Source organism: Benincasa hispida, chromosome 8, assembly GCF_027475165.1.
Source record: "Benincasa hispida cultivar pf3 chromosome 8, pf3_genome.v1.1, whole genome shotgun sequence".
In the NCBI taxonomy this organism is placed as follows: domain Eukaryota; kingdom Viridiplantae; phylum Streptophyta; class Magnoliopsida; order Cucurbitales; family Cucurbitaceae; genus Benincasa; species Benincasa hispida.
The window spans coordinates 49965702-50037790 of record NC_143485.1 but is presented as its reverse complement, the minus strand read 5'-3'; the positions used below and the strand labels follow the sequence as shown (position 1 = coordinate 50037790).

The 72089-nt window shown below is 34.5% G+C and overlaps 2 protein-coding genes and 1 pseudogene across 3 annotated transcripts; all 3 read left to right on the top strand.

The window, feature by feature from the left end:
- Positions 1–30058: 30058 nt before the first annotated feature.
- Positions 30059–32757, top strand: LOC120082830 (phenylacetaldehyde oxime monooxygenase CYP71AN24-like). Its single transcript, XM_039038162.2, has 2 exons — positions 30059–31078; positions 31948–32757. Exons 1-2 carry the CDS (start codon positions 30098–30100, stop codon positions 32554–32556), a joined length of 1590 nt encoding a protein of 529 aa, XP_038894090.2. The 5' UTR covers positions 30059–30097; the 3' UTR covers positions 32557–32757.
- Positions 32758–43685: 10928 nt separating this feature from the next.
- On the top strand, positions 43686–44771 carry LOC120084093 (uncharacterized). Its single transcript, XM_039039991.1, has one exon. The coding sequence runs from the start codon at positions 43686–43688 to the stop codon at positions 44769–44771; it is 1086 nt and encodes a 361-aa protein (XP_038895919.1).
- Positions 44772–53858: 9087 nt separating this feature from the next.
- Positions 53859–61675, top strand: LOC120083588 (phenylacetaldehyde oxime monooxygenase CYP71AN24-like; annotated as a pseudogene). Its single transcript, XR_016531037.1, has 2 exons — positions 53859–54825; positions 61514–61675. The product of XR_016531037.1 is annotated as a phenylacetaldehyde oxime monooxygenase CYP71AN24-like (transcript).
- Positions 61676–72089: the final 10414 nt, after the last annotated feature.

The following is a 72089-nucleotide window of genomic DNA, read 5'->3' as shown; positions in this document are numbered from 1 at the left end:
TTTTGGTTAAACTAAGTTGTATTTCTTGGGCATATAGTTTCATCTGATAGAGTTAGCATAGATTCCCAAAAGATAGAAGCAACAGTTAACTGGGAACGACCCCTGAATGTAACCGATGTACACAGTTTTTTGGGTTTAGCAGGTTATTACCGAAGATTCGTGAAGGGCTTTTCTAAGATAGCTCTACCATTGACAAACCTGACCAGAAAAGATGCGAAGTTTGAGTGGTTGCCAGAATACGAGCACAGTTTTCAGGTGTTGAAATAGAGGTTAGTGTCAACACTAGTATTAACTTTACCTACACTAGGAAAAGAGTTTGAGGTCTATTGTGATGCATCCCGACAAGGGCTAGGATGTGTGCTGATGCAGAAGGGAAAGGTAGTAGCTTATGCTTGTCGACAGTTAAAGAAGCATGAATGTAACTACCCTACGCACGATTTGGAGTTAGCAGCAGTTGTGGAGACATTACCTGTTTGGTGAGCGTTGTCATATATTCACAGATCATAAAAGTCTGAAGTATATCTTTGATCAGAAGGTGCTGAACTTGAGACAGAAAAGATGGCTCGAGTTGATCAAAGACTATGACTGCACAATTGATTATCACCCAGGTAAAGTAAATGTGGTAGCTGATGCTTTAAGTCGAAAAACCAGATCAGCTAGAGCTAGTATCAATTCAGTGAAGGGTACACTGATTCATGAGTTGTATAATGCTAGGGCAGCATTATCAGTTGGTCAAACAGGAAGTTTACTAGCTTCATTTCAAGTGCGTCCTACTCTTTAGAAGATATTCTACGTGAACAGTTAAAAGATTCCGATCTTCAGAATTTAGCTGAAGAAGTAGGTAAATAAATGAGGATGGACTACTAATTAAGAGCAGACGAAGTGCTATTAAAAGAAGGTAGGGTATGCGTACCTAATAACTTAGCACTTAAACAAGCTATTCCAAAAGAGCACACAGTTCGGCTTATGCTATGCATCCAGGCAGTACGAAGATGTACAAAACATTAAAGAGATCGTACTGGTGGCCTGGTATGAAAAGAGAAATAGTGGAGTATGTTGACAGGTGTCTAATATGTCAACAAGTTAAGCCGGATAGACACAGACCAGCAGGATTACTTAATCCACTCCCAGTACCAGAGTGGAAATGGGAGCATATTAATATATGGGAGTATTCATTTTACAGCCATGGATTCGTTAGTTTATTGGATTCAAGAACCTATGTTTAGGGTTGATGTCCTAAAGTCACGTGTCCTGTAGTTTGTAAACAGTACATATGAACACCTGTGATTGTTAATATATGATATTTACTTCACATCTTGTTGTTTTGCTCATTTACTTGTTTTAGTTGCTTTACCACAAACCAATAAACATAAATCCCTGGTTATCTTTATGTGACTAAAGCATGTATGTGGTGACATACAAGTGGATTATGTCTTGAGTGATAACCAAAATGGTCTGTAGTAGATGGATAAAAGAGGGAAACCTTATCCCAATAATGCTACGGATGCTCCTACTTTGTGGAATGGTCACAAGTGTTGTGACTTGTCACAGATGATCTGATCCTGATCATTCGTGTTGGGGACATGCGAGCGGAGGCGTCCTATACAAAGAGTTTGTATAAGACCTGACCACGAAGTGTGAACGTCTCGTTATATAACATCGTTCATAACAGAGACTTCACTTCACTAGGATGACCATAGGTAATATGACCTCAATCCTGAGTGAGTTGGGAACTCCTGCCATTGAGGGTGGTCCTTTGATTTGTATGGGTGCGAGTGGTCAAGTCGCCGATTCATACCTACCATTTTGAGGATACGTCTGATTTGGGAGCTGGGAACTCAACTACACAAAATGAAATTCACTCCTTCCCTGAGGCAGGGTAAGTAGATAGATGGCTTTCTTAAGGGCTGATTCCAGGGCTTGAACGATGTGGCATCACACACCTTCTCTTGGCCTGAGAAGTGTTCACACATAGTTGGACTATGTTGTATTGTTCATTAGAGGAATCAGTGGTACTTAAGAAGTGAGATGTAACTACAGGGGCAAAACGGTAAATTGGCCCAGCTGTACTTCATCTGTGAAGGGTCATCGTACTCATGATTGGTTATATCCAATGGACATAGAAATATATCTGTGGTAAGAAGAGTTCAGCTGTTGGTCTTTAGTGGAATCACTGACAGTTAACGGATGATGAATCTCGTGGCTAAAGAGTTTAGTCAGCTATTCACGTACCCTTGGAGCTTCGAGCCACAGGTCCATTAGGTCACTTGGGTATCTTGGATAAAGTCGAGAACCAGTGTTTGGGTTAATTTGAAATGTTCAAATTGACAAGAGGAAGTACAATTATATATGATATAATTGGAATGGTTAATTATATATGATATAATTGGCTAAATGTATGAGATACATTATTTTGGAGGAAATGAGATATAAATATGATTCAAGTATAGGAAAAATACTATAGTAGATATATGATATCAAACTATAGGATATAAATATAATATGATTATATTTATTAAATAAATTAATCGATTAATTATTTAATAATTAACCTATTTCACGTTTGTACGTGGGAACATGGGCCACGAGGGTCAAGGTAACTGGCGGGATACAAGTTGGAAATCGTTTTCATTTTAAAGAGAATTCATTCGTGCAATCAAAATCCCGCGCCCAAAAGAAACCGTGAACGACTGATCGCGGAGAGCCTATACGATAGATTTTCAGTCGTCTAAATGATTGTCTAATTCACGCGTTCCCTAAACAATCGTACATCAGTTTCCTAAATGATCGTTGAGTTTTTCCTAAACGATCGTGTAGTTTTACTATACGATAAGCGTTCCCACTATACGATAGCGAAGTTCTTCTCGTGCGCACTTGTCGTCTACACGATTTCCTCTCCTCTGTCTTCTACCAAACTCATCAGAGCCCACTCTCTGGGTTTTTGATGCCGAGGATACTTGGGTCTTCTTGGTGGTGGTGTTGTTCCTGAATCCTTGTTCGTGTACGTTTGGATCGTGCAGTAACAGACAAGAGACTCGCCGGGTGTTAGTAGATAGATGGAATTTTTCCGCTGCTGTGGGTTCACTCAATCGAAGAACGTCTTCCTCTGGTAATGAACTCCTTCTCTATGTTTTATCGTATTCTGAGCATGCTGTTGTTGATTTTATTATGCATAACTGTTAGTAAAGAATGTATATCGTTTATATTCCGGTCACTGTGAAATCGGAGCGATCTAAACCCGTTCATGGAATTCTCGTTTTGAGATCCTTCACCTATAAATGAAATTTATATATTCAATAACAACTTCATTGAAACAATCTCAATAACATCAATAACAACTTTATTGAAACAATCTCAATAACATCCTTATTGTAAATAGAAACATGTTTAAAGTTTACAAATTGCGAATTTTAGGACATGTAACCCAACAAACTCCCACTAGGACTAAAATTCTAGTGGGTTTAAATATATACAAATATACAATGTTGAGTATGAGAGAATAAATACAATAAACTAGAGCATCTATACACCCATGAATTTCTCTCACTTGCCCTAGATTTATGAAGCTCGTAGTCCTAGTTCGAGTAAGTGACCCTCGAACACTTTAGCCATGAGGGCCTTCATAAATGGATCAACTAAATTGTCTTTTGAAGCTATCTGTGTGTCGATCACATCTCCTCAGTGAACTATCTCCCGAATGAGAAGGTACTTGTGCTCAATGTGCTTTCCGTGCTCATGGTTTCTTGGTTCTTTTGAGTTGGCAACTGCTCCACTATTATCACAAAAGGGTGATTGGCAGATGAATATTTGGTACCACTTCCAAATCGGTCAAAAACTTTCTAAGCCAACTGCTTCTTTGGTTACTTCACATGCAGCTACATATTCTGCTTCCATGGTAGAGTCAGCAATACAACTTTGCTTTATACCTCTCCTACTATAGCTCCTTAATTCAGAGTGAATATTGATCCTAAAGTAGATTTCCTAGAATCCACATCGATCTGAAAATCAGAATCATTGTATCCAGTAAGAATCAAATCCTTAGAGCTATACACGAGCAAATAGTCCTTCGTTCTCCGAAGATACTTGAGAATGTTCTTAACGGCAGTCTAATGACTATTGTGGTTGATGCCTTAAAGTCTCGTGTCCTGTAGTTTGTAAACAGTTTGTACGAACGCTTGTTTTGTTAATATATGATATTTAATTCACATCTTGTATTTTGCTCAGTTACTTTTTTTATTTGCTTTACCACAAACCAATAAACACAAAATCCCTGGTTATCTGTATGTGACTCAAGCATGTATGTGGTGACATACAAGTGGATGATGTCTTGAGTGATAACCAAAATGGTCTGTAGTAAATGAATAAAGGAGGGAAACCTTATCCTGGTAACGCTACGGATGCGACACGCTTTGTGGAATGGTCACAAGTGTTGTGACTTGTCACAGATGGTCTGATCCTGATCATTCATGTTAGGGACATGCGAGCGGGGGCGTCCTATACAAAGAGTTTGTATAAGACCTGACCATGAAGTGTTAACGTCTCATTATATAACACCGTTCATGACAGAGACTTCACTTCACTAAGATGACCATAGGTAAAATGACCTCAATCCTGAGTGAGTTGGGAACTCTTGCCATTGAGGGCGGTCATTTGATTTGTATGGGTGCGAGTGGCCAGGTCGCCGATTCAAACCTACCATTTTTGGGATTCGTCTAATTTGGGAGCTGGGAACTCAGCTACACAACATGAAATTCACTCCTTCCCTGAGGCAGGGTTAAGTAGATAGATAGCTCCCTTAAGGGCTGATTTTGGGGCTTGAACGATGTGGTCCACACACCTTCTCTTGGTCCGAGAGGTATTCACACATAGGTTGACTATGTTGTATTGTTCATTAGAGGAATTAGTGGTACATAAGGAGTGAGATGTAACTATAGGGGAAAAATGGTAATTTGTCCCAACTGTACTTACGAACATTTGTGAAGGGTCATCGTACTCATGATTGGTTATATCCGATGGACATAGAAATATATCTGTGGTAAGAAGAGTTCAGCCGTTGGTCTTTAGTGGAATGTTTGACAGTTAACGAAAGGTGGATCTCGTGGCTAAAGAGTTTAGTCAACTATTCACGAACCGTTGGAGCTTCGAGCCACAGGTCCATTAGGCCTCCTAGGTAGCTTGGATAAAGTCGAGAACCTGTATTTGGGTTAATTTGAAATGTTCAAATTGACAAAAGGAAGTTCGATTATATATGATATAATTGGACTGGTTAATTATATATGATATAATTGGCTGAATGTATGAGATACATTATTTTGGAAAAAATTAGATATAAATATGATTTATATCAAGTAGAGGAGAAAATACTATAGTAGATATTTGATATGAAACTATAGAATAAAAATATAATATGATTATATTTATTGATTAATTAATTGATTAATTATATGATAATTAATCCAAAATTCAGGTTCGGACGTGGGTTAATGGGGCAACGTCAGTTATTGTAACTGATGGGTTAAAATGAAAAATGTTTTCATTTTGAGTCGCCCGTCGTTCAATCGCCCGAAGAGAATTCGCAAGGCGCGCGTTGTTGAGAATAGAAAACAATTGTTTAAAGAAAATCGAGAGCCTATACGATTGATAATGGGAAAAAATGCACGTTATCATAGTACTAAGTTCTTAAACAATGTTGGATTGCGTTGATGAAATATGTTAACTTGCATCCATTAAGCATAAATTCTATAATATTGCGGTCGCATGCGTTCAGTGCATTAGAACAGTTGATCTTTGTATTTTTGTGCAGAATATGAGTCAACGCAATGCAAGAATTGCGATCATAGGAAATCATTTGTCAAGCACAACTTCACCGCAAGGCTTTACGTTGATCGTGCTCACAAACATTCACTCAAGAAGGATCGCTGCAACTTGGTCAGCACAACATGGTGGGCGCATCTAGATGAAAGGCCAATTAAGCGCGATGGGACAGAAAGCTGATGACAGTCGAATCCAAATTAAGTTGACAGCCAATAACGGTCACAAAGTATATTCAGCTTTATTGGTGAAAATTATTCGGCGCATCAGTTAGGAATTAAAGCTGTCCCATCTGTACAACCAGGAGAGAGAAACCGCCTTTCACCATGGATGCTCTATAAATACCGAGGGCCTTCTTCAGAAAAGGGGTTCACTGTTTTTACAATCTTTTGTTCCACAAGTTCATGCCTCTGTCTATAGTTTTTCTTTCCATTTTAAGGCGGAGCAAGAGAAGAGTGGTGGCGTCGAAGATCGCTTAGGGCAACTCGAGAGAGAACCTTGAGGTGTAAGAGTAGAGAGCGGGCCAACTCTCGCGAGAATGGGATTATATTTTGAGCACGAGTAGAAACAGTGTAAACACCTGACAGCAAGAGATTGCTACCAGGCTCTTTATTATATACATTGTTATTTTGTACTTCATCTTCATATCTATACAATGAAAGTTCTATTTCTACATCTGTTCACTCTATTAATACGCATGAGTAGCTAACTTAGTTGAATGGGTTGAGAAGAACTAAGCTAACATGACTTAGAAAGTTCATTGCTTGCGATTGTCTTGTTTTATACTGTGCAAAATACCCTTTAGAGTTGCTCGAGAGAAAGTCTAAAAAAAGAACCTAATGACTCGAGAGAGCTCGGTTAGAATTTGGACTCGAAAGAGCAAGATTAGACTTGCATAAACAAGAGATAGGGACTTAGAGACAAGCTCTATTTGCCAACTTGCAACGCATGCATCCTAGAGATAGGAATGATATTATGTGGTCGCCTTACTTGTGTGTGCTATCCTGTCATCGCAATAAGAATAGAGGCTTATGTGTAGGTCCTATAGACTTATCGCATATATCGCATGCGTTCTAGTATTAGAAGCCATAGCATTCACATCGAGAGGTGGTTTACTATTGTAGGCAGGTTGCATGATCACAAAGCATGAACGCATTCTAGGAAGTGTTAGCCGAACCCCTTCTCAACCCGTTCATCGCATATTCATCGCATCTCCCGTTTACCAACTCTTTTCAAACTCTGCCGCATTTTTTATTTATTTTTCATCAATGCAAACAATAACCCAACGACTTATTTATTTATCTGGTTATCGCAAAGTTGTCATAAAAATTACCAACGCAATCTGTTTTCACACGTCCCTGTGTTCGACCCTGGACTTACCAGGAAACTCAGAAGAATTTACACTTGGATTTCGCTGGGGAAACTTGAGTGCACAATGCAATTCCATCAACGCATATCATCCATATTTCCACTTCATAAAATGCAGCACCAACGATAGCACTCTTTGCCTCTAAACGATCATCTTCCTCGCGCCTAAACGATCGCACACTATTGCTACACGATCACATAGCTTCTCTAAACGATCGTATAGTGTGCCGATTTTACTAAATGATCATGTACCTTTTTCTAAACGGTCGTTTAGTAAATCCTACACGATCGTGTAGCTTCTCGTAAACGATAAACACTTCTGCTATGCGATAGCGTCGTTTTCCTTTCCACTTTCTTATCGCCTACACGATTCGTGTTTCCTCCTTCCTCTACCAAATTCACCAAAGACCACTCTTTGAGTTTTCACTCCGAGAATACTGGGGGCTCTTTAGTGGTGGTGTTGTCCCCGTGGCTTCGTGTTTGTTCTGCTTTTGTTGATGCTACTGCTGGGCGTTGGTAGATCGCGTGGATGGTTTCTGCTGCGTTGGAGTTTCGAAGTGTGAAGAACGTCTTCAACTGGTATGGAATTCTTTCCCTTGTTATTTTCTTGTTCAAAGCATGTCGTTAATTAATATTTGTTTGCATAACTGTATGTATTGAATGTATAATATGTATTTCGGTCACGGTGAGATCGAAGCGATCCGAACGCGCTCATGGACCTCTGAGATATGAGATCCTTCAATGATTATATCTAGGATTTGATTGAAACCTAATGACTATTCCAACTGTAAAGCATATGTATGGACATGTACACAACATAACATACATCAAACTATCGACTGCTGATGCATATGAAATTCTTTTCATATCCTTAACTTCTTGAGGTATCTTAGGACACTGTTTCTTGGACAACTGAATTCCATGTCTAAAAGGCAATAAACCTCTCTTGAAATTTTGCATTTTATATCTAGACAACATATTGTCTATATAAGATGCTTGAGATAGTGCTAGCATTCTGTTCTTGCAATTCCGAACTACTTGGATTCCAAGAACATACTATGCATCTCCTAAATCTTTCATTTGAAATTGTGATGCTAGCCATGTCTTGACATCAGCAAGGAATCTTATCTCATTCCTAATGAGTAGGATATCATCAACATATAGTACCAGAAAAGCTACAGTTTTGTTTATAATTTTCTTGTAAACACAATGTTTGTCTACGTACTGTTCAAAGCCATAAGATTTGATTGCAGTGTCAAATCTTATATTCAAGGGTTAAGATGATTGTTTTAATCCCTAAATGGATATTTTAAGTTTGCAAATTTTTTGCTCTTGACCCTGTTCAATGAACCCTTCTGGTTGAGACATGTAGATACTTTGTTCAAAATAGCTATTTAGAAAGATATTCTTGACATCCATTTTCCATATTTCATAACTATAAAAGGTTGAAATGGATAAGAGTATTCTAATAGACTTAATCATGGTAACAGGAGAGAATGTTTCTTCATAGTCTACCTTCTCTCTTTGGAAATCATTTTGCCACGAGTCTAGCTTTGTAGGTCTATAACTTACCCACTTGGTTTCATTTTCTCTTGTAGATTCACTTATAACTGATAGGTTTTACCTTATCTTGGTGATCTACAAGTTCCTAGACTGAATTAAAGTACATAAACGGAATTTCAAAGTCCATGGCTTTTATCTATTGGTCTCTATCTACATCCTCTATTGCCTGCTTAATTTAAAGGTGAATGGTGAAAGAGTAAATTAACATGCAGCGGAAAAAATCAGAATCAATAAGCACTCTAATTGCACTTAATTTGAGTTTAAAAAACATGCATTGAAACAAAATTTCAGAAGAGGGTTTTAATGAATACAATACCTTGTAGCAAACTCTTCAATTCTAGTTGATTACCACGAATTGAGTCTTCAATCCTTTAGTAGACCACCATAGAGACCTTCTCTACTATTTTGTAACTTGAATTGTGTGGTGGAAACACTAAATTGGAGCTAAATTTGAGTGAGATTGAAGAGAGTTTGGATGAGTTTTTGTTTCAGCAGAGTTTCTGCTATCAATTAAATTGCATGGGCATAAAATTGAAGTTAATACTTAAATTTATACTTAAATCTCATGCATTAGAGATTAAAACAGCTGATGTCATTTCAATTTCCATTGAAATTATAGTGGCATGAGGTGTTATTTGAGCATTGGATTTTCCCACTTCCAAATAATTCTAATAAACTTTAATTCATTAATTTGATAAATTTAATTTTAATCAAAATTTGATTTTAAAAAAATCAATTTTAATTTTCAATTTTATAATTTTGAATTTCAATAAATTTAAAATTTAATTAATCAAATTAGTAATTTTGAATAATTTCAAAATTTTGAATCAAATGGGATAATTAATTAAACTAATTTAACTAATTAAATCTAATATCAAATTTTAAATATTATATTATATCTCATCTAATATTTAAATCATTATTCAAACGTTTCAATCGTATCAAATACAATTAATAGAAATCCTAATTGAATCTGAACATTTCAAATTCAAAACCATAATTTCGAATCTTAATATTTCAAATTCACCGAATTCACTAATTCAATATAATTTTACGAGCTAGTAGAGTGATTTTATGGACCTATAGATTATGAGCTCCGACGATTTGAGATTAATTGGCTAAATTCTTTAAACCGAATTAATCAATATTCGTTAACTAACGAGACACATCACTATAGCTCGATATACTTACAGACCATTGTAGATATATTTATGTCTATTTTAACCACAATCGATAAGTCGATCCTTCACAGGTCGTTCGCATTTACAACTAGGTCAAAATTACTATTTTACCCCTGTAAATACAACTTGCTCCTTAAGCTTCCACTGATCCTACATTGAACAATTGGTTTATAGTCCGACTAATAAACCGTGACCTTCTTGATTAAGAGAGGGTGGGACCCCGTTGTTCAAGACCAGGAATCAGCGCTTAAGAGAACAACCTACTTGTTAACTCTAAGTCGGATAAGAGTGAATTTCATCTTACAGAACTATGTCCCTAGCTATCTATCCAGTCTTATCCGCAAAATGTGAGGCTTATTGAGTAGTGCTGTTGGACTACTCTCACCTATGCAGATCAAAGGATAATCCCAAATAAACAGGAGTTCATAGTTAGCTCAGGATTAAGATCGAGTTACCCTTGGTCACTAATTTTTTTTGAAATAGTTAGTTTTAATAGTAAACTATCGTTATAAAGAAAAGTGACTATTTCGAGGTCCGGTCTTATGCAAACTCATTGCATAGGATGCCTCCACTTATATTTCTCCACATAAATGTTTTTGGGATTACATCATTTGTATTAGTATACAAAATGGGCCATACCCAATAGTGTCACCAGGATGAGGTATCCAGTCTCATCCATATACTTACAGACCATTTTGACTATATACAAAAACTTGAACCACTTTTATGTCGCCACATAAAGTTAAAGTATACATATTATAGCCATGAATTTGTTTATTGGATTTTTATAACATAATGCAATATCAATAACAATTTGTTAAAAAAATACTGAATAATACTTTTATTGATAAATAGAATATGTTAATAATATTTACGAACTAGAGGTTAGGACATTCCCAACAAATGGATCCTCTAAGCCATCATCAGGTATGACGACCTGAGTTTCTGTTAAACCCATGTATCGATCAAGCTGTTGAACAACCCTTCCACTACATCGAGGCATTCTCAATTCTTGAGAAGGATGTGACAGACTAGTTTCTTCAACAACTCTTGTTGAAGGACCAATTTGATCAATAACTTTTTTTGATCTGTCTGTAGTTTCTTTGGATATCTCATTTAATACTAGTTTACTACGAGGTTGATGATTTTTTATATGATGTTCCTAAAAAAATGTAGTGTTTTTCGTTACAAACACTTTATCATCTTGAGGATCATAAAACAGACCACATTTTTTTTATGTGGGGTATCCTACAAATAAGCATACTTTAGAATGTCGTTCCAATTTCTTTGGGTTTTGTACTAACACATGTGCTGGGCATCCCCAAATCCTAAAGTGATGTAAACATCCTTTACGCCCTCTGCATAACTCGCACGACATTTCTGAAACACATTTTGAGGGAACCATGTTCAAAATATATACTATAGTTTGTACTGCAAATCCCCAAAGAGACTGAGGTAACTGAGCATAACTCATCATGGAACAAACCATGTCTAACAGAGTTCTATTTCTCCTTTCTTCTATACCATTTTGTTGTGGTGTATCAGGTGCTGTAAGTTGGGATTGAATTCCATGTTCTATCAAATAGTTTTGGAATTTTAAATCCATATACTCATCACCTCGATCTGATTGAAGTGTTTTAATCTTTTTATCCAATAAGTTTTTAACCTCTGCCTTGTATTCTTTGAAATTTTCAAGAGTTTAGAACTTATGATGCATTAGGTAAATATAACCATATCTTGAATAGTCATCAATAAAATTGATGCAATATTTAGATCCTTCTCGAGATCTAACTTTCTTTGACCATAAAGATCTGAATGTACAAGCTCTAGAAGTTATTTGGCTTTTAAACCTTTTCTGGTAAAAGATCTCTTAGTCATTTTACCCTCAAGACATGATTTACACGAGCGTAAAGAATTGTCTTCTAACTAATTTGGAAGTTCTTTCTTTACTAATTTCTCAATCCTATTGAGATTTATGTGTCCAAGTCTTAAGTGCCAAAAATAAGCGTTAGGAGAAATTCTTCATTTCCTATTTTGAGTTTAAGCTATTTTAAACATCTCTATATTTAAGATAGCTTTTGCCTCAGTTGGTTTTAATACATATAAGTTATTTTTAAAGTTTAGTAGAACATATTTGAGCACCTCTTGAACAAATGAACACTTCATTAATATCAAAAGTAACTTTATACATATGTTCTAATGAACAGAAGATTGAAATCAAATTCCTTGTCGGGCCTAGAACATAATATACATTTTCCAACAAAATGTAAGTATCCTAAAAAAATAACTTTAGATCTTCCACTATACGAGTTGAAATGACTTTACCTGTTCCCACCTTGAAAGTCATCTCGTTTTTTTGTCAACTGTCTCCATGAACTAGTTTCCTAAATGAAAGTCCAAATATGGTTAGCAACGCCTGATTCTAGCATCTAGGTCAAATGAGAACTTTCCACTAAGCATGTTTCAACTACAAGTAATTCAAATTTACCTTGATTTGCCTTTTTATACCTCTTTTCAGCAAGATATTTAGAGCAATTCCTTTCTCAATGCCCATCTTCATTGCAATGGAAACATTTTCCTTTTGCAATCTTCGTCTTGCTTTTCTTTGCAGGAGTTTTCTTTTTCCCTTTTCCCTTCTTCATTTGGATACTTTTGTCCTTAGACGGTCCAGACTTCTTATTAGAAGCTTTTATCCTAAATGTCGATCTCTTTTGAAATTTTCTTTGGGTTACAACATTTGCCTCCCCTTCATGATTCTTATTTTTCATCAAGGATTTGTAAGTCTAAAGCTCATTCAAGAGAGTAGTTAGATCATATTCTATCTTATTCATCATAACATTTGGACGGATTGTTAGGAAACTATTCGGAAGAGATTCCATGATGAAACTGAGTTGGCTCTTTTCGTCTATGATAACATTGTTTACTTTCGCAACATTGAAGTGGACCATCATGTCTAGAACACGTTCTCTAATAGAGGTCCCCTCCTTCATTTGAGAATTATAAACTTATTTGTTAACATCATGTCATACGGATGAGAATGGTTGCTCAAACATCGCCTATAACAACTCTATGATCTCCTTAGCTGTGACCATGCCCTCATGCTTCTTAGTTAGCACATCAGATTGTTGAGGTTGTGATGATGAAAATTTAGCCGTCAAAGACTTGATGACTAAAATTATGTGGGACGCAATATGCGATGCATGTCTTAGGTTATGCATTGAGTATCATGCATCGGTGGTCATGCATTGGAATGAAAATATGCGTTACTCTTATATGCGATGACCATGCATTCCTGTCACAAGTTTTCTTACATTCGCACCAAGTATAACGCGCACGCAAGTTTCTCGGGTGATACGAGGTCGAACTCAGGGACTTGTAGTTAAATGCTATGCGGTGATGTGTTTGCGACGGATGAATAAAAGAATGATGAGAGGTTTAAGCTACAAACTACTCCTACTCCTAACTAACAGATTAAGCAGTGAGAATATGAATGAGAGGTAGAGACACGACAACTGTTGACGCATAGTAAAGGAAAAAAAAAAAATAGATAAAATGTGCAGATGTCTTATCGCAACCCTAAGCCTAACCGCAAGGGCAACCCCAACCAACGCAGACTAGTGCAATCGTACCATACACGTCCGCCACAAATGCACATGATTTGTATTAGCAAACGGAACTTATTTCTATGTCTCCATTCTTGCTTATGCGATCTTAATCTAGCTCTCCCGGTGGTTTGCTACATGCTTCATATTCCTATGTCGCATGATTAAGTATGCGATACTCTAGCGATCTCACTAAGTGATACAATGAAAGTTAAGGATGCTAAGTAAAGAAAGATGAAGATGGAATCAAAATGCATTGATCACAAAATGTATTAATTCCTTAAGCCAAAAATGTAATACAATATAATATAAGAAAAGAATGGAAAATGAAAGGACCAACTGGAAGTAATGTCTTGCTTCCAGCAGATGTATGTCAAGGCTGCTAGTGGTGCCATGGAAGGGCGGTGGAGTTGACTCTCTCGAGATCTAACTCCCTCGAAGTTCCGGTCGTCACTCATAATAGATGAAGGAGATGAAGAACTCTCAAGCTTTCCTCTCATGCTTTGGTCTGGATCACAAGGATCTGCCTTAAGGAGAGCCTCAAGCGAAAACCTTGAATAAAATGAAATTCTGCTCATCGGCTTCTATTTATAGAGCTGAATCACCGACAGCATTAATGGACCTGCTCTGATTCTAACATTCGCGACACGTTGATCATTTTTTGAATTTCTGCTGTTAACGGCGTGGTTGGTGAAATTTCAACATCATCTTTTGATTCTCCCGAGGTATGCATTAATGTTTCCATTCCACCAACCTTGCGGTAATCCTGCTATTATGGTTATCATCGTGTAGCCGCAATCTTGCGATGATCGCATTCACTTAATGACTGCAACTTCTACGCGATGACTGCAATCGCTTGACGATTGCAACTCCTATGCGATGGACGCATGCGGTCGATTATCGTAACACCCATGCATTGAACGTATGCGTTCGCCTTTGCGATGGAGAAATTCTCTGCATGCAATCATCTTTGCGATACTCGGCTTCCACATATACGTTCGCATCCTGCGTTAGCTACAAAGATAAACAATTGGCCGCATAATAACGCATAATAGCGGGTTAGCTGAGTTTTTTAATGTTGAATGACGCAAACTCATTTTCTCATGAATTCCTAACATATTCTGCTTAACAGCCCTCATAATTCTAAATAAAAGGCCTAAGATGACGTGAATTTCTGCCCGTCATTAGGTTGATGCCATAAATCTCATAGGGTCCTGTAGTTTGTAAACACATGTAGATATTTTAGTTGCATTAACCACAAACCAATGTGATAAACATCGAATCGTTTCTCAACACTCAACACCTGGTACACCTCAACTGAATGGTGTACTGGAGAGGAGAAACAGAACCCTGTTGGACATGGTTCGATCAATGATGAGTTACGCTTCCTTACCGGACTCGTTTTGGGGTTTTGCAGTAGAGACTGCAGCATACATCCTGAATTGTGTTCCTTCCAAGAGTGTTGCCAGGACACCTTTGGAGCTGTGGAATGAGCGTAAAGCTAGTTTATGTCACTTCCGTATCTGATGTGCCCAACACATGTGGTTGAGGGGGTTATTTGTATGATCCTAAGGAAAACAAGGTGTTTGTATCGATAAACACTAATTTTCTTAAGGAGGATCATATAAGGGAGTACAGTCCAAGAAGTAAAATCGTGTTGAGTGAGCTTTCCAAAGAAACTACTAAAACTTCAAGAAGAGTTGTTGAAGAGCCTACTACGTCAACAAGAGTTGTTGATAAAAGTTCATCTAGTAGGCCAAATTCACCTCAAGTGTTAAGGGAACTCGACGTAGTGAGAGGGTTTCGAACCCACCTATTCGCTATATGGGTTTAACTGAAATCTTAGCTATGGTAGCTGATGGCGAAGTTGAGGATCTATTGTCTTACAAGAAGGCAATGAAGGATGTTGATAGAGACGAATGGGTCAAAGCCATGGATCTCGAGATGAAGTCTATGTACTTCAACTCAGTATGGGATCTTGTAGATCAACTGGATGGGGTTAAACCTATAGGTTGTAAATGGATCTACAAGAGGAAACAGGGTGCTGATGGGAAGGCGCAAACCTTAAAAGCTAGACTTGTGGCAAAAGGGTTATACCTAAGTAGAGGGAGTTGTCTATGAGGAGACTTTCTCGCCTATTGCCACTTAAGTCTATCCGCACCCTTCTATCCATTGCCTCATATTATGGATATGAGATATGACAAATGGATGTCAAGACTACTTTTCTGAATTACAATCTTAAGGAGACCATTTATATGGTGCAACCTGAGGGATTGATAGCCCAAGGTCAAGAGCAAAAGTTTTGTAAGCTGAATCAGTCCATTTATGGACGAAAACAGGCATCTCGATCATGGAACATAAGGTTTTATATTGTGATCAAAACTTATGGCTTTGACCAAAATGTTGACGACTCTTGTGTATACAAGAAAATCATCAACAGTTCAGTAGTTTTCCTAGTGTTGCGCAGACAATATCCTACTCATTGGGAATGACGTAGGTTTACTGAATTAAGTTAAGAATTGGCTAGCGACCCAATTCCAAACAAAAGATTTGGGAGAGGCTTAGTTTGTTCTTGGGATTCTGATCTTTTGGGATCGAAAGAACAAAATGCTAGCACTATCTCAAGCATCTTACATTGACAAGATGCTGATCAAGTACTTGATGCAGAACTCCAAGAGTAGCCTATTGCCTTTTTGGCATGCAGTTACATTGTCTAAAGAACAGAAGACACCTTAAGAGGTTGAAGAAATAAAACGGGTCCCATATGCATTTACTGTTGGCAGTTTGATGTACTTGATGTTATGTACTAGACCTAACATCTGCTGCGCTGTGGGGATAGTAAGTAGATATCCGTCTAATTCAGGACAGGGTCACTGGAGGACCGTCAAGAAAATCCCTAAGTATCTTCGGAGAATGAGGGACTACGTACTTATGTATGGTTCTAAGGATTTGATCCTTATAGGATACACGAACTCTGATTTTCAAACTGATAAGGATTCTCGAAAATCCACTTCAGGATCAGTATTCACTCTTAATAGAGGGCCTATAGTATGGTGAAACACCAAGCAGGGGTGCATCGTTAACTCCATATGGAGGCCAAGTACGTAGCAGCTTGTTAAGCTGCTAAGGAGACCATTTGACTCAGGAAATTCTTGAGGATCTGGAAGTTATTCCAGACATGTCTAGGCCCATCACCTTTTATTGTGATAATAGTGGTACTGTGGCAGATTCCAGAGAGCCTTGGAGTCATATGTGCGACAAGCACATTGAGCGAAAATACCATCTCATTCGAGAGATTGTGCATTGAGGGGACATGATTGTCACGAAGATAGCTTTGGAGCACAACATTGTTGATTCGTTTACGAAGGCTCTCACGACTACAATGTTTGAGGGTCACTTGTAGAGTATGGGTCTATGGGACCGACCGCGGCTGGACTAGGGTAAGTGAGAGATGTTGTATTGTGTGTGTGTGCCCTAGTTTATTGTTTTGTGTACTTTTAATGAGATTATCTTGTACACCCCATTAGCTTTAGGACAAGTGGGAGATTGTTAGGGTTGATGCCCTAAATCTCATAGGGTTCTGTAGTTTGTAAACACATGTATGAACAAAAAGTTTTATGATTTATAATATGAGATATTTTATTCACTCCAGTCTATGAAATATGAGATATTTTAGTTTCATTAATCACAAACCAATAAACTAAGATCCCTAGTTATCGTTGTAACTTAAGCATGTATATGGAGACATACAAGTGGATCGTGCTTTAAGTGATAACCTAAATGGTCTGTAGTATATGGATAAAGGAAGAAAACCTTATCCTAGTGACACTACAAATGTGGCCACTTTGTAGGTGTTACAATTGTTGTAAAGTGTTACAAATTGTCTGATCTTGACCATTCATGTATTAGACATGCGAGCGGGGATGCTTTATATAAAGGAGTTTGTATAAGACCGTACCACGAAATGTTTAGTCTTGTTATACAACGCTGTTCATGACAGAGACTTTCATTTCACTAGGATGACCATAGGTAACATGACCTTAATCCTGAGTGAGTTGTGAAATTCTGCCTATGAGGGCGGTTCTTTGATTTGCATAGGTGCGAGTGGCCAGATTGCTGACTAAAACTTACCACTTTAGGGATTTGTCTGATTGGGGAGCTGGGAACTCATCTACATAAGACGAAATTCACTTCTTCCCCAAAGTAGGGGTAAGTAGATAAATTGCTCCCTTAAAGGCTGATTCCAGGGCTTGAACAATGTGGCGCCACACCTTCTCTTGGCCCGAGAAGAGTTTAGTCATTTTGGGATAATGATATGTTGTTCATTAGAGGAATCAGTGATACTTAAGAAGTTAGATGTAACTAAAGGGGTAAAATGACAAATTGGCCCAGCTGTACTTACGAGCGGTTTGTGAAGGGCCATCGTGCTGTTGATTAGTCATATCTGATGGACACAGAAACATATTTGTAGTGTGAAGAGTGCAGTTGTCGGTCTTTAGTAGAGTGCCTGGCAGTTAACTGATGGTGGATATCGTGATTAAAGAGTTTAGTTAGTTATTCACGTACCGTTGGAGGTTCAAGCTATAGGTTCATAAGATCCACTTGGTAGCTCAATGGATTCATGTTGAGAATCAATTTTATGGGTTAGTTTGAAGTGTTCAAATTAACAAGAGAAAATTTGATTACATATGATATAATTAAATTAATTAAATTATATGTTATATAATTGATTTGATGTATTTGATACATTATTTGATTGGAGGAATTAATATAAATATGACTTATACTAAATGCCATAAAGGAGAAAAAGAACTATAGTTTATATGTTGTATATGATGTGATATTAAAACTATAGGTTATAAATATAATATGATAAATTAGTTATTATATTTATTTAATTATGAGATAATTGATTTTTGGTTTTCTCCAAATAACCACCTTAGTGGAAGGATTCAATAGGTTTATGGCAACTGTTGGATAAAGATGATTTTTTTTTTTTTCATTTTTCATTGAACGCATAATAAGATCAAGTAATCAGATTACTTGTTGAGAGAGCAAACGATAAGAGATTCGAGTTCACTATACGATAGTGTTATTTTACTACATGATCGAGGAATGAGTCTATGCGATAGACTGATTTCTTCTACACGATCATTCTATTTTTTACTCGATCATCTAGATCCTCCATACCTCTACCCAAATCTATACAGAGTCCACAACTCTTGGATTCTCACACCGAGAATACCAAGGTAAATTGTGGTGTGTCGAGTTTCGTTTGAGGGTCGAGGATCGAGTTATACTCAATTATGATCGAGGTTTTTCTAGTTCGTGCTATTTGCTGAGTTTGCTCGTTGTGCTCGTGTTGATCAATGCGTTCGAGTTTGATCGAGGAAATTCTAGAAGAAAGGGTTCTTTAAAGATATATTTACTCGATCCTTTGTTTTAATTAAGAAGCATGTTGTAATTTTATCCTTGATGCATAACTGTTCTATCTGATTGTAAATGTTCATGTTCTTTCACAATGGGATTTGGAATGATCTGCTTCCGCTCAATTATTCTCTAGATTTAGAGTTCCTTCACAAATATGCTAGCTAAGATATAGGCTCGGGCGTCTTCATTTGCCCTAACCCATCTGTCATATGCATCATGAACATTTTGGTTTGCAGTTGAGCTCGGAACTGAAGGACATTCCTCCATTAAAAAAAACCTCAGATAATCTACAACTAGTATCATATTGATGTTTGAATTCCAGTTTGAATAACCCTCGCAATTAAATTTATTAGAAGCTAAAATTTGGATAATTGAATTCGACATGCTAAAACATAAACAACTTCTATCAGAAAACTGCATTTAAATCCAAATTCATTTTAGCAAAAGTAATAACAATCACAAATATATCAGATGTTGAAGTTGTATGATCGCATACTTTGATTTTTATATGAATTCTTTGGTATAAGTATCATAATTTCATACCTTTTTCCTATTCTTTTATATAAAATAGGTACAATAACTTGTATTTCTACAAGTTATCAAGAACATAAAAGCCAGCGTTGCAACGCTAGCATTAAAGCATTGCAACGCTTCGGATGGTCAGCTCATGCATTAGGAAACCTCCAGACCATGGGCTCGAGCCTCCCCAACAGTTTCTTTGTTTTGTTTAATTTAAATCCCACCATAAGATTAACATAAAATCATACATCATATTTAATATAAGAGTTGTATTATATGATTGCATGCATAGTAACATGTCCATACATCATACTTTATTATAAATATTACATTTGTATGATGTATAGTACAAATGTTATATATGTGATGGGTGTATTATTTATTTTCATTATTTGATAATATAAATGTTATGTTATATAATGAAAATGAAAATGCATGATGCATGACATTACCTTAGAAATATAGTTGTTATATTTTTGTGTATATCATTAGATGCGTGACTTAGATTTTAATTGTTTCACTAAACTTTATAATAGTTGTAAGTTAAATGAAATTAGCATTAAAATCTATAATCAAGAGTTGCATACAAATATAGGTTAAAATTAATTTTAAATGTTTAATTAATTAATTATTATTAATTTTATTAGAAAATTAGTTTGTGAAATTAATTTTGTAAAGTTAATAAAGTTATCAATTTTTCAAATTAAAATTGATTTTGGAAAAATTTGGAAAACACAAATTTGAAAAATGAGATTTCTCCACTATCATGAAGTTGCTTTCACAACATCCACTAGTCTCTAGCTTCAATACTCCAAGCATGAGTTGCATCTCATGCAGCCATCTTCTTTGCATGAATGTCCTGCAATAAATAGAGAATATGGAAGTGGAATTGAGGTATGCATCAATTGAGTTTTTATTGAAAAATTCGAGTTGAAGAAAGGTGTTCTTCAAGTAGATGGTGTAGTGAGTTCATTTCCAAGTTCCCTTCATTTAAGCTTATCTTGAGTCCCACAATTCAATCTAAAGCACCAAGAGAATAGTAGGGAAGATCTTGAGGTGGTTCACAACGAGATTTGGAGAAGATTTGTAGCTGATTTCGAGATTAAAGAAGTTCTACAAAGGTATTGCTTGAAACCCTTTTATTATTATATGAGCATGCTTCATTTATAGCCAAAATTAATGAATTAGAATGCTTATTGATCCTTGTTGCTTCCACTGCATGCTGATATACTCCTATACATTTTACGTTCTTTGTTGAACTAAGTTCTAATGTTTTAAAATTACATTGATGTCTAATTCCTAAGGTAATGTGATATAGATTGCATTGTTTTGAACGTTATTTCTGCCCATATATTTGCGAAACATTGTTGTATCATGGAAGTGTTAAAAACAAACCCTTACTGAAAGAAATGTTCAAAAGATACCTAAGTATTCTTTTGGACATTCCAAAGTAAAATGATGTGTTTGTGTGACAAATACTGATTTATTTAGAAAGTTGAAGGGTGCAATCTGCGTTGATGAATTTATTTCAAGTACAACCAGATAATAGTTAACAAATGTTGTTGACCATTTGTTTCATTTGAACGTCAATTTCTGACTATCAAACAAATAAGTTCATTGTAGTGAGAGATCAGTTATGACATAATTCAACCTTTATGAAAAGGCTTACATGAAGTCTTTATTGTCATATAAGATGACAAAATGACAACTTATGAATCTGTAAGTAGTGTGTGAGCACTTATGAATCTTTCAGTAGTGGGAGAGTCATGCGGTGACTCGACGTATGCTATGACTTATTGAAAGTCAAAGTTGTCATACTAAATGCAAGTATTGAAAGAAGTTGACAAACGTTATTAAAGTCATAATTATGAGATGAAGTATTATACTTAACGTCAATTAGTTTTTTGTAGACTTTCATTAATGTGGCTACCTCAAAGGATATGCTGGGTCTAGAAAATAAAGTTTGAAAGTGTAGTATTTGGAGATATAGATCTTCAAAATAAGACTCTTGGTGTCAGGTGAAAACCCACGTAGAGCAATTGGGTGAAAATAGACAATGAGTCAATTTTTTACCTAGTTTTATAGTAGAGACTTAGTGCATTCGTTACTGAGTATGAGATGTGTAAAAATAAATACATTCGTTTATGAAAAGGAGTTCAAAGCATTTATACAATTACAAGAATTTTTTTGATATAGTATCATAATCAATGACTTTAAGCGATGACGATATTCTTGTACAGATAAGAAAATGAAACGTGGATATTTATCTGTTCTATATTGAAATTTGCTCATTATGAATGAAGTAAAAATCAATATACAAGTTTTGAGGAAAAAATAAAAGACATCACAAATGCTCGGTTTGGTTTACGTGATTTGAAGGAACAAAAAAACTTATACTTGCAACAAGTAGGGGACAAATTTGTAAAGCCACAAGCTGCATATACATTGACTAATAGTGAAAGCGTCAAGTTCTGTAAGATTTTAAGATCATTGAAAATTTTCGATGGATTCCTGTCTAATATATCATGATGCATGACCAATGAGAAAGATGGGAAAATATGGGGCTTGTAAACGCACGACTCTCATATTTCGCTCTATAGATTTCTTTTTATTGAATTTGAGCATATTTAGGGAAGAATGTGTCTATTGATGTTGTTGAGTTATGCACAATTTTCTGTGATATATGCACAAAAATACTAAGCATAGGTAATTTGATCGATTGCAAGCAGATATCATAGTTATAATTTGAAAGTTAGAAAGAATATTTCCACAAGCATTCTTTGCTGTAATGGTGCACCTTGCAGTTCATCTACCATATGAAATTACACTGGTGGTCCTGGTTAGCTATAGTTGGATGTATCCAATTAACGAAGTTTGAGAATATTAAAACGATATATACGACACAAAACACGACTTGAAGGTTCTATAGCATAAGCATTTGTAATGAATGAATCAGGAAACTTTCTTTTAAAATACCAAACTGGTATCGAAATGAGGTTTAATCGATATGAACGAAATGATGAGAGCATTCCCAAAGATGAGATATGTGGTAAATTTGAAGTGTTTAAAAAGAGGGCATGACTATTAGGGGGCTCAATATTGAGGACATTATTAAGGGAGGAGAAACAAATTGTACATTGGTATATATTGATCAATTGTACCGAGATCAAGGCTGATCAAAAGTACATTTCACACTTAAATGTTGATTTCAAAGATGTTCTATTTGAAATAAAATGTTAAGCAAAAAATTCTTTATCGTGATTAATAGACGACATTTGAGATCTATTCATTCGGAAGGACAAAATGTCTCCCACTATTACATGAGTCATCAACAAAGATTTTTCGATTGGTTTAAGTCTCGGGTAAATACAATATTGAAGGTTTTATATAATACACAACTATTTTTTTTTTTTTTTTCAAATTTTGGTTAATGGATCAAATTTTAAACAATTTGAAGTTTTATTGTTGTGTGAGAGAGAAAATTTGTATGATGATATGCACTTATTAGCAGTAGAACCTTCTTCCGAGGTACGATTGTACAATGGGTGCATTGTTAATAGTGTATGCTTTCATAGTGTAAATGTGATAATCATCTAACTATACAAAATAGTGAAGTTATGATAGTTGGGGAAAGTCACATTGGAGGCGATGAAAATAATTTATGTTTATTTTAAATGAAGTTTTTTACTTACAATACACCAAACGAAGACGTATATTTTTTTTTTTTTTGCTTAAATGTACATGTTTTGACACAGATTGTAAAAAGAACACATGTGAATTTAAAGTACAAATCTATCAATACATCTTACTTCTGGTACATTGAGGCTTCTTATATTCTTTCTAACAAGCACAAATTTTTTTTTTTACCTGAACGACTTAAAATATGGTATTAATTAAAAAGTGGTGTAAGTAGTCCAAAATAAACATTTATGGCATATTTTTGAAGCAAAAGACAATGATAATAAATATATAGAGTTATTAAAAATTGTAGGTGGTAGGAGAGTTGATGAATCCATTGAAGATGACAGACTATGTGGAGATGACGTTGATCCTATACTTGTGGAACAAGGGATTATTCAAGAGAATAACAATGATTTCATAGATGATGAAGAAGATGATGTACAATTATCTTCTCAATTTATTTCGATTGACAACAAACATATTGATTCAGAACGTGACGATGAATGACAGTGTATCTACGTACTTCATGTTGGAGTTAGCATGCAATTCATGGAAGAAATTAGGATCATTAAGCACTCTAATTCATCAATTTTAGCAATTTTGAAAACATGTTCATAACAAAAAAAGAGGGTTTAAAGTATACCTTTGTAGAACTCCTTTAATCCACGAAATCAGCTTCAAATTTGACTCCAAAATCTTGTGGACCACCAATGGATCTTCTCTACCATTCTATTGGACCTTAAATTGAATTGGGGATTCAAAATGAGTTGTTAATTGAAGAGATTTTTTAGGAGAAGGGCTGGTTCTTCTTCAACGTTGAAGAGCACTTCTTCAACGTTGAAAAACCAATAGAATTCAGCTCAACTACACTGGTTTCGTTCACTTCTTCCACTCAATGAAATTGCATAAAAAATGGATAGCTTCTACTTGGACACCTTAGTGAATTTGGGTGGAATAGTAAGTTTGAAAGTCGGAAAAACCCACTAAAATTGGATTTTTTCCAATTAAATCTAATTTCCTTTTTAAAATTTAAATTTGAATTAAAATCAATTTTGTATTCAATTTTAATTTTCTAAAAATCAAATGAAAAAAAAATTGATTTTAAATATTTTGAATTTTTAAAAAAATTCAAAAATTCAATTTTAAACAAAATTAATTCAAATAATTAATTTGAAATAAAATTTATTTATTTAATTTATATAATTTAATATCTAATATTAAATTATTTACACTACCAATTCCACCAAAATAAATCCCCATTTATGTAATTTTAATATTTAAATCATATTTAAATATTATCCGATTCTCCAATTTCGTTTAATTCGATAATTAAACGTGTTATTATATATATATCGTATATAATTACTGATTCCTTCAATTTGAATTTAAACGTTTCAAATTTTCTCATCACTCTATTCTAATGTTTAATCCGTTTGTGAGTTAATAGGGAACCTAATGGATCATGGACTCAACATTATGAGATTAATTGGCGAAACTTCTTTAACCGAATTAATCTATATTAATTAACTATTGAGACATTCTACTATAACTCAGTGGTTGCACTCTCCTCATTTTAAATTTTGCATAGCAAATCACTTAATAAAGAAAAAGTGTAAACTTATCAATGACTATAAAATTAGTTAGTAATGATTAAAACTATATCGACATAATACGTAACACACGTATAAATAAATAAGTCAACCCCCACCCATTTAACTAATTTCAAGCACATGACACATTACAAACACATAACTCCACCCCAGCCTACTTAACTAATTTCAAACACACATAACACTCCATCCTCTACCCTAACTAATTTCAAGCACATAACACACATATACAACCACATAACTCTGCCCCTCCCCCTCCCCTTTTAATTAATTTCAAACACACGTATAAACACATAAAACTCCACCAGCCACCCTTATGAAATTCTTCTTCTTCCCCGTTATGCCTATCCAGGGCTGACATAATATTTGTACAAACACACAAGAATTAATATAAATAAAAGATAAATATGTGTGAAATAAATGGCTGAAGTGTTGGATTTTATATCCTAAAACTTGAATTTTATGTATTATCATTTTCGTTTTAGAAATAACCTAAATCTAATAAACTAAGATCCATGATTATTACATGAATACTTGAATTTTATGTATTATTCTATAAGTATTATTTAGGTTTTTAAATTTTGAATTAAATATATATAATTGATTTTTGTTTTAAAAAAAAATCGGCACCCTATTTCTCGATGGCATAACACATGGGGTCGAGAGTGAAAAGAAATTAGGCATTTCCCCAACATCATAATACTCCCGACGTAGAAAAAATAGTTGTTGGGAAATCAAATTACTCCTTATGTGTATAACCTTTCGTCGGGAGTACTGATTCTCCTAACGCTGTATATACGTCGTTGGGAGTACTGATTCTCCTAACGCTGTATATACGTCGTTGGGAGTTAGTTGGTCTCCCGAAGATTGCTTTTCTGAGGTTAGGAGGTGCTCTCTCGACTGGACTATGTCGATGTTGTGTATGATATCAAGAGATGAATTGCCGACACGATTTTGAGCTTCTATCGACAATTATGGGTGTCAGAAGATGGTTTTTTTTTTTTTTTAATTGTAATGACTCTCATTAGCATAAAGACAAACATTAATAACTATCTGACTTATTTCGAAACCAATAGCTAATTTTTATTTTCTAACTCATAAATAAAACTGTTTTCACTTGATGAGCCCTATCTATCCCTCTCCAGGGATATTTGAGTAATACATAGGTTCAAACTATTGCATTGTGACAGGTAGCTTGCTTGATAGACTTCAAAATTTGGTGTTAAATTGTATTTTGTTTACCATATAACGAATCTCGTATAACTTATAGCAAGTATAATATTTTGAAGAAACACAAAAAGTTGAAAGATTATTCATTTCTGAAAGAAATATATACGTCCAAGCATCAAAAGCTTAGGTTGTTTGGGTTTAATAAATAAATTACTTCCTAAAACAATGAATTTATTGCTCTTTTCATTCAACAAATTGAATTCTCTAGAATAAGCAATTTTCTTGTCCTATCTCCCATAACCCACAAATCTCTCTCTAAATAGCTGGAAACTATCTTGTAAACATATATATTTATGTCAATTGATGACAAATAAAGAGTTTTTATTGTACGTTTTAAATGGGTTCACTAGAATTTAGGTGTGTTCAAAAAACTTGATGATCCAATAAAACAGATCAATCCAACTCAACCCGGTTGAGTTATCAACTCATTTGGGTGGGGTTGAGTTCAAATAAATGAAAATTTTATGGGTTGAGTTGGTTCATGGGATCATCTAATATAACCCAAACCAACTCGAACCGACCTGAATTTATTATTAACTTTAAAATATATATTTTTTATTACTTATAAGACAATTATTTATACATATATTGATTCTAATTTTAATATTTTTTGAATAATTTATTTTTCAACAACTCTTAAAAGTAACTTCTTTGCACTTTAGAAAGAAATTTTTTACTATATAAATTGAAATTTAGTTGTTAATCTTAATTCAATATATGAAAATAATTAAATTAGATTCTTACATATTAAGTTGTTAATATAGTAGAACACAAAATAATAATAATAATAATAATAATCAAAGTTTAAAAATAAATAATAAATAAAATTCAAAAATAAAAATAATAAAAATAAAATATCACCAAGTGTTTGCACTTTGCTCAAATGAATCAATCATTTGTAAACTCTAATTATGGGTTGAGAAGTTAGCTTATGTTAGGTCAAGAGATATTATAATTGGACCAAAGGGTTATTAGATGTTCATATATTTTCAAAAGGATTTTTTACGACTATCTTTCAAAATAAAATAATGGTGTTTCACACATCTATATCCAAATAAAAAAACATGCAATTTTGTAAATGGCCAAATTTTAGATTGGAGAAACACACATGACTTTTAAGTGATAACAATAGTGATTTCTTTGAAACAGAGAAGAACATGATATGTAAAAGAGAAAACATGCACATCAGTGTGATGCCAAGTTAAAGAGTGAAAGAGTGGAACTTAAGGGGCCGTTTGGATTGAGGTTTTTTCAATGTCCAGGAATTAAGGTTGTCTGGGAATAAAATTACTAGGAATCAAGGATGATTATGTTTGGTTGTGCATGAAAAACAATATCTGGGAATAGTATGTGTGGGAATAATATGTCGGAATTAAAAAAAAAAATTGAGATTGTGAAAACAAGTCCATAAGTGTTTATGCCCAAAGTGGACAATATCATACCATTGTGGAGATAGTTTGAGGGTCTTGTCCCTATCAAGTATTTGCCTTGAATCTGTTTGTTGGTATTTCGAACAACCAAGTACGGGGGTTTTGTTGCTCGAAACCTATTCAGAATTCGTATTCAACATATTTATTTATATGTAGTTATTTACGATTATGACCCTAGGGTTTAGACGGTTAGTGAACCACATATATCTGTGTGTCGATCTTCTCTATCTCTATGCTCCCTTTTTTTTTGTGTTCTTTAATTGTCGATTTTGTAACAATACGATCGCTTAAATTATCTATAAGATCGTTGAGCTCCGCTACACGATTGTTTACCAAAATACTATACGATCGCTTAAATTATCTACACAATCGGTGAGCTCCACTACACAATCGCTGAGTAACAAAACGCTATACGATCGTCTACCCAATGCTATACGATCAACTACCAAATGCTATACGATCGCTGAGTAACAAAATGCTATACGATTTCACGGTTGGAAGGAAGGAAAATCGTGGCAGGAAGCGAAAGAAGAAATGAAAACCCACACTTCTCAATGGGTATGCAATTCCTTCATTTTTGTGGGTAAAAGATACCTAGGAATTGCCCTTTCCAAGATAAATAAACAAATCCCACCAACCAAACATGAGCTTTGTAAACCCATTCCCATTCCCACTCTCTTTTCCCTCCAACCAAACGGCCCCTAACGAGTTTGAGAGTAGGGCCTAAGTGATTTCATATGAAGTTATAATGATACATTTATAGACAAAGTTGACCTAGGTTGTTCCCTAGAATTTCAGAGTTGCCTTAAGATATTTAGATAACCTATCAGGCTAAGGAATGCACTTGATTTCATGTTTGACTAGAGTCGATCTCAGTCTTGACCGAGGTCGAGCATCTTCCTCAGATTAAATTCCGAACCTAAAAAATTCATTGGATGCATGTCCCGTTAGACATTTGTAAGGTTTAACATCCACACAGTACATTGACTTGGGCTGGCTCAAGCCAACTCTTTTTTTAATGTCCATTTTAATTCTAAAGTTGTCATTTTCAACTTGTATCATACTTTTTTTTTTTTTGTTATTTTTTATTTTTATTTTTATTTTGTCATCTCTACTCATGCTAGATTTAATTATATCATTCAATCATAAATCTTAACAGTAAAAGAGTTTAAAATATTATTTTTCCCCTAAGATGTGACATTGAATATTTCTTAAAAGGGAGAAAAAGAAATCATTTTCTCCCTCTAACCTTAAAATAGAAAAAGACACTTCTAACTCTAGTCCTACTACCACGTATGGTTTAAAATTTGTATTATCGAGTATGCCGTGGCGCCGCCGACGTCGGAACATGAATCAGGCCAAATCTTTCCATTATCCTCACCGCCTCACCTCCACTGATGCTTATTCGATATTGTTTTTAAACAATCATACACTGAATTAAGAATATGATTTGTCGTTCCATTTGGACATATATATTTTTTTCGGTGAAGAGAACCATTTTGAGATAACTTACCAGATCAATATCTTTTCTAAAATGAAATTTAAAATTATATACAAAATTAATAAATTATCTGAAAATTCAATCCCACTTCAAATGCCCGATAATAAAAATATTCAAAATCCAACTAAAAATAGAAAAATCTCCATTTTAGTTTTAACAATTGCGTAGAAAATATTTCAACCTCAAATTTTTGTTTGAACAAAAGCATGTCTTAAATTGTATCGAGATATTTAAGCCTTGATTTAGGTATATATTCAGACTATAATTAGGATATTTGGTTATCTTCCATTCAATAATCAAATTCCTATGTAAATCTCAAATTAATATGAACACAACTCAATTGATACCATGTATTAGTGATCAAGAGGTCTATAATTCGAATCTCTATTCTTATATATCGCATTAAAAAGAAAAGTTGAAGTGAAATCAAGATAAATACCTAATATGTTTTGAAGAGTGAATGTTATGTTACTATCAAAGATGTGGCAAAGCGATTTTTTTTTTTTTTTTTTAAGAGTGACCAAATAATCTTATATTCTAACTTTATAAATAAATTTTCAATTATTTGATTATTGACAAGATTTTATCTAATAGAACCTTGACTGCACCTAAGCTAAAAAGACTGCTGCAGTGGATTTGTTGTAGCCAAAGTTTCAATTCTGTTTATAAGAGATTTTGAATCTAATATATCTCTAAAAACTTGCAATTTTATGTTTTATAGGAATAGTTCCACAAACATTAAAGTAGGTACAGGCCGTTTCTGGATATATAATTTTATATTTGAAACTTTTAAGAATTAATTGATCTATTTAATAAATTAAAAAAAAATATTTGTCACGCTAAAGTAATATTTGTGTAATCCATTTAAGTATCCAACTACAAGTTGCATGTGATAAACTTTCTTCTTTATAAAAGATAGTTTTTGTATAAATATTTTTATCCTTTATAATATTGAAGGATATACGGCTTCACCTAAATACTATTCTATCAAATTGAAAATACATGATTAATTAGATATAAATTTGAAAGTACCATATGAAGACTAAATTTGTAAATTAACATTTGTTTTCTCCATTCTCATACGTGAAGAGCTAATTGCTTCCCTCTTCATTATAAATATAGCTTGATATAGAACTTATACAATTCACAAAACCATACACTCAAGAAAGAGATGGAGAGAGTAATGGATCCAATATCCCACAAAAATGTCCACCATCTTCTACAGCAAATTACTCAATCTGCATATGAAAGCATCATTATTCACATCAATCCCATCTCTTTTCCTCTCATCTTCCTCTTCCTCTTCCTCTTCTTTCTACTTTCACTCAAACTCTTATCCACCAAAAACACCAAAGTTAACTTACCACCTTCACCACCACAGCTCCCAATAATTGGCAACCTTCACCAACTAGGCAGCCTTCCACACCGTTCACTGGCATCTCTTGCAGAGAAATATGGCCCTCTAATGCTCCTCAAACTAGGCCAAACCCCAACTCTCATCGTCTCATCAGCAAAACTAGCCAAAGAAGTAATGAAGTCCTATGACACCATCTTCTCAAACAGAGCCCAAAACACAGCTGCAAAATCCTTAACTTATGGATGCCATGATGTGGCCTTTGCTTCTTATGGAGAGTACTGGAGACAGGCCAGAAAATTGTGTGTTTTGGAGCTTCTAAGCACCAAAAGAGTGGAATCTTTTCAACATATTAGAGATGAAGAAGTTGCAAAGCTTGTGAAAAGGATTGGTGGGGTTTCATCGAGTGTGATCAACCTCAACCAAGTTCTGATATCAACTTCAAACAATATAGTGGGGAGATGTGTTTTGGGAGAGAAGTATGTGAACGTAAATGATGAATTTGGAGAAGTGACGAGGAAGGACATGGAGTTGTTGTCGGGGTTTTGTGTTGGGGATGCGTTTCCTTGGCTTGGATGGATTGATGCGTTGAGGGGATTTCATGGACAACTCAAAGCTAGTTTTCAAACATTGGATAGGCTTTTTGAGAAAACGATTGAAGAACATAATGAAAAAATGAAGAGTGGTGATCATAATGGATCTTGTGAGAAGGATTTTGTTGGGATTATGCTAAAGTTGCAACAACAAGACACTCTTGATTATCGTTTCACTATAGAAGACTTCAAAGCAATTTTGCTGGTTTTGTTTCTTCTCTCTCTTGCACATGCCGCACACACACGTAAATGAGATTATTCATTTACCTTTTTTTATGAGTAATGATTAGATAAAATTGCTGCACCTAACCACATGCTTACACTTTTTTATGTATCAAGAAAAAATAAAAATAATTAATTTTTTTTAGTATTTTTATTACATAACAAATTTTTATTGGACAATCGCTTAAATAGCATAACATGCAACACCAAATTTTTTTTCTTTATTTATTTTCTTTTTGGAACATGCTTTCTTGATTGGGCATTTGTAAAGTTGTACTTCAAATAACTAACCAACCTCTTTTCAAAGCCTATTCCTACTCATTTATTTATTTGATTGAATACTAAATATCATTTAAAATCTAGGTTAGCACATGGGGTGACCGTTTGAACAATATATTTAGATTAATTAAGTGAAATTATGTTGAGTCAATCTACATGATGAACTTAAAGGGGCACAATCTAAAAATGAACTTGAGATTATTGAAGATTCCCATATTTAAAAAAAAAAAAAAACTTATATGTAAGTTACTCATCTAATTTAATTAATTTTGACTTTTGAGATTGAATCTATGTTTCCCTAATATTCTATTGAAACCTATGAAGCCCAAACATATATATATATATATACCTTTTATTGCTAAAGTGTTACATGGGATTAAAAGTATAAATTCTATAAATTCATCATCTTACAAGTACTATATATTTATTAACTTTTCAAAAAAAAAAAAAAAAAAATCTCTATATATTAACCTTTTGTCTGTAGATTTTTAGTACAAATATACACATGATTAAGTCTTAACATGGATGAAAATGATTATTACTAAAGTACGGACTGAATTTTTGCAAATGCAGGATATGTTTGTAGGTGGAACTGACACAACAGCAACAGGATTGGAATGGACAATGGCAGAATTGATGAGAAATCCAACAGCCATGAAAAAAGTTCAAGAGGAGATTAGAACAATAGTTGGAGAGAAAACAAAGATTGAAATAAAAGACACACAAAAGATGGAGTACATGAAATGTGTTATAAAAGAATCTCTAAGACTCCACCCACCAGTTCCTCTATTGCTGCCAAGAGAAACAATGGGAAGTGTCAACCTTGAAGGCTACCATATTCCACCAAAAACCAAGGTCTGGATCAATGCTTGGGCAATTCAAAGAGACCCCAAAATCTGGGAAAGCCCAAATCAGTTCACTCCAGAGAGATTCATGCATGAAAAGAAATCAGTTGATTTCAAAGGCCATGACTTTGAGTTGATTCCATTTGGGAGTGGAAGAAGAAAGTGCATTGGAATGTCATTTGGGATTGCTTCTTTTGAATATGTATTGGCCAATCTTCTTTATTGGTTTGATTGGAAGCTCCCAGCTGGTGAGTTGTTGGATATGACTGAACAGCATGGCCTCTCTGTTTTCAAGAAACATTCTCTCAAACTCATTCCAATTCCATATTCTGTGTAATTTTTGGTGTTTGATCCTTAACTATTAGGTATTGAGTGAGTGAGTATAAATAATAATGTGTTTGTTATAATTATGAAGTGAATGAGCCTCTTTTATAAGAGTTACCGTATCGTTTGCTTATGAATGATTGTAAAATATGTGTAGAAAAGTTGGGGGTTATTTTTCACCTATATATACCTTTGGGGAATAATTTTGGTCTTATGGTGAATATAGTTGTTTCACTTAATCATTGTATGTAGTTGGCCAGCAATTAGTCAAAAGAATGGTGTTCTTTGTTGTTGAAGTTTTAGCTCAACTTTTCATTGCAGAGTAGTTCGAGCAATATAACATTTCAGTTGGATTGTGGTATCCTAGAATGCTCAAGTTAAAAAAATATCTATTACATAAGTGTTTCATACAAAAAAAAAAAATATATATATATATATACAATTACAAGCTGCAGATGACTTGAATCTTCTTAAAGAGAGTAAAATGTGCATGCCTCAACTTAACTATTTACATATGTCTATTCTATTTGATTTTAGTATTCTTTACTCATTTTCTATGGAAAATGAAAATGAATGTAATTAATCAAAAGGAATATGCTAGTATGATTGTTGACAGGGTATTATACGCAATGGATTGTAGTAGATTTGATATTATGATGAAGAGAATTATAGGATAATTAGTATATTTTAGTTAATGTTTAGTTTAGTTGTTAAATCACATTAATGTTTGTAGAAGTATTTGAATTAATTAAGCCTCGTTTGGTAATCATTTGATTTTTTTGTTTTTATTTTTGAAAATTAATCCTATTTAATCAATATTTCTTAGAATGATTTGCATATTTCTTAAGTCACTACAAGAATTTTAGGCTTTAGTGTCGATTTAAACCTGACATTAAAAAGCCTTAATATCAGTTGAAAACCGACATTGAAGATTGTGTTATAAAAGGTCTTTAATGTCGGTTTTAAATCGATATTATAGCTGACAAAAAATTCAGTACCAATTATCTTCAATGTCGGTTAAAACCGACATTGTACACCATCTTCAATGTTGGTTTAAAACTGACATTGTACGCCATCTTCAATGTCGATTTTTTACCAATTTTTTTCAATAATTGTCCCTTTTTTAAATTATCCAATCCATTTTTAATGTCGGTCAAAGAGTTAAAAACATCATTATTTGTCTCGTGTTGGGTCAGAAAATGTCGATCGTTGTATTTTATTAAAATAATATAAAAAATATTTATTGTCATGCGTGTTCGTTATATTTTGCATGGCAAGCCAACAATATTTCTCTTCTACCTATAAATGCACTGAACCCATACCTAAAATATAACTATAGACACAACAATACACTCTACCAAAAAACTAAATACAAAGTTACTTACAATGAAGCACACTTCTATAATAATTTAATTTTGGGCGCTGGGCGATATATGCAGACGCTAAACGATGGCACTACACGATAAGCAGATGTGGTAGACGATGTGTGTGATGCGTTAGACAATGGGGTCAGCACTATACGATGAGCGACAACATGATCGTTAACAGCGAGAGATACGCGATAGCGAGTTTGTTGAGAGCAAGAGATCACTAGACGATGGAGCTATGTGATGGGGCGTAGGTGTTATACGATGGGCGCAGGCACTAGACGATTGGCAACAGCAAGAGGGTTGGATGATGAACGACAGCGAGAGGGCTGGATGTTAAACAACAGCGAGAGATTCACTAGATGATTGAGCTATGCGATGAAGTGTAAGAGCTACAAGATGGGCTAAGCATTTATGCGGTGCTGAGGCTTGCGTTACGCAAGGCTGTAAGTTCACCCGGATAAGTAGCTATACCAAGAGAAGGTTGAGCTTGAGGTAGTAGGAGGTGGACAAATAAAGTTTCATGCAAAGAAGTTTTATGCATGAGGAAGACAACTCAAACATCATGCAAGCAGGTGAGTGACATGGAAGTAAGTGAATGACAAGAAAGTAGGTGGTGGCAAAACATGGTGCAAACACTCCAAAAGTTGCTAAAGTAGGAGGTGTCTTGCATTGGAAGCTTTAAGGAATGAGTGGGATCAATACCTTGGGCCTATAAATACTACCACAGAGTGCCTTTTCAGTTCATAAATTGAAAACCTCTTGAAATACAGTAAGAAGAGCGTTTGGGAGCAGATTCGGAGGAAAACCATGCAGTTTCAAGAGAAGGAGATGCTGTCAGACACTGAGGTCTGGAAGTAGCATCAATTTGAGAGAAGGAGTTCTCCCAGAATACTCATGCATTTTGAGTGATTTCAAAGCCAACTGAAAGCTCTGAGAGTCTTGTTTTTAAGGTAGGGTTGCGGAGAAGAATCTCCAAGGAATCAGGCTGAAGGGTTAAGAAAAGACAGAAGAGTGAGCTCTCGGGTAAGCTTGGGCTAGTCTTGATGTTTTGATGATTCCAGTCCAGCCACGAGGAATTCTGAGCTAAGATTTCAAGGTAAGCTTCCTAAGACATTTTAGAGCATGTTTGCAGAAGGAAGTATCTTGAAATAAGGCTTGGAACTATGAGTAATCTAAGCTTGAAGTTGAATTTGGAATTTAGGGTTCACAAGGGAGCCCAAGGAAACCAAGGAACTTCTAGAGAGGAAGGTTCCTACCTTACCAAGGTGAGTCGTAATTTCCTTTAAGTCTTAAGCATATCTTTTAGAGTATATGTATATGTTTATGTTGTAAATGAGTAAATAGCATGAGAATGAGAATATGTGATCGAGATGGTCAGGGGGTCAATAGACCTAGTTCTTAAGCCGGGAGCAAAACCTCATGTGATGGTCATGAGACCGAGAGGTCTAGTTCTTGAGCCTGTGGGAGGAATCTCGTATGGGATGGTCAGTGGGCTAGTATGCCTAGATTTTGAGCCCATAAGCGCCTATGTGCACATAGGAAACATAGGAAATGTAAGAGAGTAAGCGTTTATGACTAGTATCAGTTTAATTACCTACCACGCATGTAGATAGAGTTGAGAACAGACTTATTCAAGGCTGAGGTTTGAATGTAACCTTGTAATTGTGATATGCTTGTATTTTTATGAGTTGAAATAGACTCTAGAAGCTGCATAACACTCACTGAGCTTCTTGAAGCTCATCCTTTTCTTTCATGTTTTTCTTCTCAGGCAGCGAAAGGTGAGGAGTTCCAGGGTGTTGCTAAGGTCAAGGTCTGCCACAATCACAATCAGGCTTCTGGGGTTTTAGAGTGTGGATGTAAACTTTGTAGTCAAGCCTGAGAGTTATGTAAACGTTATACTGTTGGTAATAAAATGAGCTTAATTAAATAGTTATTGTTTACATCTTTCGCTTAAAGTTTTATGAGAGTACAGAGTTTTAGTTGGGCGGTAGGTATCACAAAAAGGTAGTATCTTTGGTCCTTCACGCCTCCCCTCGGGCCCAAGAGGCGAGCTTGGGGTGGGGTATGACACTCAATTTTCCAATAATTGTTTACATTAACCACGCTGCTCTTAGGTACCTCATGACGAAAAAGGAATCAAAGCCTAGACTTGTAAAATGGATCCTTCTTTTGTAAGAGTTCAACTTGACTATCAAAGACAAAGAAGTATCTGGTAATTCAGTGGTCGACCATCTAAGTCGAATCATGCAAGAAGAAAAGTCAATTCCAATTAGAGAAGACTTTCCTAATGAATATGTTTTCAAGGTAACTGTTTTCCTACCTTTTGACTGGTAAGTTTCCCTTTAACTACTTTTTAAATACTTTTTATGGGATCCTCCTTATCTATAGAAATTTTTTTTAGATCAAATCATTAGGACATGTGTCCCTAATGAAGAATTTGAGTTTGTTTTGTCATTTTATCATGAGCATGCATGTGGAGGTCATTTTAGTCCAAAACAAATTGCTAGAAAAATTTTAGATTCAGGACTATTTTGGAATTCTCTTTTTGTTGATTCGTATGCGTATTAAAAGTCTTGTGAAAAGTGTCAAAAATCTAGATCTTTGTTTAAAAGAAATGATCGATTCCATTTTTGTCTATGAAATATTTGACGTGTGGAGCTTAGATTTCATGGGTCCATTTCCTTCTTCTTTTGGTTTCTATACATTTTGCTTGGAGTATATTATGTTTCCAAGTGGGATGAGACATTCCTCACTAGATCAAATTATTATTCTATTGTTTCAAAATTCCTAAAAAAAAATAACATCTTTTCTAGATTTCGAATTCCTAGGCCTATCATAAGCAACCAAGGAACACATTTTTGCAATACGACCATAGAGACATTATTGAGAAAATACGGAGTTCACCACCGTGTTACAACCCCGTATCATCCTCAAACAAATGGCCAAGCGGGAATTTCCAATAGAGAAGTGAAAAACATTTTAGAAAAGATTGTAAACCTTAAAAGAAAAGATTGGACTTCTAAACATAATGATGCACTTTGGGCTTACAAAACTGCTTTTAAGACGCTCATAAGAACAACCTCGTACATATTTGTATATGGCAAGGCATGCCATCTTTTAGTAGAGGTTGAACACATAGTGTATTTGGCGGTAAAATAATGTAATTTGAATCTAGCCCAAGCCGGAAAGGAAAGACTCCTAGAGTTATAACAATTAGAAGAATTAAGACAGGATGCTTATGAAAATTCAAAAATTTATAAAGAAAAAACCAAAAATTTTCATGACAAAGGCTTAATAAGAAAGGAATTCAAAATTTGACAAAAAGTTTTACTTTACATTTTTAGATTACAATTGATGCCTGGAAAACTCAAGTCCAAGTAGCTAGGTCCTTTTGAAATTAATAATGTTTTCTTTTATGGTGTAGTTGAAATAAAAAGTCTTGAAACAGGAAAAATCTTCAAGGTGAACGGGCATAAACTCAAAATCTACAATGAATAGTATGTAAACCAAGTCCAATTGGACTTGTGTTTGACTAATCCTTCATACACATGACACCCCTCTTAACCAACGTCGAGCAAACGATGCTATTTTTTTGCATATTTTTTTATTAATAAAAAGAATAATTGATTCATTTTTCTTTTCTTTGTAGGTTATCAATAATAAAAAAAAAAAAAGACGAGCTCTCCAAGAAAAACAAAACAAAAGCAAGGAATTCTTTCTCAAATAAATAAATGATCAACCACAAAATTCAGGGAAGTTTCTCTCTACATCCTTTACTTTTTGTTTCCTGAACTCGTTTGCTTATTCTAAACATTGAGGACAATGTTCCATCTTTAAGTTCGGGGTGGGAAATATTGTATGTTTTTGTATTCTTTTTTTGGATTCTTTGATTAGTTTTAAAAATGAGTCTTATTAAAAACTTTTGCACATAAATGCATGTCTAGAACCCTTGAGCATCTGAGCTCGGGTTAATAGATTGTTGAGTTAGACTGAGTACATAGATTTGACATATCTGGATTAATTTGAGGCTCTGATTCATTTTGATAGCGTAATTTCAATTCTTTGAAAAAAAAATATGACCATTGAATTCTTTATGCTCCAAAAAAAAACCCATTTTTCCTTGAATGCAAAAATTTCATGAATGATTGAATGCATGAAAACACATATAAAAGAATCTCATTCAGTTTGTTTTTATGCGTCATTTGATTTACACAATCTCTCAGTTATTATCAATAAAATTTTGATGACACATTCTTTCAAGGAAGGAAACAAACAAAATTTTAGACCTCTTAAAATTTTCTAACAAAATTTTGAAACTCATATTTCAAAAGAAAAATTCTTTTTCTTTTAATTTCATAAAAAAATCAAATAATTAGCTTTTTACGTTTATTTAGAATCTTAAAACTTTTAGAAATTTTATATCTACTTAATTTTCTTTGTTACCCCAATAGGATAACCTTTGATCTAAGAACAACCATCTTGTTAGAGTAGCAAGTCTAGAAAAAGAGGAATAAAATGGGCCTTCTATTTTTTTTTTAAAAAAAAAGTTGCTAGCATAAAAAATAAAATAATAAAGCAAGCTTGCAAAATTAACATACTATCACTAGCGTGTGTGTGTGCATGGATAAAGGTGAAAAGAGCTACGTTCATCGTGTCTAGTTAGGGTTCACGAGAAAAGATCGATAGGTTCCCGACAGTGTGAGTGTGAAAGCTATCCCTCTAGGTAAAAGAAATGCCAATTACATTTTGTGTGTGTGAGTTCTTAAAAGGAACACTTATTAGAATTGTCTCTCTCCAATGCAAGTTAGGTATATCGAATTCATTTTGACCATTAGTTATTTAATTTTAATAAATTTAAACATTAGTTATATCGAATATAATTATCCAAACCCTAAATTGAAATTGAACAATTCAAATTCACTCAATATTCTAACCCAAGGTTTAATTTTTTTTCGAGTTAGTAGAGAGACCTTATGGACCTACAAATCATGAGCTCCAATGATTTGAGATTAATTGATTAAACTCATTAAACCAAATTAATTCATATTTGTTAACTACCGAGACTTACCACCATAGCTCAGTAGTTGCACTCTCTTCACTGTAAATATATTTATGTCCACTTAATTTAACCATAATCAGTAAGTCGATCATTCACAGATAGTTTTGTCCACTTTTCGAGGGAACCATGTTCCGAATATATATGACAACTTGTACTACATACCCCCAAAAGGACTGAAGTAATTACACATAATTGATCATTAAATGAACCATGTCTAACAGGGTTCGATTTTTCCCTTCTGCTACACCATCCTATATGGTGTACTAGGTGTAGTGAGTTGGGATTGAATTCCATGTTCTACTAATAGTTCTAAAATTATGAATACATATACTCGCCACCCCGATCTGATCGAAGTGTTTTAATTCGTTTACCTAATAGGTTCTCCAGCCCCATCTTGTATTCTTTGAACTTTTCAATAGTTTCAGACTTATAACGCATTCAGTAAACAAAGCCAAATCTAGAATAGTCATCAATAAAACTGATGAAATACTCAAATCCTACTCGAGCTTGAACATTCATCGGATCACAAAGATCTGAATGTATAAGTTATAGGGGTTCTTTGGCTTTAAGACCTTTTCCTGAAAAATATCTTTTAGTCATTTTTCCCTCAAGACATGATTCACATAGAGGTAGAGATTTTTCTTCTAACTGATTTAGATGTCTATTCTTTACTAATCTCTCAATCCAGTTGAGATTTTTATTACCAAGTCTTATGTGCCAAAGATAGACATTAAGAGAAATCTTTTGTTTCTTATTTTGAGTTTCGGCTGTTTTAAACATCTCTATATTTAAAATAACTTCTGCCTTAGTTGGTTTTAACACATACAAGTTATTTTCAAGTTTAGAAGAAGATATTTGAATATCCCTTGAACTAATGAACACTTAATTTATATCAAAAGTGACTTTATACATATGTTCCAATAAACAAGATACAAAGATTAAGTTTCGTTTAATCTGAGTTACATAATATAAATTTTCTAATAAAATGTAGGAATCTCCAAAACATAACTTGATGTCTCCCACTGCTTCAGCCAAAATGACTTCACCTGTTCCTACCTTGAAAGTCATTTTGTTTTCCTTCAGGTACTTTTAGGAACTAGTTTCCTGAATGAAAGTGCAAATATGATTAGCAGCGCCTGAATCCAGTATCCAAGTCAAATGAGAACTTTCCAATAAAAATGTTACTATTACAAGTAAATCAGATTTACCTTGGTTTGCCTTTTTAGCTTTCTTTTGTACGATATTTTGGGCAATTCCATTTCCAATGTCCATCCTCATTACAATGGAAACAATTTCCTTTTGCAACTTTTGTCTTGCTTTTCTTAGCAAGAGCTTTCTTCTTCCCTTTTCCTATCTTCTTCATCTGGATACTCTTATCCTTTGAAGGGTCAGACTTCTTTTCAGAACGTTTCGAACCAGATATTGATCCCTTCTGAAACTTTCTTTGGGTAACAACATTTGCTTCCCCTTATTTATTTTTCATTAAAGATTGATAAGTCTGGGGTTCATTTAAAAGAGTGGTCAAATTATAATAAATCTTATTTATTAAAGCATTTGTACGAACATTAAGAAGCTCTTCAGAAGAGACTCCATATCATACTAACTTGACTTTTCTCGTTTATGACGACGTAATTCGCTTCCGCAATATTAAAATGGACCATCATGTCCAAGACTTGTTCCTTAATAGTGGTCGTTCTTTCATACAGGAATTGTAGATATATTTTATAGCATCATGTCGTCCTGATGAGGATGGCTATCCAAAAATCCCTTGTAATGACTCCATGATCTCTCTAGCAATGACCATGGTTTCATGCTTTTTAGTAAGCACATCATATATGCTTGCTAAAATGTAGGCTCTGGCTGTTTCGTTAGCCCTGACCCACCTGTCATAGGCATCCCAAACACTTTGATTTGCATTTGAACTGGGAAGAGGAGGACATTCTTTTGTTAAAACAAATCTCAGGTCATCAACAACTAGTATTGTATTTATGTTTGATTTCCAGTTCGAATAACCCTCACCATTGAATTTATCGAAAGCTAGGAGTTGAATTGTCGAGTTCGACATGCTGAAATAAGAATAAATTCTATTAGAAAATTGCATATAAATCCAATTTTTTAAAAAAGTAATAAAGTACCCAAATTTCTTTATTTATTTGCAATGATACTTTAGTGAATCAGAATAGATGTTACCAAAGGGCAGTCAAATACTCCTTCACTGAATTAAGACATTCTTGACTAAATACTATATCCATAATAACTCTTATTTCTATAGTCATTTAGTTATAGATTTTAAATGTCTAATTCATTTTATAACTCTTATAAAAATATAGACATGCTATAACAATCACTTAAGTATTCCATACTTTAATATAAAAATTATATTAAACTTAAAAAACCCTAATCATGCATACTTTATATTGTAACTAATTTATAACCTATGTTAATGCATGAAACATGCCTTTTTATCGTGAGATTTTAAATCTACATGGCATACAATATACACATACATGTTTTAATTTAAATATAACATACATCACATGCATAAATATTTAAAAATCACTAATATGGACAAACTTTGGCATCCTAAATAAGCAAATAAGCTAATTAACAATTTTAATACAAAAAAAAGCTTCAAAGTCCCTTTGGACCGCTCGACCCGACCCGAACTGGCCCACTAATGCTCCAAAATAAGCTGAATCGGATCAAACCGGGTTGAACCAAAATTCAAGCCAACCGAACTGGTCAAACCGGTCCAAATCGGACTTTTTGTTCACGCATTTCTAGGCTAAGATGAATAGCATTGCAATGCTCCATCCCAACGTTGCAACCCCTCGAGTTTCAGGAAGAACAACATTGCAACGTTCTATTTGTTAGCTTTAGGGCTTCACTCAAACCAAGTATTTTGATGATAACAAACTCATATTTTTTGTACTAACATTTTCAGTGTTTCAAAGTCATTAGCTTGTAGAGCTCGGAAAGACGATTCCAACGCAATTTGAATCGCTCAAATCGGAGTTTAAACGAGAAAGTTATAAGCAAAAGAAGATTGGAGAGGAAATCCAACATGGCAGTGACACGTGGCATCTTGCTGACATCGCATCCGACGTGGCGGCTGACATGGCACACAAACGGTCAATAATGATGACGTGGCAGCTGATGTGGCAAATGACGTAATGCTCCAACCGGTCACTTTTTGCTGGCGTGGCACATGATGTGGCAGTAACGTGGCGACCGTGGACGAATGAGATAATGACAAGTAGCGGTCACTCAGCTTCACGCGCGGACGCGCGCGTAGGCCGCACGTGCCTGCAGTTTCTTCACAGAATGTGGCACGTGATGCTCAATCTCCTCCCCTGTGCGCGTGGTGCTCATATCATCCAGCTATTTTTTATTTTCAATTTTATTTTCTTATTTTTCTCTAATTTCATGATCCAATTTTCTCCAAATTCTCGCCAAATTTCAGCATTTTTCAATTTTGATTTCCTTCCTAAATTTTCATCCTTCAAATCCTTTTTATTCTCCAAATCTCAAAAATTCCAATCTTTCAAAATTCCTTTTCAAATCCTTTCCTTTTCTATTTTTATTCAATCTCTGCCCTTCATTTGCAATCATATCCAATGGCCAAAATTTATCTCCCTCGCCTATAAATTCGACTTGATTTTACTCTTCATAGACATACCAAAAGCTATCAAGTTTTAAGTTCTCAATTCTCTCTACTCTCAAATTCTTGTGCTCCTTGCTCCTAAATAGGCCTAGAGTTATTTTTGTGAGTTTTTTTTTCCTGAGTGCTCAACTTGTGTATTTAGCCTTCAGGAGGTAATATTGTGAGGTTTTCTTTTAATTTTTGGGAATTGTATTAAGGTGTGGGTACACCTTAGGTTGTGAGAAAAAAAATTGGTTTGATCCTGAACCAGTAAAAAGAATCTTGGGTTTCTTTTTAGCCTAGAAAAAAGAGGGTCGTGTGTCGGTTTGGTCCTCACCTGCAAGAGGATCACTTAGTGAAATACCTAAGAAGGAGTCTTAGAGAGTGGAGTAGGCAATTTTTCGAACCACTATAATTCCCGGTGTTTTCTTTTCCTCTCTCTTTTATTTCTTGTTTTCAAATTTTTTACTTCTTGTCTTAGTTATTTTTTTGTAATCTTTCCAAATTGCATGATTTAAATTTTAGTGTGTTATTTAAATTTATCCTTGATTAAATTGTCTTTAAATTTGAAGTTATCATAGCTGGCATGATTTAAGTTTTGTCTTGCATAAATTTTCTTTAATCAAATTAGTGGGTTAACATTATTGAGCATTGTTTGAAGATAAAATTATTTAAAAAAAAAAATGGTAGTCAACCATATTCACCCCCCTCTAGTGTTGCCTTTAGATCCTACAATTGGTATCAGAGCAGGTAGCTCGGTTTTCTTATTTCAAAAAGGTTTTGTATTTTTTTCTTGATTTTACATTTTGTTTTTTAATCTTATTAAATCTGGAATTTTTCTAATTTTTGCAAAAAGTTTGAAAATTTGAGTTTTAAAAGTTGTTTTCATTAGAAATTTTTTTTCTTGAAAATTGGTTATTACAACTTTATTTTTTTTCTCTACTTCTTAATCTTTGAAATCTTTTTGATTAAAATCTAAATTTTAGAAAAGTATTTCTCTTGGCAAAAATCTTTTTTAAAAAAATTATTATATTCTCTTCCTCTTTCAAAAAACTTAATTATTCGAGCTTATGGCAACTACTGGAATAAATGGGTATGGTGAAGGTCAATCTACCACTAGGCCACCTTTGTTTGATGGAAATAATTATGCATGGTGGAAAACTAGGATGAGAATTTATTTAATTTCTATTGACTATAATCTATGGGAAATTGTTTTTAATGGTCCTTTAATTCCTACTAAGATAGTTGATAATAAAGATATTCCTAAGGAAGAAAAAAAGATTAATGATGAAGATAAAAAGAAGTTTTCTATTAATGCTAAAGCCATGAACTGTCTGTTTTGTGTTTTATGTCCTAATGAGTTTAATCAAATCTCTGCATGTAATTCTGCTAAAGAAATTTGGGATATGCTTAAAGTAACTCATGAAGGAACTAATCAAGTTAAAGAGTCAAAGATTAGCATGTTAGTTCATAATTATAAATTGTTTAAAATGGATGCAAATGAAACTATATCTGAAATGTTTACTAGGTTCACAAATATTGTTAATGTTTTGAAGGGATTAGGAAAATCTTATACCACCTCTGAAAATGTGAGAAAAATTCTTAGATCATTGCCTAAGAGTTGGGAAGCTAAGGTGACGGGGATCCAAGAAGCAAAAGACCTCTCAAAACTTCCACTAGAGGAGCTCGTTGGATCTCTCATGAGACATGAGATAATCATGAAGGCCAATGTGGAAGAAGATGTCAAAAAGAAGAAGAACCTAGAATTAAAGTCCACTCAAGTTCAAGAGGACTCTGAAACTGAAGCTGAACTAAATGATGAGGAGTTCGCTTACTTGAACAAGAAGTTCAAAAAGCATTTTAGGAAAAGGAACTTCTCAAAGAAAGTCAACAATCAAGAAGGCAAAGGAGAAAAGAGCAACAGAGATACAATCATTTGTTATGAATGCAAAAAGCCCGGACACGTGAACTGGGACTATCCTCAAAGAAAAGCCATTTCAAAGAAGAGTAGGAAGGCTATGAAAGCTACTTTGGACGAAAGCGATGAAAGCGAATTTGAAAGCGAGGAAGGAGTAGCAAATTTGTGCGTTATGGCTTTTAGAGACGACGACGACGACGATGATGAGGTAAGTCCTGAAAACCTTACTTTTGATTAGCTCATTGATGCATATAATGAAGTTAAAATTGAATTTGAAAAACTAAGTTGCAAATATATGTCTCTTAGGAAGAAAAATGCTAAATTAGCTCTTGAAAACAATAATTTATTGATTGAGCTAGATAATCTAAACGAGAAAAATGAGACATTAGGAAAAGATCTAGATTTATCTAAATCAAATTTGTCTTTTAAAAGAAGAGTATAAATTATTAGAAAATAAAAATGAAAATATTTCAGCTACTCTTTTAAAGTTGACAAATGGGAAAAAGAATTTGTATATCATTATGGGTAAGCAACAACGCATATTTGATAAAAGTGGCTTAGGTTATAAATCTCACCAAAAACAAAAGAAATTTACAAACTACTTTGTCAAAGAAGGTTCTATTATTTGTCATGCATGTGGAAAACATGGTCATAAAGCTTATGCATGCAATTTAAGAAAAATCAATATTATGAATGAAAAGAGATGGATTCCTAAATTTTTGTTAGCTAACCCCCAAGGACCCAACCAAATTTGAGTACCTAAGGTTACATCTTGAGAATTAATTCTCTTAGTATGTTTGAGATCCATAAAGAATAAGTGGTACTTGACAGTGGATGTTCAAAACATATGACTGGGGACCACACAAAATTCACATGCCTAGAAAAGAAAAATGGAGGATACGTTACCTTCGGTGACAATAAAAAGGGTAAGATTGTTGGCAAAGGTAATATTAGTAATGGTTCGAATTTTCTTATTGAAAATGTTTTGTTGGTTGATGGTTTAAAGCATGATTTATTAAGTATTAGTCAATTATGTGATAAAGGATATAGAGTAATTTTTAGTGATAAAAATTGTACAATAGAAAATGCATGTGATGGAAAAGTTCTGTTTGTAGGAAATAAAGATAAAAATGTTTATATTATTGATCTATTAGATTGTCCTATAGTAGAAAATAAATGTTTATTTGCATTGCATGAAGAATTCGTGGTTATGGCAAGTCATGCTAGCATGCATTTAATTTCAAATATTTCTAAGAAATCCCTTGTTAGAGGTCTTCCAAAATTACATATGAACCTTTTTGGACCTACTAAAGTTGCAAGTCTAAGTGGAAAACATTATGTGTTTGTTATAGTTGATTTTTTTAGATTTATTTGGGTTTTATTTTTATCTCATAAGGATGAAGCTTTAAAATCTTTTATTAGCTTTTCAAAAAGAATTCAAAATGAAAAAGGTTTTATGATTTCAAAAATTAGAAGTGATCATGGAGGAGAATTTGAAAATGCTTCTTTTGAATTTTTGTGAAGAAAATGGAATTTCTCATGATTTTTCCTCTCCAAAAACACCTCAACAAAATGGTGTTGTAGAAAGGAAAAATCGATCTTTACAAGAATTAGCTACTCCATGCTTAATGAATTTGATTTATCAAAATCTTTTTGGGCTGAAGCTGTTAATACTGTATCTTATGTAATGAATCGTGTTTTAATAAGACCTGTTTTAGATAAAACTCCTTATGAGTTTTTTAATAAAAAAAACTCCAAATATTAGTTATTTTAAAGTCTTTTGTTGCAAATGTTTTATTTTGAAAGACAATGGGAAACTTGGAAAGTTCGAGTCAAAAACGGACATTAGCATATTCTTAGGATATTCTACATGTAGTAAAGCATATAGAGTTTTTAATAAAAGAACTTATGTACTTGAAGAGTCAATGAATGTTGTTTTTGATGAAACACATGTTGCCACTAATAAAGTTTCTACTAGTGATGAATTAGAAATACCTGTTGAAGATCTTAGTATTAAAGATAGGGAAACAATATCAAATGAATCTAAGAAAGAGCCAGAAAAATCCCTCCCTTAGGATTGGAGATTTTCCACTCACCATCCTCAGGAGTTAATAATAGGTGATGTATCTCAAGGGGTAAGAACTCGCTCTTCTTTAAATGCTTTAAATAATGTTGCTTTCGTGTCTCAAATTGAACCAAAGTCTTTTAAAGATGTTGAATCTGATGAGTTCTGGTTAATTGCTATGCAAGAAAAATTAAATCAATTTGAAAGAAATAATGTGTGGGAACTAGTCCTGCGTCCTAGTGATTATCCTGTTATAGGTACTAATGGATATTTAGAAATAAAATGATGAATCTGGTAATATTGTTAGAAATAAAGCTAGACTAGTTGCTCAAGGCTATAGTCAAGAAGAAGGAATAGATTATGAAGAAACATTTGCTCCTGTTGCTATATTAGAATCTATTCGCATGCTGCTTGCATTTGCATCTCATAAGAATTTTACTTTATTTCAAATGGATGTAAAAAGTGCTTTCTTAAATGGTTTCATAATGGAGGAAGTGTATGTTGAACAATCTCTTGGTTTTGAAACCTTTGATAATCCAAATCATATTTTTAAATTAAATAAAGCACTTTATGGTCTTAAACAAGCTTATAGAGCTTGGTATGACTGTTTGAGTAATTTTTTGCTAGAAAATGGTTTTAGAATGGGACTTATTGATACTACTCTTTTTATCAAAATTAAAGATAATGATATTTTATTAGTGCAAATATATGTTGATGATATTATATTTGGTGCTACTAACTCTTCTCTTTGTGAAGAATTTCTAAGTGTATGCATAGTGATTTGAAATGAGCATGATGGGAGAGCTTAAGTTCTTCCTTGGGCTTCAAATTAAACAACTTGAAGAAAGAATCTTCATAAATCAAGAAAAGTACACAAGGGATCTACTCAAAAGGTTTAAGTTCGATAATGCAAAAGTAGCAAAGACCCCGATGAGTACCACTACAAAACTTGATATAGATGAAAAAGGTAAAAACGTAGATATTAAAGCTTATAGAGGTATGATTGGATCCTTGCTTTACTTAATTGTGAGTAGGCCTAATATTATGTTTAGTGTATGCATGTGTGCTAGATTTCAATCATGTCCAAAAGAATCGTACTTGCATGCTGTAAAAAAAAAACTTTTAAATATTTGCTGACGTCACATCCAACGTGGCACACAAATGGTCAATAATGATGACGTGGCAGCTGATGTGGCGGATGACGTAACGCTCCAACCGGTCACTTTTTGCTGGCGTGGCACATGATGTGGCAGTGACGTGATGACTGTGGACGAATGAGATAATGACAAGTAGCGGTCATTCAGCTTCACGTGCGGACGCGCACGTGCGCCGCACGTGCCTGCGGTTTTTTCACAGAATGTGGCACGTGACGCTCAATCTCCTCCCCTGTGCGCGTGGTGCTCATATCATCCGGCTATTTTTTATTTTCATTTCTATTTTCTTATTTTTCTCTAATTTCCTGATCCAATTTTCTTCAAATTCTCACCAAATTTTAGCCTTTTCAAATTTGATTTCCTTCCTAAATTTTCATCCTTCAAATCCTTTTTATTCTCCAAATCTCAATAATTCCAATCTTTCAAAATTCCTTTTCAAATTCTTTCCTTTTCTATTTTTATTCAATCTCCACCCTTCATTTGCAATCATATCCAATGTCCAAAATTTTTCCCCCTCGCCTATAAATTGGACTTGATTTTACCCTTCATAGACACACCAAAATCTATCAAGTTTTAAGCTCTCAATTCTCTCTACTCTCAAATTCTTGTCCTCTTTGCTCCTAAAATGGCTACAGTTATTTTTGTGAGTTTTTTTCCTAAGTGCTCAACTTGTGTATTTAGCCTTCAAGAGGTAATATTGTGAGGTTTTCTTTTAATTTTTGGGAATTGTATTAAGGTGTGGGTACACCTTAGGTTGTGAGAAAAAAAATTGGTTTGAACCTGAACCAGTAAAAAGGATCTTGGGTTTCTTTTTAGCCTAGGAAAAAGAGGGTCGTGTGTCGGTTTGGTCCTCACCTGTAAGAGGACCACTTAGTGAAATACCCAAGAAGGAGTCTTAGAGAGTGGAGTAGGTAGTTTGCCGAACCATTATAATTCCCGGTGTTGTTTCTTTCTCTTTCTCTTTTATTTCTTGTTTTCAAATTTTTTGCTTCTTGTCTGGGTTATTTTTTTAATCTTTCCAAATTGCATGATTTAATTTTTAGTATGTTATTTAAATTTATCCTTGATTAAATTGTCTTTAAATTTGAAGTTATCATAGCTGACATGATTTAAGTTTTGTCTTGCATAAATTTTCTTTAATCAAATTAGTGGGTTAACTTTATTGAGCATTGTTTGAAGGTTAAATTATTAAAAAAAAAAAAAAATTGGTAGTCAACCCTATTCACCCCCCTCTAGTGTTGCCTTTAGATCCTACACTATTTGCAACACTGCCTGACAGAGGCACCAATTCCAGTTTTCTCCAACTGACCTTGCTTGCTTGAATCTTCAATTAAAACTTTAAGTCAACTCTATTCACTCCAATAAAATTAAAGACCATCAAGCACACATAAAGGCCTATCAAACAAGAGCCAATTACAATTATTACAACATAATCAAAGAATAATCTAATGCCAAAGCTGGATAAAAAAAAAAAAAATCATATCAGTCACCATAACATGCGTCTCAAGAAATTCACCCACCATACTCAAATTAATGTTAATTGAGTGCTTAAATCATGCTCTGATACCAATTGATAGAATAAACATGCAATACACAGAAGCTAACAAAATCATTAAGCACTCTAATTACATTAATTTGAACAACAAGCATGCAAACATAAAGTTTCATAACAATAGGGTTTCAGTTTGAATACCTTTATAGTTTTCCACTAATTCCTTGCAAGTTCCATGAAATTGATCTTCAATCTCTTCAGTGGACCACTAAAAGTGTTTTCTGTACTAATCTCAGCCTTGGATTGAGTGGTTAAACTCCAAATTGAAAGGGATTTTGAGGGTTTGGAGAGGGTTTGCTGAAAACTACTTTTAGCAAAATTTTTCCGTAAAAATCAACTGCATGCCCTTCAAACATATCAAAATTAAAGTATTTATTCAACTTAACCATGCAAACACCCATTAATCAACCATTTGACACTTCAAAAAGCAATATGAAAGTGGGCTATGTGTTAAATATGGATAAATCCACTAATCAATTTTTCAAACTTTAATTTAATTTTTTAATTAATTAAATTAAGCACAAAATCAATTTCTAAAATTGAATTTAAATTTTGAAATTTGATTTAATTTAAATAATTAATTAAATAAATTTAATTAATTAATTATTAATAATTTAATATCAAATATTAAATTAATAAAATTTCTAATTCAAACATGAATCCTATTCACGTAATTATCACTATCTAAATCATTATTTAAATATATTGAACTCTGCAAATATGTTTAATTTCAATAAATTAAAAAGATAATTATATCGAATATAATTATCCAAACCCTGAATTGAATTTGAATATTTCAAATTCATTCAATATTCTTACCCAATGTTTAATCTTTTACGAGCTAGTAGAGGGACCTTATGGACCTACAGATCATGAGCTCCAACGATTTAAGATTAATTGGCTAAACTCTTTAAACCGAATTAATCAATATTCGTTAACTATCAAGACATACCACTATAGCTTAGTAGTTGCACTCTCCTCACTGTAAATATGTTTCTATTCACTTGATTTAACCATAATCAGTAAGTCGATCTTTCACAGGCCATTCGTATTTATAGCTAGGTCAAAATTACCATTTTACCCCTATAAATACATTGTGCTCCTTAGGTCTCCATTGATCATCTATTGAACAATTGGTTTATAGTCCAACTAATAAAGCATATCCCTCTCTGTCATGAGAGGGCGTGACCCTTTTTTTCAAGACTAGGAATCGGTATTTAAGGGAACAACCTATCTGCTAACTCTAAGATGAGTAGGAATAAATTCCATTTTGCAGGACTATGTCTCCATCTATCTATTCGATTTTATCCCCAAAATGGGAGGCTTATCGAGCGATGAAATACTCTCACTTATGCAGATCAAAGGATAATCCCGAATAAACAGGAGTTCATAGTTAGCTCAAAATTAAGATCGAGTTACCTTAGACCATTAAGTTGAAATAGTCAGTTTTAGCGGTAAACTATTGTTATATAGAAAAATGACTATTTCGTGGTCTGGTCTTATGTAAACGTCTTTTGCATAGGATGCTCCCACTCGCATGTCTCCACATGAACGATTTCAGGATCATATCGTTTGTATCAATATACAAAGTGGACCGCATCCATAGTGTCCCCAGGATGAGATACCCAATCTCATCCATATACTTATAGACCTTTTTACTATATACTAAAATTTGATCATCTTTTATGTCTCTACATAAATTTAAAGTATTCATACTATAGCCATGGGTTTGTTTATTGAATTTTATAACATAATGCAATTTCAATAATACTTTTATTAAATGAAGTCTCAATTATAGAAAAATAGAATATGTTTAAAAATTACGAACTGCGAGTTTTAAAATATTCCCAATAGGATGGGCAGTCAGAGTGGACGATTCAAACATTAAAAGATATGTTGAGGATTTGTGTAATTCAGTTTAAAGGTAGCTGGGATACACACTTGCCATTAATGGAGTTCGTTTATAATTAGAGTTATCATTCCAGCATTGGTATGGTTCCATATGAAGCCTTATACGAAAGATAGATGGGGTATAGTAACGTGGTCATGACCTAATCCAGCTCTACATGCACATATGACTCGTATTATCGGCGTTGATGAGATTGAGCAAAAGGGCACACTCTCAACTAAGGTTGTTAGGGATTGAGCAAAATCTCCTATATGTTCAAACAGAGGAGTAGAGATACTTTACAAGATAGTAACGAGCTCACTTCAGGGTTTTCACATATGATATGATTTCATGTTTTCAATTTTATCTCCCAACCCTAAAAATGATTATGTAAATGTTTTATGAGGAACCATATCTATGTTATTTATGTTGAAGCATGTTTTATTTTAAGTAGTCACTCATTGGGCATTTTAAGCTCATTCTTTTAAACAGTTGCTCTTCCCAGGTAGTGGTTGACGTCCCAAAGTTGAGTAGATCTACCAGTCTGTCATTACCAGAATTCTCCAATAACTTGAAGTTTAGGTGGTTCACTTGTCATGTTTTAAACCCTAATTTTGGCTATTCATGTCTTGAGATTTCTGGGTAGAGATTTGGAGTCAAAGGTTTTACGTGTAAATATTTGTTATCTGAATGGCTGTAACATAATGGATGTGAACTTTCTGAATGGTAGTACCTATGTAGTTAAGTGAAAGATGAGATGATGTATGTAATTACTGTAAAATTCTTAACTACTATCAGGTCAACAAGTGCTAAAGATACGAGTTCCTTGATATAGGTTGGACAATAGTTGTCATAAGAGAGTTGTCAACTGCCGTTTTCACATCCCTTCTCAGGTTAAAAGGGTAATCTGGAAGGGGGTGTGACAAACTCAGTCTTTAACAATTACACTATATGTACTACAGATCAGATTGAGGGCAAATATAGAATTAGAAAAAGTCATATCACGTGGTCCACAACAGATTTATTAAATTATTATTAATGATTTTGTCATTTTTTCTAATTGAAATATAAAATTCTGCTATATACTCTATTCTCCAATTAGCTATTAGTAACCAAACGAAATGACATGCCAATTAATTTTATGAATTTCTTGTTCAAACAAAAGAAAATAAAAAAGACTCTTCATAAGGAATAAGGATTTTTTTTTTTTTTCTTTTTTCGTTTTTCTATGACGGAATCGGATTTTTTTTTATTTATTGTTTTTCTTTAAAATAATGGTATCAGAAATCTGAGGGAAAATTACACATAAATTTAATAAAGAGAGAGAATGGTACTGTTTTAATAAGAAAAAAACAACGTGGAGGTAAGATGGAGAGAGAATGATCCTAAAATGAATGGAAAATGACAAAATTGTACCTTCTCAAATGAATGGTTGAGACTTGAGCAACGAAACTAATTGTATATAAGTTTTAAGCTAAAAGTGGCTTTTGAGAACCTCTTCGACACACATAGGCTTTAGGTTTTTGAAGCAACTCTACATGCACCTATATGACCATATTAGATTGGTTTGTTATACGTCTTGAGACTACTCTATTTGTAGTAGGATCAAATTTGTTCTACAATGTACGCCTCTTGAGAATACTTCAATATGAACAGATCATATTGCTCCATTGCACGTATTGAGATTACTCTATGTCGGTAAGATTACAAATTTGAGTATAAGTTGTATGAAGATTTTTACTTTGTATGATTATGAATTTTCTTAAAGAATAATTTTATAGATCTCTCTAGTGTTTTAATTACCTTGAATTCTTAAATGTTTCATGTTTTACGTTATTTCTACAAAGCGTTGAATATATATTTGTTACGAAATCGACAATTAAAAAATACAAAAAGAAACGTAGAGATAGAGAAGATCGACATACAGATATACGTGGTTCACTAACAGTGTGTTAGCTACGTCCACGGGCAGAGGGAGGACAATATTATTAGGGAGAATATTTTCAGAAAATTACATCAAACGGCGCCTCTAGGGTTAGAGAGTTTATATAGCACACTACTCTAAACCCTAGGGTCATAATCGTAGATAACTACAAATAAATAAATAAATATGCTAAATACGAATTCTGAATAGGTTTCGGGGTGAGACCCCCGTACTTGATTGTTCGAAGCGCCAACAAATAAATTCAAAGCATTCCAACAATATTTAACTTGAAAATAATTTTTCTCAAGATTATTTTTCTTTTAAATAATAAAAGGTACCACTCATTTGTCTTCTTAACTCATTCTTTAATCATCATATTACCTCCCAGTTGCTTTTGAGTTTCAACTGAGATTTAGTCGATAAAAAACTATAATCGGTCTTATCAATTTATTGCAATATCACCTTGTACAACTACATGTATCCAATCATAGAGGATTTGAAAAATGAATGTGATCTTGTTACATTGTATAAGCAACCTTTGTAATTGAAGTGTTCCAAAAAAAAAAAAAAAAAACCCTTTGTATTGAAGTTAACTCTTAAGCTAAGATAGATTTGACCATAGACTTCATTACTCTTGGTGTCTATTGGATGGTCAATTGCCTCCCTCCCCATTGTAAATGTAGCTTGATATCTAACCTTATGCAATTCAAAAAAACCATTCCCTCAAGAAAGTGGGACAGAAATGGATCCAATATCGTACAAAAATCTCCAACTTGTGCAGCAAATTACTCAATCTTCATATGCAGACACCATTCACTTCAATAATCCCATCTCTTCTTCACTCATGATCTTCCTCTTCCTCTTCCTCTTCTTCCTATTTTCACTCAATCTCTTGTCCACCAAAAGCCCCAAAATTAACTTACCACCATCACCGCCACAATTCCCAATAATTGGCAACCTTCACCAACTAGGCAGCCTCCCACACCGCTCAGTGGCATCTCTTTCAGAGAAATATGGGCCTCTAATGCTCCTCAAACTAGGCCAAACCCCAACTCTCATTGCCTCATCAGCAAAACTAGCTAGAGAAGTAATGAAGTCACATGACACCATCTTCTCAAACAGAGCTCAAAATAGAGCTGCAAAATCCTTACTCTATGGATGCCGAGATGTGGCCTTTGCTTCCTATGGAGAGCACTGGAGAGAGGCCAGAAAAGTGTGTGCTATGGGGCTTTTGAGTGCCAAAAGAGATGAGTTTTTCAACATGTTAGAGATGAAGAAGTCGCAGAGCTTGTGAAAAAGATTGGTGGGAATTCATCAATATCAGTGAATCTTAACAAGCTTCTTATGTCAACTTCAAACAATATAATGGGAAGATGCGATCTGGGAGAGAAGTTTGAGGATAAAAATAATGGGTTTAGAGATGTGACGAGGAAGGCTATGGTGCTGTTGGTGGGGTTTTGTGTTGGGGATGCGTTTCCTTGGTTTGGATGGATTGATGTGTTGAGGGGATTTCATGGACAACTCAAAACCACTTTTGAAAAATTGGATGGGCTTTTTGAGAAAGTTATTGAAGAACATAGGGAAAAAATGAAGAGTAGTGGTGATAATGGATCTTGTGAGAAGGATTTTGTGGGGATTATGCTAAAGTTGCAACAACAAGACAATCTTTATTATGGTTTCACTATGGTCGAGTTCAAAGCAATTTACAGGTTTAGTATTTCTCTCTCTCTCTTTTATATACAGTTCTTAAAATTAGTAACCACATTTACCTCTTATCAAATGAAACAAACACAATCTTAAAAAGTTAATCTGTTAGATGATATATAATTAAATTTATCTTTACTTATAGCTTAAATTTTTGGGTCAATCGATGATTTAAGATAGTTAGGTGGTTCAAGGAGGTCCTATGTTCAAGCCCCTACAACATCATTTCTTCCCCAATTAATATTGATTAGGCCTTCTTCATATTTTGAGCTCACAAGTGAGGGAAGTGTTAAATAATATAATATTAAATTTACCTTCATTCCATTAGCTTAAGTTTTGTAACCTATTGCAATTGACAATTAAAATATTAATCGGTATTGCCCATGAATCTCAATGACCAAGAATTGGAAATTGAATTGACAAGGTAAAGAACTCTACAATATATAGAAGGAATACCACCGAAAATTTTCTTTGTTTGCAAAGTTGTAAGACCATGTATGGGGGCTGACGCCTGTCCAGTGCCGGAAGGTCAAGGAAGTTGGTGACTTGATGACAGGGGAGTTGGCGACCAAAGCCCCGGTGAACGGTGGTCGTAACTATAATGGTCCTGGGAGGGTAGAGACCTTTGGTGTCCTCTCCAGTCAAGAATTGGGGCCTCACAATCACTAGCCAATATGCTTTTCTCTCATGCCTTTCTTCGTTCATGGTTCGATATTCTGGTGTTCTAGGCATAGAAGAACCACACCAATCCATCCCAGGGAAAAAAAACTTAAAATGTATACATATTAAAAGTCTTTCTTTTTGGTTAATTTTAATACTTTAAAAACTAGGAAAATTTCATTTTAATGAGTGCCACTTCAATTTTCGGTGACTTATTAGGAGAAAAACTGACAGACTTAGGATAAACCTATAAGCTCTTTAACCCCTGCAAGTAAAAATAAAACAGTACCAAACTAGGAAAACAGAGAGATAGAAGAAGAAGAAGATAGTAGTGAATACTTCAAGACTCCTTGCTCTTATTTATCAACTATTTCTTCTAAAACCTCTCGATACAAACACTCAACCTTTCCTTATCATTCCTTCCCTAAAATAGAGCAACCCTCTCCCTAAAATAAATCTCCCCCATCCCTCCGAAATAAGAAAATACAAGCAGGACACCTCAGCACCTTAGAGAGAGTTGGGCACTTCTCTCCTCACCAAAAGCCTCCTAACTTTCAACTAATTCTTTTCCTGCCCTTTCAGTACAATCCCTGCTCTTTGTAACAGCCTCGGGTCCCTTCCTCCTTCTCTTCCCACATTCCTTCTTTGGTCATCATTGGTTGTTATGTCATTTCCCTTTTTACCCCTCCTTTTATAAATATATATTATTTGTGGCCTTACAATACCTCCCTTCTCGAAAAGAACCTTGTCCTCAAGGTTAAATCATGGGAACTGCTGATTCAAGGCTCAAACATCTTCCTAGGTTGCTTCATTTTCTGACATCCTTTTCCATTTGACCAACCACTCGTGTGTTGCCAGATCCCCATTCCATCGTACTCTTAAAACGGTCTCAGGTGTTGTTTGCAACTCAAACTCCTCAGTCGCATAGGAGGATGTCGTTGGATCTACTGGCTCTATCCTAGTTTCTTCTTGAGTTGAGAGATATGGAATACGTTGTGTATTTCAACTTTTAGTGGAAAGTCTAATTTGTAAGCTACTTCTCCTACTCGTTCATTTATTCGATAAGGTCCATAGAACCTCGATGCTAGCTTCTCACTTCTTCTTCTTGCCAATGTTATTTATCGGTAAGGCCTCAATTTCAAGTACACTTCTTCTCCAATCTCAAAACTCAATTCTCTCTTATGTTTGTCGGACTGCTTCTTCATTCGATTTTGAGCTATGGCTAGATTTTCCTTTAAGGCATTGAGCGCTAAGTCCCGCTCCTGTAACTGCTGCTCCACGGCATTGTTGAATGTCTTTCTATCCCCATAAGTGATAAGAGGTAGGGGCGGTCTCCCGTATACTTCCTGAAAGGGAGTGGACTTGATGGAGATATGGAAGGTTGTGTTGTACCACAATTCGGCCCATGCTATCCATTTGTTCCATTTTCTCGGTTATTCATTACAAAAACAGCGTAAATAAGTTTCTAAACAAATGTTCAACCTATCCGTTTGTCCGTCTGTTTGAGGATGGAATGATGTATTTCTTTTTAGTTTCTTCCCCATAGTTGTAAACATCTCCTTCCAAAAATCGCTCACGAAGATTTTATCTCTATCAGTCAAAATAGATAAGGGGACTCCATGGTGCCTCATTACTTCTTGAATAAAGATATCCGCTACTTGCTTTGCAAGAGTGTTTGAGAGGGGTGAAATGTTCATACTTACTCAAGCGGTCTACAACAACCATTATAACATCATACCCTTCGGCCTTTGGTAACCCTTCCATGAAGTCCATGCTCTAATCCTTCAATATCATATATGGAATAGGAAGTGGCTGAAGTAAGCTTGCTGATGTGAGAGTCTTGAACTTGTTTCTTTGGCATATTTCACACCCTTCAACATATTTCTTCACATCAGATATCATCCCTTGCCAATACAGTTCTCCACTCATTCTCTTGTAAGTTCTCAGGAATCCAGAGTGTCCTTCTAACACTGCGTCATGGAATGTATGCAATAGTGAAGGAATCAAACTAGACTTTCGGGATAGCACTAACCTGTCCTTGTAGGTCAATCTATCGTGTTGCCATTTATACCTTGGTTTCCCCTCTGGATTTTCCTTCAAAAGGGTGATGATTTTCTGTAGCTCCTCATCTTCCTCCACTTCCTTCAAAACAACTTTAATATCTATAATAGTTGGTGCTGATAGTACACTCAATTCCCCTTGTGTCTGCACTATTGACAAGGCGTTTGCATCTTTGTTTTGTAACTTCGGTTGGTATAGGATTTCAAAATCATATCCAAGTAGCTTGGTTAGCCATCGTTGGAACTGGGGTTGCACCTCTCACTACTCTATCAGAAATTTCAGTGCCTTCTGATCTGAGATCACTGTGAACTTGCTTCCCAACAAATAATGCCTCCATTTTTGTACTGCTAGGACTACTACCATCAATTCCTTTTCATAGATAGACTTGCCTTGGGCTCTTGCTAATAGTTTTTGACTAAAATATGCTATAAGCTTCGACTCTTGGGACAAAACAGCCCCTAAACCCATTCCTGATGCATCTGTTTCTATCACAAACCCTTTAGAGAATTCTGGGAGGGCTAGGACCGGGGTTGTGACTATGGCTTGCTTCAGATTTATGAAGGCTTGATTGGCTTCTTCACCCCATTTGAATGATTTTTTCTGGAGAAGCTTAGTAAGTGAGGTTGCGATGTTCCCATACCCTTACACAAAATGCCTATAGTACCGTGAGCCCCAAAACCCCCCTTAATTCAGAAACATTCTGAGGTTGTGACCACTCCCTCATGACTTTGACCTTCCCATCATCGACTTCTACTCAATTAGCTGATATCTAGTGGCCTAATTTGCGCCTGGCAAAAAGTACATTTCTTTTGTTTGCAAATAGCTTATAGTCTCGAAGAAAATTGAACACCACTCTCAAGTGTGTCTCGTGTGTTGATATGTCAGGACTGTACATCAATATATCGTCAAAGAAAACATTACAAACTTATGAAGAAAAGGTCGAAAAACCTGGTTCATTAAGGATTGAAAGGTAGATGGTGCATTCGTGAGTCTGAATGGCATGACAAGGAATTCATAGTGACCTTCATGAGTTTTGAAAGCTGTCTTCTCGATGTCCTTCTCATTCATTCTGATTTGATGATACCCTGACCTCAAATCCAACTTGGAATAAACTGCTAACCCATGTAATTCATCTAACAACTCCTCAATGACCGGTATAGGGAACTTGTCTGCCACCGTTGCTTGGTTTAGTTTTCTATAATCGACACAGAACCTCCATCCCCCATCTTTCTTCTTCACTAATAGGACCAGACTGGAATATGGACTGTGGCTTGGCCGGATGATGCCTGCCTTAAGCATTTCTTCCACTAATTTCTCAATCTCTTCCTTCTGGTTATGGTCGTACTTATATGGCCTCGCATTGATCGATTTCTGATCCGCGCTCATCAAGATGCGGTGGTCTATAGCTCTTTTAGGTGGTCGTGTCTTTATTTCCTCAAATATGTCCTTATTCTCTTCGAACAGGGCTCGGATCATGAGTGGAAGCTCCCCTGACTCCTCAAGCTCTTCTTTTCCTTCAATCTTTTCTTCACTATCATACTCATAATTTTGAAATTCTACCAAAAATCCCTGGTCTTCCTTTTCCCAGGACGTTGTGAGCATCTTGAAAGAGACCTCTGCCCTGATTAGAAAAGGATCACCCTTCAGAATGTCCTATGAGTCCCCTGACAGAAACGACATGGTTAAAGATGGCCAATGTACTCCTATAAACCCAGTCATGCATAACCAAGGCATCCCTAGCACCACGTCCATTTGTCCCAAATCAATCGCTAGGAAATCGGCCTTAACACTAAGGTTGGGTAGCTTTAGTCCAATCGCCTTGCAAACCTCTCCCCCTCTTATAGCATCTCCATTCCCGATTACTACAGAGAAGCTCTTCCTATTCATTGGTAATTTTAGCTCGTCTACTAACCTTTTATGCACAAAATTATGTGTGGCTCCGCAGTCGATCAGTCTCGCTACTTCCTTCCCCTTCATTTTCCCTCTCAGCTTCATCCCCCCGGACTGATAGGTCGTATATTGACCTCAAGGAAATTTTGGTCATTTCCTCTGTTTCCATCTCTTCTTCTTCCCACAGTTTCTCCCTTTTTTCCTATTCTATGGTTGTTTCTTCATTCTCATTGGTGACGAATAACATCAGTTCCCGGTTCTCCTTCAACTTGCATCGGTGTCCTGGGCTATATTTCTCATTACAACGAAAACTTAGTCCCTCTTCCAGCCATTCACAGAGCTCGCTATCTGAGAGACGTTTCATGGGTGGCTCCTTCTTCACAAAGTTACTTTTCACAGGTAGGGTGATCTGTTTGGTTCCCTATGTATCCAGGGTCTTCCCGCTCTTCAACATCGAGTTCTCCTTTCCTTGGGCTTCTTTTTTGCTAGGCCCAACAACCTCCAGATCCACTAAAGCTATCTTTAGGGCCACATTGCGGTCGCTCACCAGCTGGGCTTTATACATACATTTCTTCAGGGTGATCGGTTTTCTACTGATCATTTCGGCCCTCAACGTTGGTTCCAACCCATTTACGAAAGCATCTTTGAGAAATTCTTCGGCTAGGTCAGGTAGGGGTGCCGAGTAGATGACAAACTTCTTCACGTAGTCCACATAGGATCCTTCTTGCTTTATCCTCAGCAACCTCGCGCCAAAGCTCCCTTCTCCTATCGATCTATAGTATTCGAACATCCTTCTTTTCAAGTCCTCCCACATATTGATAGGTTTCCGGTTGTGGCTCCATCAAAACCAGTCTACTTCCTCCGGCCCAAAACTGATAACCGCGACCTTAACCTTCTTCTGATCAGACAGCTCGTGGATTTCGAAATAGTGTTCTGCCCTGTATACCTAAGACTTCAGGTTCTCTCCAGCGAAAATGGGTATTTCCAGCCTTTTGTACTTGCTTTTATCGGATCTCCTTCCTCCATTGCTGGGGGTCGACTCGGTTTCGTCAACTTTTCCTTTCATTTTCATCCTCCTCCCATCAGAAGCACCTGATTCCTCTGCTTTCCGAGCCGCATTGCTTTCCCTCATCTCCTCTGTCAACTTCTCAATATTCTTACACAGCCCCAACAGCATTTCTTTCATCTCAGAGACCACTCTCTCATTCTTTTCCAGCTTATCCTCTATTTGTTTCTAAGCCATTCACACGCGTACGCCCCAGGTGAAGCGGCTCTGATACCACTTGTAAGCTCTTCAACCCCTGCAAGTAAAAATAAAACAGCACCAAACAAGGAAAACAGAGAGAAAGAGAAGAAGAAGAAGAAGACAGTAGTGAATACTTCAAGACTCCTTGCTTTTATTTATCAACTATTTCTTCAACCTTTCCCTGTCGTTCCTTCCCTAAAATAGAGCAACCCTCTCCCCAAAATGAATCTCCCTCGTCCCTTCGAAAGAAGAAAATACAAGCAAGGACACCCCAGCACCTTAGAGAGAGCTGGACACTTCTCTCCTCACTAAAAGCCTTCTAACTTTTAGCTCATCCTTTTCTTGCCCCTTCAATACAATCCCTGCTCTTTTTAACAGCCTCATGGTCCCCTCCTTCTTCTCTTCTCACATTTCTTCCTTGGTCATCATTGGTTGTTATGTCATTTCCCTTTTTACCCCTCCTTTTATAAGTATATATTATTTGTGGCCTTACAAAACCTCACATGTAAAATTATTGAGTTTGAAAATTAAGAGAGACTTGAATGCAACTTAATCCAAACCTCCCAAATCAAAAGTAAATTTTTTTTCTTAGAGAAGATATTCACATTGTGTCTTATCTTGAATTAAGATTAATTTTTTATTTCTTGCCAATTTAGATAAAAATTAATTTTCAACCAATTATAAGAACTAGTTAGAACACATCAATTTTTCTAAAAATGCATAGGCTAAACAAGTTCTAAAGCACGTAATCAAAATGGTATTTTAACCAAATTCCTACTACTTAGTTAGCAACAAATTAGGAATAATATATATAACATTTTGAAAACTAATTGCAGGATATGTTACTAGGTGGAACCGTTTCAACAGCAGCAGGTTTGGAATGGACAATGGCAGAGCTGATGAGAAACCCAACAGTCTTGAACAAAGTTCAAGAAGAGGTTAGAACAATAGTTGGAGAAAAAACCAATGATTGAAACAAAAGACTTTTAAAAAATGGAGTACATGAAATGTGTTATAAAAGAATCTCTAAGGCTGCACCCACCAAGTCCTCTATTGCTACCAAGAGAAACAATGCAAAGTTTGAACCTTGAAGGCTACCAAATTCCACCAAAAACAAGGGTCTGGATCAATGCTTGGGCAATACAAAGAGACCTTGAAATCTGGGAAAGGCCAAACCAGTTCATCCCAGAGAGATTCATGCATGAAAAGAAATAAGTTGATTTCAAGGGCCATAACTTTGAGTTGATTCCATTTGGGAGTGGAAGAAGAAAGTGCATTGGAATGTCATTTGGGATTGCTTCTTTTGAATATGTATTGGCCAATCTTCTTTATTGGTTTGATTGGAAGCTCCCAGCTGGTGAGTTGTTGAATATGACTGAACAACATGGCCTCTCTATTTTCAAGAAACTTCCTCTCAATCTCATCCCAATTCCATATTCTATGTAATTCTTGGTGTTTGATCATTAACTATTAGGCATTGAGTGAGTGAGTGAATATAAATAATAATGTGTTTGTTGTAATTATGGAGTAATGAGCCTTTCTTTTGTAAGAGTAACCATATGGTTTGCTTAATTATGAAGTCACAATGTGGATTTTTTTTTAAATAATGTTTTTTTAATAAATAATGGCAAAAATATGGTTGGATGGAAACATTTTCTAAGAATAGATATTTTGGGAAACTATTGACAAAATTGGGGTAGTGGAATCGTGTACTGGGTACACAATTTCCATGTGGCATACTCGTGTACCCGGTACACGAGTATCGTTTAATCCAGTCAGCACCACGTCGGCTGATTGGTTGACCGGTCAAGTAAACTCATGGACCTAGTAAACAATTTGCTAATTATTGTTTTTCTTTTTTAAAAAAGTTTGTTGACCATTTTTTTTAATTGTAGATGTACACCAATATTAAAACTTTAGGAATTGGTCCACAAATTTCTTCATTATTAAACTTAATTATATATTTAATCTACAATGAAAACATCTTGCACTCATATTTAAAAAAAAAATACCATGATATTAAAGAATATTTACAATTAGTTCTTTAATTTACAATTTGAAAATGATACAATGTGGGATTTAAAAACGACCCCCCCTGGCCCTTACCTCTCATGGGGGTTGTCTTCGTATCCCTCTAAATTAGGTTCACCCTGTTGTCACTGTCATCTACGAAGAATACGTTTTCGATCGGTATCAGCAACTTTGAGTCGTTTTGTTTGTTGAATAATACCTTCTATGCTGACCAATGTTTGCTGACACATTGAATCCAATTCTGGTAAGTTGTTCTGCACTGAATATTGTTGAACATCGCCGATAAAATTATTATGTATAATAAAAATAAATAAATATTAAATAATATTCATATCATATATGGAAAATGTCTGATTTTAAATCTGTTACCATGCAGTAATAGTAAGTGCTGTCAGGTGTGATAAATCACCTCATGATCGAATTATACCAGGGAAAGTAGTCGTCTGATACAGCTGGCCCATTTGTTAATTCTTCTTGTGCACAACGATCATGTCGTCCATGCCAGTAGGATAAATATTCCACATGGATTCGATGCCAGTCTTGGTCGTGCTTACCTCTCAAATCGATCGGGTGTAATGCTGGGAGTGTATAGGACAATGAAAGTATCATTTGTCATAAACCAAACTGTCTCAATACACGATCTGGATGATGCCACTCTACTATATGGAAGCATATAAGAGGGCTAAGGTCAATTAGATGTCTTCACTATCACGACAATAATCAGGTAAGGATGACTAAATCTGTGTGTATGGCATCCAAATAATCTGATAAAAAATAATAATAAGTATACATATAAAATATTTTAAATATTCATTTATATACACATTTACTACCTGATTGTGCATCAATATGTCGAATATTTTTCTATACACGAGCAACATATTTGCTGACTGTTTAGAGGCAGCTAATGCATCACTCCAACTAAAATTATAAAAAATATAATTAATTTATATTCTTACATAAAATGATAACAAAATAAATATATAAATGAAATAATAACTGGCACTAAGTGGACGATGATCTGGGGCCTATAGTTGGACTTGTGGTGCTATAATTGGAAATCGATCATAAGTCATATTTGTAATAGTATTAGTAGCCTTGCTATTTCCAATGCTTATGCATTAGAAGCCCGACAAAGTTCTCTATACAACCATGCAAGACATGCACCACCCCACGAGTACGTACTAGCATGCTCGAAATCTGACAATAGTAGGAGGAACATGAGATGCACCAGAGTATTTGACTTGTCAGCAAATAAAAATCCTCCAATAAGCTACAGGATGTATGCTCATGCGTACTTACGTACGCTGATGTCATCGGCATCGGGAGGTAATTCTGGAAATTGGGACACCAACCAAGGGATACTTAATCTTGATCCCTTCAGATCCTCTGATAGAATACCTAAGAGCTCTTCGTAAATGTTCTTCCAGTCATACTGTAGTGAACCTGTCAATGGTTGTCTATGCACTCGTAACCCAAATTATATGGCAATATCCTGCAGCGTAATCGTACATTCCCCACAAGCCATGTGAAATGTGTGGGTTTCTGGTCTCCAAAGCTCAATTAGAGCAGTAATAAGGTGCCAATCAAGCTGGATGAAACCAATTTGTGCAACCCCAAGAAAACCTGCCTACTGAACATATGACATAATACGGTGATCAAATGGGATAGTATGTTGTGCAGTCACCTCCCTTCTCCGACAACTCAACACTACAGTGGAAGAACTATCTCATACTGTCCTGAATGATGCGTATTTTGTTGGTACAATTGTATAGGATTAGAAAGACTAGACTCCATTACCTAAAAAGTTCAAATTACATTACATAATAAAATCCATGACATAAAAGATACATAAAAAGTACATAAAAATGCAATTACATAAAATAAATTTATTACATAAATTCATTATAAGTACATAAAGAATACAAGTACATAAAATATACAATTACATGAAAATTATAAGTACATAAAGAATACAAATACATAAAATATACAACTACATGAAAAATATAAATACATAAAGAATACAAATATATAAAATATACAATTACATGAAAAATTTAAGTACATAAAGAATACAAGTATATAAAATATACAAGTAAACAAAAAATACACCTAATGACCTAAAGACGACGAAGCACCCAGTGTACGTTGTGGACAAGTGCGTCGTCTGTTATGTCCTTCTCTTCTGCAAATTGTACATCGCTCTTTTCGGCTTGCTTCTCTCCAATTCATTTCATTATGAATGTGCGTACTTTTGGCCAACCTTGTTCTCTTAGTAAGTCTGCATTTGGATGAATTTCTATAAATGATAATTCTAGACAATAATCTGGGTGTTGAATTAGATGGAAGCAGCCTTCATAACAACGTTTGAAATGGACAATTTGTAACATTCATCAATAAGTGGTAGGTATATCATATGCATGTAATTACAAACTGCAATTACATGAGAGCATGGAATCTTGATTGATTGCCACTTATTGCAAAAACATGTCCCTTCTTTCAAGCTCAAAACTTGGATGTGTTGTCCTTTATAGGGAGAAATCATACTTATGCCAGTTTGTATTTCGAAAGTTTGACTTTCCCTGTCAATGGATGTCACCGTATGTGCCGATGTTCGTTTTTCTCATCTCTTCAGTTTTTTTAGGGCATATTCTGTATATATGTCCCCACGATCGAGTGCTTCATTGATTTCTTGTCTCCAGCGTTCAAAATACAGTATTGTGCGATAGAATGTTAGCCTAACCAAAGAAGTAATTGGTAACATTCTAGCACCTTTGAAAACACCGTTCATGCATTCAGCTTCATTGTTTGTCAACCACCCATAGCAGTACCCACTGTTGTGTGACTGTGTCTATTTTTCCAAGTCAATGTCTGAAAAAAATTCAAGACATTCAAGGGGCAACTGTTTCAATTCTTTCATGCACTGAATGAACTTATGCCTTTGGTGTTGATTTCCAACCTTAAACACCAAATTTTAGTTGCTTTGATTTGTATTTTGTATTGAAATTACTGGCAACATGGCGAAGACAATATCGATGATATGCTCTGGGTTCACTCTAACCAATTTCTTCATTATTAATTGCAGCAAGAATGCCTTTTTTCTTCATTATTAACATATTCACGCAATACCCACAAAAACCATGACCAATTGGACGAATTCTCACATTCGACGATAGCAAAAGCAAGGGAAAATATATGTCCGTTTGCATCAATACATAAGGCTATCAAGAATTTTCCCTTATACTTTCCGTAGAGATGAGTTCCATCAATCTGGATTAATGGCCTAAATGGTTGAACCCTTCTCTTGCAAGACTAAAAGACCAAAAAACTCATCCAAAAATAGTCGTACCTGATACATTAGAGGGAAGGAAAAACCAATCTGTTCGTGTTTCTGGATTGTAATAAACAAGAGCACTTAGCCAATACAAAAGCTCCGAATATGATTTCTCCCAATCGCCAAACATAGCAATCAATGCTTGTCTCTTGGCTTGCCACCCCCGTCTATAATTGACATTATAACCATATTGTTTTTTAATGGCTTCTTGAAGTAGGGCCATAGATACTCCAGGATCATCTCTAACCAAATTTTGAATTTCAATACTCATGAAATTTGAATCAAGCTGTGAATGATCCCGTGTCAATTCTGAAAACAAACATGAGTGTTCTTCTTGAAGTTTGGTGATTTCGAACATCCCATGAATTTTACGCCGACATGCTCGTAACCTCCAAGCACAACCGTCACTCCATGATTTATATTTAACATACTAAAGATCCTGATTTGATTCCACTACGAAAATTTTGTAGTGTTCTGTCACACAATATTTTTTTTTACAGCAAGCTGTAAATCTTCTTTGGCATTAAACAATGTTCTTTTTGTATTAAACTATAGTTATCTCCATCTATATTCCTTTCTTCCGAAGTAGACCCTAGTTCACGCGTTGAATTTGTCATTTCTCAATCTATTCGGGTGAACATTTCTGACGGTACCAATTCAAGATCATGTTCACCACTACTGTCGTTTCCAAATAATTCATCAACTTCAACGTCAACGTCATTATCTCCATCATTTCCAAGTTCATGAATAACTAAATCTTCAGAACGCATCAACATATTTATTATGATTTTTTCAACTGTTATAGTTGATAAAAAAAATATTTTAAGATGTCAACCCAACAAAATTCAATTTCTAAGTTTAACATATAAGATCTAAATATTATATATTTAAATCAGCCCAAATCTAAGATTTATAAACTATATATTTAAATCAGCCCAAACAAATAAAAAAAAAATATAAGATCTAAGATTTAAGATCTACAAACATATAAATATAAGATCAGCCCAATAAATTCATATATTTCTATGTTTAACATACATATATTTCTAAGTTTAAATCAGATCAAACAAATAAAAAAATTATAAAATCTAATATTTAAGATCTACAAACATATACATATAAGATCAGCCCAACAAATACATATAAGATCAACCCAACAAATTCATATATTTCTAAGTTTAACATACATATATTTCTAAGTTTAAATCAGCCCAAACAAATAAAAAAATATAAGATCTAAGATTTACCATAGAACTAGAGAAAGAATTTTATTGAAAATATACATAATCCAAGATTTACCAGAGAAATATAAGATTAGCCCAAAGAACTAGAGAAAGAATTTACTACAGAAGCGTGCGGACGATTTTGGACGGACGAACAAATGGAGGATTTGGTGAAGAAAATCGAGCAAAATCGGAATTTTGGAAGATTTCGGTGAGAAAAATAGAGGACTCGGTGAGGAAAATTAGCAAGATTTTGGAAGACATAAAGAAAAATGGAGCAAAATCGTTCGAAGTTATCGGTGAGGAAGAATGAAGGCAGAAGGTCTCGGTGGTCTCGATGAAGAAGAAGAAGGGGCAGGCGGCGATTTAATGGTGAGGAAGTCGTGTATCGGGTACACGATTTCCTCAGCGTGCCAGATTGGACAGGGACTCATGTACCCGGTACACGATTTAGAGCTAATCGTGTACCCGATACATGATTAAGGTGTAATCATGCATCCGGTACACGATTTTAAAATCTATTCTTTGGAATACTTTCCCTCCAACCCTATTTTTGTCATTATTTATTAAAAAAAATATTATTTTTAAAAAAATTCCACAACGTGTTTTGGGGAAATAATTTTGGTTGCATGGTTAATTTAGATATTTTATTGAATCGCATAATCAAAAGAGTACGCTAGTGTGATTGAAAACCTACTATATGTAATTAATTGTAGTGGACCTGATATTACATGTGTTGTAGGAGCTTTTAGCAGGTTTTAGAGCAAGTCAAGTTAAGAGATTTGACATGACATTGTTTGTATTATGAAATACTTATTAGGAATGAAAGACCATGATTTACTTTATAAAAAATATTATGTTGTTTAAAGTATTTTATAATGTTAATTCGATTTTGACCTTTGGAGGTGGTGTTATTTGTAAAAATCTAAGAAGAGAACAAACAATTATTGTCAATTCTACCGTAGAGCTTATTGCTTTAGCTTCAATTATTGAGGAAGCTTGTTGGCTAGAAAATTTATTATATGAAACTTTGATACCGTGGGAGAAACCCTTACCTCATATTTTAATAAATTGTGATAATATTGCCACAAATTATTAGTGTAAAAGATCACATTTTATAATTGTAAATCTAAACCTATAAAGAAAAAGAAAATAATTTGGATGGATCCCATATGAAATAATGAGTGTGAATTACATTAAATTAATGTTGTGATAATCTTGCATGTCCATTAACGAAGGTCTTAACTAAAGAAATGACCTAAAACACTTCAAGCGGAGTGAGGGTGAAGCCCTTATAATTATCATGAATCATCTATAAAGTTATCTATCAAGTGATTAGAGATCCATTAATAAAGATCTTGACCAGAGAGAAAGGGTTGGTCTGGAAGACTTCAAGAAGGACGAGGTTGAAGCTCTTATAATTATGATGAGCTATGCATATACAAGAAAATCTATCTAGTGATCCCTAGCAACTAGATTTAAAAAATCAAGTATCCATAAAAATGCACTATCTTTATATATTAATTCATCATTATGATTTGTTAAGATCCATTTCATCCTTCAACATTTGTTTTGAAAAAAATTAAAATTAGTTACAAAAAAGGAGACATGTATACCCATATAAAAATATATATATATGTTTATATATATTTATATGTGGTAAAAGATATAAGCTTAGTTTGATGTTGTAACTTTCGAAATAATTGCAGGAACTATCCTTCTAAAAAAATTAGAATGAAGTAAATTTATTTAGTTTTTTGTTTTTTTTGGGTAAATTTCAACTTTAATCCTTAAAAAGACATGTTATATTGTTTCATAAATAATCTTAAGTTCTTGTGACTAACAAAAATAGGTTATATTGTTTGGTAAATAACCTAAGTTCTCGTGACTAACAAAAATGATCATATATAGATCAACTATCAAAATTTGCATAATTTTTTTGGTTCATACATTACATTTTTAAATATTTTTAAAAAATATTATATCATACTTGTTTTCAACTTAATTTGCTCTAGATTATTTTTCAAACATAAGAGAAATATGTGTCATTTCTTTTTATAAACAATATCATATTATTTTTTTAAAAAAATGGTTGGTTAAACTAATCAATTTGAAAATTTAGAATTCTACACAGAAAAAACTTGGGTGCTCTCCGATCTTAGTACAATCCAGGTAATTGGTTGATAAAATTTTGGCATGTGACAAATAATTTATTTAAAAAAAAATGAATTGCTTTTTTTAAATTTTTTCTGTGTGTAAAAAAAATGCACATGATAAAACAACCTTAGAAATATTAAGGAAAAGTAATCCTCAGATATAATCTTTCATCTTTTTTATTTTTTTTTGGAAAATGTATCTTGTTTGATAATCATTTTATTTTATTTTTCTAAATTTTAAAAACTCTCTAAAAAATGGGTCATATTTGAGAAACTACCCAAGAAAGTTTTTCCAATGTCTATTTTAATTATTCTTTCATTTTCATATATATTCCTATAATTTTGGGGACTGCATTGGTTAGTAAATGTATTTTATTTATTAGCACCCATGTTATCCAGTTTTTAAATATTACAATTATAACAAAATCTTGAAAATAAGTAAAATCAAGTTAGTTTACATTTGGTTTGTGATATTTTATTTATTTATTCCAAAACTGCCTTCTGGGGTCGATGTCCTAAATCTCATAGAGTCCTGTAGTCTGTAAACATATGTATGAACAAATAATTTTGTGATTTATAATATGAGATATTTTATTCACTTCAGTCTATGAAATCTAAGATATTTTAGTAGTATTAATCACAAACCAATAAACGAAGATCTCTGGCTATCGTTGTAATTTAAGCATGTATGTGGAGACATACAAGTGGATCATGCTTTAAGTGATAACCTAAATGGTCTGTAGTATAGGGATAAATGAGGAAAACCTTATCCTGGTGAGGCTACGAGTGTGACCCACTTTGTAGGTGTTACAAATATTGTAAAGTGCTATAAATGGTCTGATCTTGACTATTCATGTATTAGACATGCGAGCAAGAATGCTCTATACAAAAGAGTTTGTATAAGACTGGACCACAAAATGTTTAATCTCGTTATATAACGTCATTCATGACAGAGACTTTCATTTCACTAGGATGAGTATAGATACATGACCTTAATCTTGAATGAGTTGTGAACTCCTGCCTATGAGGGCGGTCCTTTGATTTGCATGGGTGCGAGTGGCTAGATTGCCGACTCAAACCTACCACTTTGGGGATTCGTTTAATTGGAGAGCTGGGAACTCAACTACACAAGACAGAATTCACTCTTTCTCCGAAGCAGGGGTAAGTAAATGAATTGCTCCCTTAAGGGCTGATTCCGAGGCTTGAACAATGTGGCACCACACTTTCATGTTGAGAATCAGTTTTTGTGTTAATTTGAAGTGTTTAAATTAAAAAGAAGGAATTTGATTATATGATATAATTAAATTAGTTCAATTATATATGATATAATTGATATATATTTAATGCCATAAACGAGAAAAAGAACTTTGGTTTATATATTGCATAAGATGTGATATTAAAACTATAGGATAAATATAATATGATAAATTAGTTATTATATTTATTTATAATAAATTAATTATAAGATAATTGATTTTCTATTTTTTTCTCCTAATAACCGACTTAGTGGGAAGTTTTAATGAGTTTTTGGTAATTGAAGGATAAATGAAAATCGTTTTCATTTTTCCATTTCATGGCATGCAAAGCAAGTTAATTAGATAACTTGTCTAGAGAGAAAAGAAAACGATCAAATAAGTATCCTATACGATAGCTACTCGCTACTAAACGATCGATTACCCAAGTCTAAACGATAGACTTCTCTCTTCTCCCACTTACTCGATCGTCCAGTTCCTCCTTCCCTCTACCAAATCTATACAGAGCCCACACCTCCTGGATTCTCACATCGAGAATACCAAGGTAGCCTCGTGGTAGTGTCAAGTTTCCGTTTGAATGTCAAGGATCGAGTTTTACTTGATTGTTATTAAGGATCATACTATTTGTACTGTTCACTGGTTTGCTCGTATTATGTTCGTGTTGTTGGGCATCGTTTAGCTCCCGATCAAAGATAAACGATCGAAGTAAGCGATTGCTCAAGGCTATCGTATAGCTCTTCATCACTATTGCTTAGTTCTATCGTATAGAACCAAACGATCGCTTAACATCATCATCTAGCACTACATGTCATCGTTTTACTATCCGCCGTAGCTAAAAGATCTCTCAGCTCCATCATATAGAGCATCATCGCGTCGTTCAACATCGTAGGTAAGCGATTTGGTTAGTACAATTGCATAGAAACTTCAACACATTGCTTAACACTTCGTCTATACGATCGCTTAGCTTGCATCTAAACGATCGCTCACCGCTATCGCCTAGCACTTCATCCCATCACTTAAAGCGCATCGTTGCTAAACGATCGCATAGTACCATCGTATAGTAAATTCAATGTATTGTTTAGTTCCCACGCCAAAGTTAAACGATCGCTTAATGCTATCGTATAGCAAATTAAACGCATCGTTTAGCTCTCGCAAGTACACGATCGTCTAGCGTTCAACATCACAACAACCAGTGCCCATTGCTATACGTTCATCTAGCTTTTCTTCACATCGTGTAGCATCTGGAGCTAGACGATCATTTAGCAACTGGAACCACAGCGACGATAAGAACAGAGGCTGATTTTCTGGAACTGCAACTTAGCCTCTTCGCTTGTTTCTTCGATTTATAGCTTAATTTCAACTTTAATGACCCAAATAAATTACAGACTCTTCGGAACACATTAAAGCTCATC

Bases quoted from the DNA above. Each gene is read 5' to 3' on its own strand.
- LOC120084093 (XM_039039991.1), top strand. From the start codon at position 43,686: ATGGCAACTACTGGAATAAATGGGTATGGTGAAGGTCAATCTACCACT.
- LOC120082830 (XM_039038162.2), top strand. From the start codon at position 30,098: ATGGAGAGAGTAATGGATCCAATATCCCACAAAAATGTCCACCATCTT. The intron at 31,079-31,947 runs GTTTTGTTTCTT...TTGCAAATGCAG, and splicing joins ACTTCAAAGCAATTTTGCTG to GATATGTTTGTAGGTGGAAC.